At 34.2% G+C, this 72,089-nt stretch overlaps 1 protein-coding gene and 2 long non-coding RNA genes across 3 annotated transcripts; 2 read left to right on the top strand and 1 right to left on the bottom strand.

Moving 5' to 3' along the window:
• Nucleotides 1-27,995: 27,995 nt before the first annotated feature.
• On the bottom strand, nt 27,996-47,606 carry PAX9 (paired box 9). The gene is made up of 4 exons (XM_074290693.1): nt 47,380-47,606; nt 45,709-46,335; nt 42,086-42,225; nt 27,996-32,101 (listed from the first exon to the last, which is right to left on the bottom strand). The coding sequence occupies exons 1-4, from the start codon at nt 47,381-47,383 to the stop codon at nt 31,847-31,849; spliced, it is 1,026 nt and encodes a 341-aa protein (XP_074146794.1). The 5' UTR covers nt 47,384-47,606; the 3' UTR covers nt 27,996-31,846.
• Nucleotides 37,548-44,035, top strand: LOC141556499 (uncharacterized). Its single transcript, XR_012486544.1, has 3 exons — nt 37,548-37,590; nt 40,496-40,544; nt 43,975-44,035. It is a non-coding gene; the product is annotated as an uncharacterized LOC141556499 (long non-coding RNA).
• Nucleotides 47,607-50,745: 3,139 nt separating the features above from the next.
• LOC141556497 (uncharacterized) lies at nt 50,746-60,656 on the top strand. The gene is made up of 4 exons (XR_012486543.1): nt 50,746-50,887; nt 51,283-52,386; nt 52,995-53,067; nt 59,727-60,656. It is a non-coding gene; the product is annotated as an uncharacterized LOC141556497 (long non-coding RNA).
• The last annotated feature ends 11,433 nt before the right edge of the window (nt 60,657-72,089 follow it).

Here is a 72,089-nt window from a genome sequence, read left to right as displayed (position 1 = left end):
TATAGAAGCTATCAATTATTCTTTTGATTTTTTTACTCATTGTTTTTAAAGCCTTTATGGTCTGCCTTCAGGCCAAGGAGGATACCAGCTTTCTCTGCAGAGCAGGGATAGGTATATGGACAGTAGCTGTCCTGTCAGTGGGCTGCAAAGAACTACTGAGTTGTGGGAGTGCTCTGGGAAAAGCTCCACATTGGAAGTGACTAGGCCTAGGTATCACAGCTGAGCTGTGGAAATGCCCTGCTAGGAACCCCATAGTGAAGATTAGAGACTGCCTTTGGGCTAGAGGAAAGTATCACTGCCCCCCACAAAAGCCCACTTTGGCTATTAGCAGATCCCCTATTCTTCACAGCACCAGAAGTGTCTCTGCCTTGGCAGCATAGTTGAGCTGGGGAAATTCCGCTGAGCCCCTCACTGTGCAGATTAGAGGCTGCCTTGGGCTGTGGCCCCTGCCGTGCAGATTTATGACTGCCCCCCACAAAAGCCCCTAGCTGCATAATGCCACTGCAGAGCTGTGTTATGATCTGTGCTGAGTCACTTCCAGTCCTGTGTGGACACAGCCAGATCCTGTTAGGATCTGACATCCTTCAGAGAACCCTCTGCCATAGGCTGTTCCACTACTCCCCAACAAAGCAAAGCAGTCAGCCTATGGCAGTGAGCTTTCTGTAAACCTTCCAACCATGGAGGCAGCCCCCACTCCTAGTTCACTCCAAATGCTAGCCTCTCGTTCTATCCTTACCTGTGCTGGTTGTGTTCCTGTAGTTCAAGACAAACGTTTTCTGGCAATCTTCCAGATTATTTTCAGCTGATGAGTTGTTTTACTTCCAATCTTCATGAATTTTACCAGGCAGCGCTAATTTTGAGGCTGAATTTAATAATTGGTAATGAGGATATGAGAGAGGCTCAGAAAGTAGTGTGTGCCTTCTCCACCATCTTGGCTCTGCCTCCCCTCCCCCCCAAGAGATCTTAAAGAAGAGAAAGGGATGCACATGTACAAAATTGTTTCTGGCAGCCCTTTTTGTAGTAGTTAGAAACTGGAAATTGAATGGCTGAATAAATTATGGGATATGGATGTTATGGAATATTATTGTTCTGTAAGAAATGACCAGCAGGATGATTTCAGAGAGGCCTGAAGAGACTTACATGAACTGATGTTAAGTGAAATGAGCAGAACCAGGAAATAATTATACACTTCAACAACAATACTATATGATGATCAATTTTGATGTACGTGGCTTTCTTCAACAATGAGATGATTTAAACTGGTTCCAATTATTCAGTAATGAAGAGAATCAGCTACACTCAAAGAGATAATTATGGGAAATGAATCTGGACCACAACATAGCACTTCCACTCTTTCTGTTATTATTTGCTTGCGTTTTTGTTTTCCTTCTCGGGTTTTCTCTTACCTTCTATCTAGATCCAATTTTTCTTGTGCAGCAAAATAACTATATAAATATGTATACATATATTGTATTTAACATATATTTTAACATATTTAACATGTATTGGGCTACCTACCATCTAGGGGAAAGGGTGGGGGAAAGGAGGCAAAAAGTAGGAACAGAAGTAAAAGTTATCAAAAATCACTTTAAGAAGTTATCAAAATTTTCTACCCTGCTTCTTTGCTGTCTTGAATAATGACTGACTCTTTGAAACCCTTATTTCAAGGAAGCCCCAGTCACCATGCTTCATCATTCTCAAGTTCATCTAAAGAAGCACCTGTTCTTCCTGCTGTGTCCATGTAGCTGCTATGTCTGTTGGGGAAGAAATCTCCTCTACCCCTTGCTAGCAGTCAAAGGGAGAAATAAATGGCTATGTTGCAATACAGAATACACCAAAAAAGAGCAAAAAGACTCTCCTTTCTCCACAAAGAGGCATGCTCCTCCTTTGCTACATCTTATTGGTAACAAGGGACCATTCACTGATCATGCATATTAAAAAACAACCCCCCCAAAAAAAAAAAAAAAACAGAACCTTTGTGACTCCCTAGAAGGGTGTGAATATAGAACTATCCCCACACGTGCTCTATTAGTTATTCATTGCTGCATAAGTAATCATTGATAATCTTCTACAGACGACTTGTGCTCATTATGCATTTTTCTATTGCCTTTTGTATCACATTTTGTAAATAAAAATATTTACTTTTCTAAGACAGTGATCCTTCATGATTCAGTAACATATAACATGGAGAATACTTTTAAATATGGACTTTGTAGCAGTGAATGTGTTGGGATCCAATTTTCCAAATATGATCCAAGCTTAATCTCTCCCTTGAATTCCCGATTCAGTCCACAATGAACTGACTACATCATTTGTTCTTGCAAATATATGATAATACGATTAGCATGTTTTTTGGGTTTTTTTTTTTTACTCACTTTGTTTTTTTTTTTTTTTTCCATGTGGATTGCTACATCTTTTTTACATGTCGCTTTGGGAAGGTATTGTAGTTTTCTTAGGATTTATGTAATCAGTACAATACAAACTTATGAAGAAGTATCTAGAAAGAATTATTTTTCTATTTAGACTTTGCCAAGACATTCATGACATTGGTGAACACCTTTGAAGATCATTTGGCTCTCAATTTGATCCTTTTTTTCACCTACATGTTCAGAATATCATAGAACAAAGTAATTAGTAATCATATCCATTAATTTTTTTCAGAATCCTGATCACAATTCTTGATCCAATAATAAACTCAACAAAAGAAACTAAGTACTCTATTGTTAACTCTTCATTTATCTGATATTCCCACCTTTTTATTCTGTCCTTTCTAGTCTAATTGCCCTCCTTGATTTAAAAAAGAAGTAAATTACTAAATATAGTGACACCTTCTTTCTATTATCTTCTATCATTTATCCATCTGAGCAACAGTTGTACTCCTTTTGTGAGTTGTTTTGTCACTTTCCTACTTATCTAGCAATTGGCTGACAGTATTTAAAGGGAATTTGGTTATATAACCAAACTTGAATATTGATGGATAATTTTAAGTGTTTCTTTAATCATCTCAAAATCAATAAACCATTTTGCAACATTATATTTAAATTAAATAAAGCAACAACACAGAAAACGTAGGAAATAAAAGTGGTATTAGAGGTAATTGAACCCAAATTCTTCAGGTTAATTATCTACATAGGCATTGGTATTAGATGGCAGATGGAATGTTAAATCATTTTATTTCAGTGATACATAGGTAGACTAAATCACCATGTTTTTCAACATATCCATCATCAAAGCATCATCTAAATAAAAACTAGAAAAATATATTTATATTTTACTCAGACTTACAATAATTTTCTTCCAAGAAATTCCAGAGTTCATAAGTCTATTACTACAGGAGAAATATTATCAATTTGAAAATTATCTATATTATAATTTTTCCAGCTCATATGTTGAGGGTATTGAGCAGTAAATAATTAATTATAGTGGAAGACAGGCTATTTTAGGAATTGACTTTTTTCAGATTACAATGACCATTTATTGAATATCTCCCAATGATCTAAGTGGAATGACAAACCACCAAACTGAAAAAGTTACTATATTTCCTCAGAGGGGGCTATTTAGTTCACAGGATCAGACATATCAGGAAAAAAATGATGACTAACTTCTTATCTACCATATATATCTATTTCAGATATTCTGAGACGTTGATTATCTCTGGAAAAGCCATCTCTATTCTAAGTTAAGAAGACACAAAACATTGATTTTGTGATGTTGAGCATATAAAATTTTAAAATAATTTTAACTACTATCTTCTTATTGTCTGATTTCTTTGTGTATTATTAGTGGAAAAAAGCCGGTAGAAATAAACATTGTATTCAGTTGTTGATCATTGCATTTTTAAAAACCCAAATATTTGTTAAGTGCCATCTATATATTAGCCACTGTGCTAAGCAGAGAATTTTTTAAAACCATAATAATTCAGGATGTTTTCAGTTTATTTTGCCAATATTTCTTGTACTGTTTCACCATGATAAAAATAATATGTAGCAATCAAAAGCACGTAAATAATGTTTCATATAATCAACCTACCTTGTTTAGTTGAACATGGAAATCTGATCTGATGTTCAGCTTAGTACAAATAGCAGGAAGTTAGACACAGAAAATGTGCCTTTGGGGATATGTTGAATTGGGTGGTGTTTTATTTGTTTTAATAATAATGATTTGTCCACTTTTCACATTTCTTTTTATTTTAAAATATCTCTTCACACATTTCAATTGAATCAAACTGCAGAAGATGCAATATTTTAACTTCATTTTTGAGGACTAAATCATTACTAATATGTACAATGATATCAATGAAAATTGAGAAGTCTTAACTCTAATTGTTTATATCTAAAAATAATCTGAATAAAAATTGATATAAGCAAGATTGAATTTATGACAATTTATTAATATACTTCTTTTCATTAGCCTTACAGGTCACTGAGTGAAATTAAAATAAGGGCATTATTATTTCATTAGCAAAAAATTATGTCTGGAAACCAAAATTTCTCTGCACAAGAAGATATTGAATCTTTACATTATCCATAAAATTCTCATATATATGAAGATCAGATCTAGATCTGAATGCTCATTTTTTTAGTGAAGGTGAAATATATCTCTTCATTTTGTTGTTAGCATAGAATTCATTCCACCTTACGAGAGAAAGGAAAAAAAAGACCATTTTCCTCCACAAGCAGAGAAAAATGAGGTAAGGATAGCTTTGAATTCTCCCTGTTTATTATATATGTTGAGCCAATTTATTATTTCTGAGACATTTACTTAAGTACAAACTGGCAAGACAATGGCTTACTTGGTAGAATGAAAAGCTTTAATAAAGAAGAGAATTAAGGAGTTCAAATCAAGCAACAAACTTTCATACCCTCAATCATGAGTATCACCACTAAACTTTTTTCTTCAGATATTATTTTTCAGAGAATTTGGACATGGAATACTGCATAAGAAAATATGCTAAACTACCAAAGCAGATGTACAAAGATCTTCCTTCATCCAGAATGATACAGATCTCTCAACACCACCCCTACTTGAAACTCACTTTCATAAGTTCTAGATGACATTAGATTTTGGAAAGTTGCAAAGCACTACCAAAAGCCAGCTGTATATCACAGTGAGACTTGGAGTTAGACTTGGAATCATAAAGACCTGAGATCAAATCCTGATCCAGACATTTGTTAGCTATGTGACCTTGAATAAAGTTTCTTTATATGTAGAGTTGGGATAATAACCTACTTCCAAGATGTTGTTGTGAGGATCAAATGAGATAAAATATGTAAAGCATGTTGCAAATGTAAAGCCTTATTTAAATGTTAGCCATTAGCATCCACTTATGTGAAAAATCTAGTATATTCTTTGGTTTAACAAATCAGATGGTTACTATGATTATACTCTGTTTTCATGTCAAAAACATTTTGTTATTTATGCTACTTTGGTGAAGCTTTTAAGACTATCTTTCATTTGACAACATTTTTAAAAAGATAATTTGAGGAACAAAAAATGGAATTTTCATGCTGATTTTCTGCGTGATTACATTTTGATGTGTAGCTTTTAAAAAAGGACTTTGATTTAATTCCAAAGGCCAGAGCCCTGCCAGGATATACTCTAGGGAATAATCTACATTCCATAAAGAATGTTTATCAATTAAACCATCTTATTTCAGAGTTAGTGACCTTCTGTGGAGTGATGCTCTAGCATTTTCCCAAGATTCTCTCACTTAAAGAGAAAACAAACATTTCAACAGATTTTTCTAAGAGAAGTCTATTGACTTCTATATTTTATTAGAATTTTATTTTTATTATGCTATAATTATAATTATATAATTCTATTATATTAATACTATTAAATTATTATATAATTTTATTATCTATATTAGAACTAAACTGCAATAGAAACTCCTAAAAGAATGTAGCATAGTTTTATAATAAAGATTTTTTATAAATATTATTAATTTTATTTCAATTTTACTTATATAAACTTTTTTGTTATGCTTTATCTGTGAAATTCTTAATATCTCTCAAACTAGCACTTTTAATTGCATTATCTGTGTTTTTCATCCAATGTGCGGATTGCAATCTATGTGTTTTTGCTTATCCTGTATGAGTTTTGTACATTTCCTTCAATGTTTTATATGGTAACATTACTCACAATCTTCCAGAATTTTTCTTTTTTTTTTTTAATTTTTTCTTTTTTATAAATTAATGTATATTTTAAGCCAATGATGCTCTTTGACTTTTAGGTTTGCTAATATATCTTTAATTTCCAATTATATATTTGACTGAAATTGCTTTAATTATGACAAAAATCCCTTTGTCCATCCATATCCCATTTTTATTTCAATAGCTTTATTAATAGGACAGGTTAAGGTAGTTTTGAGTGCCTTATACTTCTCAATTTTATTCTTTATTTTAGATTTATATCATATTTTATTCTTACCACAAATAACGTTCTCAATGAACATATTTGACTAATTTGGGAATCACTTCCATGTGAGTTTTGAGTTATTTACTGTCTATTAAAATGAAACAAAGTTCATTTTTAAAAATAGATTTCTAGGCATGTCCAATGCCCACAAATTCTTTTCTAGAGAAAAGTGTTCATGAGATAAAAATATGAAGCTTCTATGTACTCTACAAACCTTTCTAATTCCAATGAAATTTTTTTTACCATCTTCACCTATTACTGCTTTGATAATAAAGTCATTTTGTATTAAGCTGGATAAGCTATATGTTGATTTAATTCAGAGAGTTGGCTTTTTTTTAGTTCTTTGTAAAAGTTCTCTACATCTTTATCCTCTGAAATGAATGTTGTTTCTTAAGCTACAAATATTTTCATGATGGTCTTTTATGTTTTTATGTTAAATCTTCTTTTTATTATTACAATTTTCAAATTTGTATCACTAAAAATGGACAGTTCCATATGTAGAATGAAACTGAAAAAGAGGAATGGATATGAAATAAGAAGTTTGTACCAAGTTGGATTTTTAAAAATTTGTATATTTAAATTTTAACATGGTAGTTCCCATATTAAATATATATAATTACATTTTTATATATAGAAATTATATTATATATAAATATATAATTGGTAGTTCCAATAAGAATTCTGCTTATGTGTATTTACTTTTTTAAAATAGTATTTTATTTTTCCCCTAATCACATATCAAGAAAAAAAATTTGCATCCATTTTTACAATATTTTGAGTTCCAAATTTTTCTTCCTCCCTTCTCCTCCCCTGTTTGGAAGAAGATAGGCAATTTGATCTAGTTTATACATATACTATTATGTAGAACATATTTCCATTTTAGTCATAATTGTCAAAGAAGAAATAGATCAAAAGACAAAAAAACACAGTAAATAATAAAGTGAAAAATATGCTTCATCAAAGGATATGAACAGACAATTTTCAGATGATGAAATTAAAACTATTTCCACTCATATGAAAGAGTGTTCCAAATCACTATTGATCAGAGAAATGCAAATTAAGACAACTCTGAGGTATCATTACACACCTGTCAGATTGGCTAAGATGACAGGAACAAATAACGATGAATGTTGGAGGGGCTGTGGGAAAACTGGGACACTGATGCATTGTTGGTGGAGTTGTGAAAGAATCCAACCATTCTGGAGAGAAATCTGGAATTATGCCCAAAAAGTTATCAAAATGTGCATACCCTTTGACCCAGCCATACTACTACTGGGCTTATACCCCAAGGAACTACTAAAGAAGGGAAAGGGACCTGTATGTGCCAAAATGTTTGTGGCAGCCCTTTTCATAGTGGCTAGAAGCTGGAAGATGAATGGATGTCCATCAATTGGAGAATGGTTGGGTAAACTATGGTATATGAATGTTATGGAATATTATTGTTCTATAAGAAATGACCAACAGGAGAAATACAGAGAGGCTTGGAGAGACTTACATCAACTGTTGCTGAGTGAAACAGCAGAACCAGAAGATCATTATACACTTCAACAATGATACTGTACGAGGATGTATGCTGATGGAAGTGGATTTCTTCAACATAGAGAAGAGCTAATCCAATTCCAATTGATTAATGATGGACAGAACCAGCTACATCCAGAAAAGGAACACTGGGAAATGAATGTAAACTGTTATTTTTACCTTCGGAATCCAATTCTTCCTGTGCAACAAAAAATTTGGTTCTACACACATATATTGTATCTAGAATATACTGTAATATATTTAACATATATAAGACTGCTTGCCATCTGGGGGAGGGGGTTGGGGGAGGAAGGGAAAAAATCTGAATAGAAGTAAGTGCAAGGGATAATGTTGTAAAAAATTACCCATGCATATGTACTGTCAAAAAAATGTTATAATTATAAAATAAAATAAAAAATTAAATAACTAAAAAAAAAAAAAAAAAGAAAAGAAAAATATGCTTCAACTTGCATTCAGAGTCCATCAGTTCTTTATCTAGTTATGGATAACATTTTCCTTTCTGAGTCCTTTGTACTTATCTTGAATTATTATGAGAAGAGCTGAGTCCTAGTTGATCATCATACAATGTTTGCTGATAATTGTATACAATGTGAAACTGAACCTAAAGTTGTAGGGATGCAAACTACAACAAACATTATCATTAATGATTTGGAGCATTTTTAACATAGTTTTTAATATTTTGCCTTGTTTTTTTTTCTTTTGAGAACATTCTACTCACCTACCTAGTATGGAAAGGCTTTTATTCTTATATATTTCTACCTAGTACTATATGGAATTTGGATATCAGAACTTTATCAGAGAAAGTTGTAACAAAAGTTTCATTAGTTACATGTTTCTTTTCTATTGATTTCACTTATGAAAAATTCCTTGACTTTATATATTCAAAGATGTCCATGTTTCTTCTATGATTCATTTCCTTTGTTGGTTTTCCCTATGAAGAGTTGTAAAAGATAAAGCTTTATATATTGTTTATATCTTCTTATATTGAGGCCATAGATATTTAGAGATCCTCCTCTTCTAGGTAGAGAGACCTGTGAGAGTGCCTCCCATCTAAGATTCTAGGGCTAACCTATGGATGTATATTCATAACACTGTATATAGTTCACTATCCCATAGTGGTCAACTAAGATTATACAGCAGTCAGATTTAGTAGGGCAGTGGCATATAGTGCCAGGCCTAAAAATCAGGAAGACATCTTTTTTTTTTTTTTAAGGTATTCTGGTGGAAGTGAATTGTCTGGGGACACATTGTTCATAAGTGTTTGAGACCAGATATGAACTGTAGTTCTTATTCTAGGGCCAGTGCTCTATCCACTGCCTCTACTACTCACCTTTCTTAGTTCAAATCCAGCCTCAGATATTTATAAACTGTGTGATCCTGGACAAATCACTCAACCCCATTTGCTTCAGTTTCCTCATCTATAAAATGAGCAAGAGAAGAAAATGAAATGAAGAATTAGACACAGTTGAAAAATTACTAAACAACATCAAAAGTTATATAACAAAATGAGTACTACATTTGGCGATAAAAGATCTCCATTCAAATACAGTTAATTCTATTATTTCTTCTTTGACCTTGAATAAGCCACTTAATTACATTGGGCCTTAATTTTCTCATGTAAAATGAATTTTATGTGTCCCTTACAGAATTCTATCCTATGGACAATCATCTAACAGACTGCTTAGTCTTTTTTTAAACTTTTTAACTTAATAACTTTTTAAATAACTTTTTTAACTTTTTAACTTAATATAATTGAAATTATCTATTTTGCGATCAATAACAATCTTTAGCTCTTCTTTGGTCACAAATTCCTTCTTCCTCCACTTATCTGAGAGGTAAACTATTCTATGTTCTTCTAATTAGTTTATAATGTCATTCTTTATGTTTAGATCATGAATCCATTTTGTCCTTGTCTTGATGTATGGTATTAGGTGTGGGTCAATGCCTACCAACTAGAACTTTTAATTCCTTCATATTTCAAAGTCTCTACATAGCTTTCATCTTTTCATCTGGAATATTTTAAAGTCCTTTATTCTATTAAAATCTGTTTTATCTTCTCTGAGATTATACTCAACTTTTCAAGATAAGTTATTTTGAGTCATAACTCTTTATCTTTTGCCTTTGGGGGCTATAATATTTCAATAACTTTTTAAAATAATGGTTGCTGCCAAACATTATGTAATGCAGACTGTGATTCCTTGCTATTTAACATCTTCATTTCTTGTTGTTTATAGTAATTTTTTCTTTAACTTAGAAACTCTGGATTATGATTATTCTTTGATGTTTTCCATTTGGAATTTCTTTTAGGAAGTGATAAGTGTATTTTTTTCATTTGCCTTTTGCCTTTGATTTCTAATAAATAGATCTGGGAAATTTTATTTTTTCCTTGAAAAAAAGTGTGCACACTTTTTTATTTGTCCATAGTTTTTAGAGAGACAAAATATTCTTAAATTCTCTCTCCTCAATCTATTTTCTATTCTTTAAAAAATAAAAATCTTAAAATGTTTTCTTCATTTATTTTCAATTTTTTGACTATTCTAATATTTATTGTTGTCTCATAGAAACATTGGAACCATTTGCCTTATTGTTTTTCAAGGTGCCCACTAATTGGGAAAGGTTTCCTGTGATATATATTAAGCTATTTATTCTCTTTTCAATTTTTTTTCCAAAATTCTGTTTTCATTTAACATTTTAGTGTTTATCTCTTTTTTAAATTTTCTTACAACTGCTGTAATTCTTACAGACAAGCTAATTTTTTTCATTTGAGGTTTTCCTTAGGTTGTATTTCTCTTCTTCTGGGTTTTATATTACTTCAGCTTCTTTTGGTTCATACTGCATATCCATTGTGTTCAGTGATTTCTTCTATTTATTCATCTTTTTATCCTCCAAAAGAAGAATTTTGAGTTTCAGGAAGTCCTCCCCAGCAGTCTTGGATGGATTGAGTAGGCCTGGTTTTTAGGTTCTGTCTTCTCTGTGTCTGAACAACAGCTAATATTAAACCACACCTTCTGCTTCATTCTTTCACTTCCCTATCAATCTTCTGGTAATTCATTAAATATCCTGACCTTAGCAAATCTATTTCTTTTTCTCATTATGTCATCTACAATCAGTATTTAGTTTTCTTCTTTGCTACATTCCTGACAGGCCTCAATTGAATTTTGGCTATCACTTTGGTCTCAGGTTTTTTGCACAGTTCCCCTAGTATTAAATTTCAGGTATCAATTTGGGCGTTCTTCTGCTTGACACTTAATGCTATAAAATGTGCATTTCCAAATCCTCTGGTCAATGTCCCATGTTCCATTTCCATGTTCCATACACAGTGACTGACCTAAGAGGGATGAATCTAGTTTTAGGTTCCCAATGACTAATGTTTACCCTGGCTTGTGAACCCTCCTCTACCAATTCAGAGGGTCAACTGCCTTCAGGTATATTTGCAAGAGCTATTGATGACTTTCCTGGTATATCTCTTTCTCCTACCTTCCCATGTTTATCTGAATTCAAATAGTATTACCACATGAAATCTTTATATCAGACTACTAATAGTTTGTGGTTACCTTTTAATGAGGCTTAATTCTGTTTTTTGCCAGATTTTTATTAGTCTTTCTAGGTTTTTAATAGAGTTTAATGTGGAAGAGGTAGGCTTATACATTATCGGTTATTTTTTAAAAATATATCATGAGGACTACCATGGAAAATGACCAACTGACCCATGAAATTGTATTTCCTGTTGTCTTTGCATACATGATAAAGACAACCTGGCTAACTGCCTCTCAAAGGAAAATCTTTGACTTTCATCTCTCTTTTCATTTCACTTATACTGAGAATATGAAGATTGATTTGAGTCAATTCCTCCATTGGTATGCTTAAGCAGGTTTATTGGACAAGGGTTTTATTTTAAGAGTACCAATAGGAGGGTTCTGGGAAGGTGGTGAAATTGGTCAGAAAATTTCATGCTCTACAGATTTCCCCCACAAACAGAACAAATTTGCATCTGAAGGTGAACAAAAGTGAAAAACAAAGAAAGCTTGGAATAAAATAGGACTCCTCCTGGGACAACCCAAGAAGACCCAAGAAAAATCCTAGAATGGGATTTAACCACTGTGAAATTCAAACATCTCTAGGCTAACTAATCAGAAACAGCAAGTGGGAAGCCCTTGGGCTAGCTGGCCTCAGCTGGAACCTCTGCAGGAACCACAGAAACTTTCACCTCCCAGACAGTTAGAAAATTGGGGACCTGAGTCCAGGAAAAATGAAGGAACTTCTGCTGTTTAGGAATGCCAGGTCCAGCTATGCTGCAGAGATGCCACCCTGTGCAAGAAAGAACCAGAATACTTAGTAAATGCAGAAGTAATGGGGCAGGGACACTGATTGCTGTGGATGTAAGATAGGGCCATTGGTTTGGGGTTTCAGGTCAGAAGAGAGAGCTGAAGTGAAGCTAGAGGTACCATCTCCCCAACCTCAGGATTAGAGGTGCTTACATTAATAGTTCTGATTTTTAAATATAGTCAAAGAAGAAAGAACCCAACCATAGAAACTTACTATGGGAATAGGAAGGACTGGAGTTCAACTTTAGAAGAGGACAGTATAATTTTTAAAAAGCCTTTTCTACGCCAAAGAGTAACACTAATAATAGCTGTCTGCCCAGAGAGAATTTATAGAAGACATCAAAAAAGATTAAAAAGCAAATAACTGAGTAAAATCTAAAAAAATTTTTTCAAAGAAACCCAAGAAGATTATGAAAAAAGTTAACAAATAAAAAATGAGGTACAGAATCTTAAAGAAGAAAGTTCCTTGAAAATTAGAATTAGGCAAGGGGAAGTCAGATCAAAAAATAACAAAAGAAAATATAAAAACTGGAAAAACCCAAATGTAAAATGCAAAATGTGAAACAAGAAAAACATATCTGGAGGACAGATCAAGAAGAGAAAATATAAGAATGATTGGACTATCTGAAAGTTGTAACCAAAAAAAGAACCTTGAAACAATAATGCAAGAAATAAACAAAAATGTCTTAGAGTATTAGAAGATAAGGGGAAAATAGAAATAGGAAAAAAATTTACTATTCACCACCTCAAAGAGATCCTTTGTGGAAAACACATAGGAATATTATTGCCATAATTTCCATAAAACTCAATATCAAAGAGAAAATTTTGCAAGAAACAAAACAAAGCAAAATTCAAATATGCTGGAGCTACAATTAGAATTGTACAGGACTTATCTACAGTCACAATAAAATACTGAAGATCCTATAATAATGTATAGCAGCAATCAAAAAAACAAATCTTATCCAGCAAAATTATCAATAATATTGAATGAAAGATAAAAAGGACATTCAAGAAACTTGCAGATTTTCAGAACTATGTCTCAACAAAACCCAAATCTAATAGAAAATTTAACACATTAAGTGTTAGGATTACTAAGTGAGAACTCAGGTTGTCTGGATAGTGATAAGGTAAGAATTCAGGTTTTCTGGACAATTACAAGGTGAGAACTCAGGTTGACTTGATAGAGGGGGCAAGCTCATTGGCTGGGGTGGTTCTTCCCAGAAGCCCTTGCATTATCCCACGCCCATTCTCTGGGAGGATAAAAGAAATAGCACTGGGCTCAGAGAGCAGATCGGCCTGGAGAAGGATAAGAGCTGGAGGAGATTCAGAGCCAGGATTCAAGAAGAAAGACTCTGCATTGCATCAGGCTTGACGGGGCTCTCTGCAGGAAGGGAAGTCACTTCTAAGGACAAGAGTTAACAGCAACTGCCTGGAGACAACGGTTCACTACAGGAAGAAGAATCGGAGAGATTTGAGTAGACACAGCAGATCTCTTCCCAGAGAGCGATCCGGCAGCTTCTGGAGACGACAGCTCGCTACAATTGGCGCCCAACGTGGGGCAAGGACTTTTGCTTATCCTGACAAGAGGAGCTAGAACAGACCTTCGCATTTTGGCGCCCGAACAGGGACAGACACGGTCCTGATTCCAGTGGAAAAGCTTCCGATCTAGATCTCAGTCTCTCTGACCCAGAACCGTGAGTAACGAGGAAACTTTGTTAAAGATTAAGTGAGCGTGCTAATAGATAAATAAGGAACTTAACTTGTTAAGGGCTAAACCAGGAATCTCTTATAGCTGAAATGGGGCAGATGTTAGCTATATTCAATCCCTGGACCTCAGCCGACTCATCCCCAGCCCCAGAAGCAACCTCAGCTCCACCCCCATTCAGGAGTGGTACTATAGAGAGTATAATCAACATAATTGAGGAGCAGAGTTTACTTGTAACCTGGGTACAGATTGCTAAACTCTTGGCTGCATTAAGACGCACATCCCCTTGGTTCTTAGAGGAAGAAAAGATAGATGTAGATAAATGGAAGCTAGTGGGATATGAAATGAAAGAATTTCAAGCAAAAAATGGGCCTCGTTCAATTTCTGCAGAAGTATTTTATATCTACAACATAGTTCAATTAGCCTTAAACTATCAAGCAAGTTGTAGGAGAAGGAAAAGTTCTAAAAATGAACAGAGGAGGAAGTGTGAGGAAAAAAGGAAAGATCAAGATCTTTCCCTAGAGCAAGAGGATTTAAATGAGGAATTATGGTATGATTCTCTTGAAGAAGCTTCAACCCTGCCTAGAGAACAGATTATTGACAGGCCCACATCAACCCCACCTTCAGAGGTGGAGGAAGAAGGAGGGGAAGAGGCAGAAACACAAACAGAATTGCCTGTGAAGCAGCCTAAGCCTATGACAAGATTAGAAAAAGCATTGGTTAAAGCTAAGAGAGAAGGACAGGATATAAGTGATTTTATACATGCATATCCTGTGATTGAAAATACTGACTCTGTAGGTAAAAAAAGGAGAAGATATGCACCTTTAGATTTGAATAAAATTAAGGATTTGAAAAAAGGTTGTACCCTTTATGGGGCTACATCAGCTTATGTCAAAATGTTACTAGATGGTTTGTCTTATGAAGTCCTAACCCCGAATGATTGGAAATCCATAGCAAGGACATGTCTGGAACCTGGAGAAAATTTATTATGGCTTGCGGAATTTCATGAATTATGTAAAATTCAAGTCAGATGCAATTTGGAAATAGGAGTTAACACACAATTCACTTTTGAGCACTTGGCTGGTGAAGGTCGGTATGGAGAGAATTCGGAACAGATTAATTATACCATGACAATATATGAACAAATTGCTAAGGCTGCAATAAAAGCTTGGGGTGTCCTTCCTGGACAGAAAGATCGTGGAGAGGCTTTCACTAAAATACAGTAAGGTCCCAATGAACCTTTTGCAGATTTTGTGGGACGTTTGCAAACTGCTGTCAAAAGAACTATTGGAGAAAATTCAGCTACAGAAATAATGACCAGACATCTGGCTAAGGAAAATGCCAACGAGATTTGCAAAAGAATTATATGGGGATTAGACAAAGATGCTCCTTTAGAGGAGATCATAAGACGCTGTGCTACAGTGGGAACAAATGCTTTTTACACCCGGACAATGATGAATGTGGAAAGACAGGGTCCCTCCTGGCAAGGGCCTTCTAGAGAAACTCGGCGATGTTTTCAATGTGGAAAAATTGGACATCTAAGAGCTCAGTGTAGGTATGGAGATACAGTGAGAAGACAGGGTGAGAGAAGACCTAAAACCCCATGTCCAAAATGCAACAGAGGACTCCATTGGGCATCAGAGTGTAGAATAATTCAGGGAAACAGGATGAGGGGCCCAGGTTCAGGGCCCCAGGCAAAAAAGACTTGGGGCATGATGGCAGCTGATGTTACACCTAAAGAACCTTTAGAAGGTCAGGACTCTGATTTGATCAACCAGCAGAAATGCAATCACATGGCAGAAAGGGATTACCTGATAAGTCAGTCAAAAGGCAATCAGATTGCAAAAATGGATTACACTTGGGGAGAATACAGGCCTTTTAAACCAACAGGGCTGTGTCCAGTGCAAACAACTCCAATGTAATTGTCAGATGATGAGAAGAGATTTAGAAAGTGGTAAATAGAAGGAAATTAGATAGGTTAACTGCCTGGGGGAGAGGGTTTGCTTGTATTTCTTCAGCAGGAGAAGGAATCAGATGGGTGCCAACGAGTCATATTCGCCTTGTCCATCAGAGAGAGACAGAAAAAGAGAAAGACCTCAAAATAAAGGAGAAGATCTAAGAAACATCTTACACCGAAAGAGCAGGAATCATTGGACTTCCTCACCCAAGATGAGACTAATGGACAATGGACTTATGGATATTTATAAATTTTCAATTTATGATTATGTTATATACTTCTAGCATGTGTTATGTTACTATGTGCTTATGTAATTTATGTAATTATCTGTAATACTTCCCATATTGATGGATTTATGTTTCAAGGTCATGACTGTCCTATGTTCTAAATCAAAAGAAAGGGGGAGATGTTAGGATTACTAAGTGAGAACTCAGGTTGTCTGGATAGTGATAAGGTGAGAATTCAGGTTTTCTGGACAATTACAAGGTGAGAACTCAGGTTGACTTGATAGAGGGGGCAAGCTCATTGGCTGGGGTGGTTCTTCCCAGAAGCCCTTGCATTATCCCACGCCCATTCTCTGGGAGGATAAAAGAAATAGCACTGGGCTCAGAGAGCAGATCGGCCTGGAGAAGGATAAGAGCTGGAGGAGATTCAGAGCCAGGATTCAAGAAGAAAGACTCTGCATTGCATCAGGCTTGACGGGGCTCTCTGCAGGAAGGGAAGTCACTTCTAAGGACAAGAGTTAACAGCAACTGCCTGGAGACAACGGTTCACTACAGGAAGAAGAATCGGAGAGATTTGAGTAGACACAGCAGATCTCTTCCCAGAGAGCGATCCGGCAGCTTCTGGAGACGACAGCTCGCTACAATTAAGAGTAAATATCAAAGATAAATTTCAAGGAACTCAACACAAATTATTTATGTTTTTTACATGGAAATGGTATAGCATATGTTTGACATGATTTCAATAATTGGACAGCTCAAAAGAAACACTAGGGTAGAGGTGAGTATTATCTGATTCTAAAAAGCAAAACTATCTAGTAAAAGTAAAAATAGTAATTATGTTATTCAAATGAGATTCAGGGGTAAAATGAACACAGAGGCACTAGAAGGGCAAAAAGGGCTTGTAGTTCTGATAACCTACTCACATTGGGAATGAGTTAAACCGGGAACATTGCATATATATAACATGAAGGGTATAACACCTTCCAAACTTTATAAAGAAATGAGAGAGGGGAAAATGATATAGTGGGGTGTGTATAATAAGAAAGGTGTGTAAATTTAGGACAATGGGACAAGTATGTAGGTTAATGGATAAAGAATAGGGTGGAGATAGAAGAGTATGTATAGTTATGGCAATGGGACAAGCTGTATAGATTATTGGGAAAGGAATAAAAATGGGGTAAAGGACTGCATAGAATAACAAGGGTGTTTAGATTAACAGAATTGGGATACGATGTGTAGATTAATGGCAATGGGATAAACAGGGAAGGAAGGGGTAGAGAGAGAAGATAAGGGAGGGATCCATGGGTAGAGGGAGGTTAAGTAATAGCAAGGCAAGTTAAAAAGCAGAATTAAAGTAGAAGATTTAGCATAGAGAGGAAATAAAAAAGGTACACAAGTATTACAACAAGGATTATGAGTAGGATTTATTAGGGAAAAAAGTAGGGTTAGCAATCATTATCTTAGAGAAAGTCAAACTTAAAAAGTCAAAACTTATTTCTTGAAGGGGAAATTTATTGTTATATATTTTGAATCTTCCCTAATGTTCTGCTGAGCACATGACAATGTTTCATTTTATTTTGTTGTTTTTGTTTTTTTAATTTTCCTTTTCCATCTTTCTTTTTCTAGTCTGTATTTTTTCTTATTTTGAATTTAATTCAATGATTTTTTTTAAAAAAAGAGTCCCAATTAATATTTGGAGATTTCCTAAAAACTATGTAAATTTTAGAAAGTCTATCTTCTTTTCCACTACTCTGTCACTATCATTGTGGAATCACAAGAAAGCCAGAGCCTTATAAAACTGAGAGTAATTGTTCCATTTCTTTATTTCATAGGATACCATAGCCAGCCTACTTGTGACTGCCTTAGCTAAATATTTAGCTAATTTAGTCCTCAGAAAGCAGAAAGTCTTTGTCAAAATATTCTTGAAGCCTTTTCCAGCATGGTAAATAAGCCAGAACTTTCTATCTAGTTGGGAGATTATATACATATATATACATACAGACATGCAATATAAGATATTACATGCCAAATGAGTTCTTCTGATAGTCCTACAGAAATATGGAGAAATGATATGCCACCATTGGAGCACCTACAGAGATAATTTTTGGGGGAATGCTTAATTCTTTGCTGTCCTCAGACACTCTATTACTCTTAGCTGGCTGAACCCATAGAAAACATTTCCTCCTCACCTCTGAATCGTGGTATCCCAGATTTCTTTTATAACTCAGTTTAGGAATCACTTTCTGCATGAAGACATTTTGCCTCATAACTGAAGTTACTTTGTACATTTTCTATGTTTTGTGCATAACTCTATATATGATGTCTTCCCCACTAGAATGCAAGCTCCTTGAATTCAAGGATGGTTTCATTTCTGGTTTTGCTCCCAATGGTAGCTTTTACACCTTTTAGCAAATAGATAGCATTTAATAAATGGCTGTTAATTGGTTGTTAGAGTCTTAGAATAACCAATGGAAGAATTTATTCTAGAATATCCTTTATCAATTATCATCTAGTCTCTGCTTAAATACCTCTAAAGAACATTACATGTTTGGCAGTTATTTTTTCATATGAACCACTTTCAAACTTGTACTTAGATGACTGATTTCTTTAATATGTGTATCTAATTATGACAAATTTTTCAAGTATATTATTTTACCTTGTTTTTTTCTTGAGTCTGTTATCTAATATATCATTTCCTCCTCTTATTTTTATGTCATACAAACATTTAATGTGTATGACTTCAATTTATTTATGTGTTATTAATAAAAATTATTGAACAAAGCATATCATATATATATATATCATATGGCATATATATATATTTATATCATATATATATCATATGGCATATCAATCAAAATATACTTAAGGATCAAAATCAAAATTAATCAATATTCTGAATATAATTGTCAAACTAACTTTAAACCCATATTGCAGCATCATCTGATTTATTTTAAAAATAAAAAATGAATCAAAAATATTTACTAAATATTTATGACATGATCTTTCCATTCTCATCTCTGCCTTTTAGCTTTCTTTTTGCTTCGAGTCAGAGCTAAAGTTCCATCTTCAAGAAATTTCCTTTAATCCTCCTTAATCTTAATATCTTCCCTCTGAGACTATTCCTAATTTATCCTTTATATATCTTGTTTGTACATAATTGTATGGTTATTGTTTGACCTATTAGATTAAGAAATCTTTGAGAGGAGGACCTATATCTTGCCTTTGTATCTCCTGTGCTTAACACAATAGTTCTTGGCATAAATATATATATAAGTATTTTGCTAAGATTTAGGGATACAAATAGAAAAAACAAGGCATTTCATCTTCTCAAAGAAATCATTTATAGAGAATGAACTAGGCAAAATGGCATTTCTAAGGATCTAGGTCTTCAAAGATAGGTGTCCATTGGGCTGTATCCTTATAGCCATTGTACTCTGCATTTCCTGCTCAAATTTCACCAGCTGATATGTCCATTGCTCCATCCCCCTTAATAATCTCTTCTCTGTAAGCTTTTGGAATATTATTATCAATACATTACTCCCTTTATAATTATGATACTATCAACTAGTTCAGATATATGAAGAAATGGGTCAAAAAAAAAAACATGTCTATTGGACCTATGACAATTCTACACATGTAGCCAAATGACAATAGTAGGGTTTCCCACATTAATTACTCAAGTAAAAGGCATCTTTTAAGGGTCATTCATCCCTATCCTGGTGGCAGACTCTCTTCCTGCATTTCTCCACTGAGAACAAGGCCAATCTGAAAGGCTTTCCAGAAAGCTGCCCAACCCCAGGAAGGAGATAATAAAGGATCTGAACTATAAGAAAGCTAACTGGGCCCCAGGAAAGGAGACAAGACTTTGAAAGAGATAATAAAGGATTTGCACTTTACCCCCTGGTTACTCTTCTAGTGATTACTGAACCAAAACGATGGCTGCTCCCAGAGACCCTAAGAAAACCCAACAAAGAATATTACAGTTGACTATGTTCCAGGCACCATGCTAAACATTGGGGATACAATGAAAGATAGAACCAGACCTTACCTTCAGGTGGCTTATATTTTAATGGGAGTGGACATAATAAGTAAACAACTAGATACATATGATATAAATTCATATGATACATATGCTATAAATTCAAACTATATGTAAGATAATATGAAAAGAGAAGGCACTAACAGTTAGAGGAGACCAGGAAAGGCTTTCTAGAGAAGGTAAGATTTGAACTGAGGCTTTGAAGAAGCCAGGAAAACTAAGAAATAGAGATGAGGAAGGAGAAAATTCTAGGCATGGGGTCAGTCAATGCAAAATCACAGATACAGTGTTTGGAATATAAAATGTACCAGACATGTAACATATTACATCACTGTTGGTGATTGCTGGAAATTCTTACATACAATAAATATGTAATGTATCATAGATCTGCCTCTAAACAATGTATACTTTTATGTTTCTCTATTTGCACATATGCTACTCTTTATATATGTTCAGTTATTAAGTAGATCCTCTATTATTATTATTGCTTTGCTTTTTATGCATACTTATACACTGTTGGAAAATGTGCTTGCAATGTGTCTTACATGTTAAATAAATAGTCACTAGAGATCCAGAATTTGGGACTAATATATTTTCCATCACACCCCAATTGTAATGCTAGCTAATATGTTTCACGGATGTCAAATTGTATGTATATGTGTATATGTATATATACAGATATTTATTTTCTTAAACATTTGCTAAAACTTTCTTTTTCTCTCATGAGTAAACAGCATTCAAAAGATATAATAATAAGAGAAAAGTTCTAAACTTTTGAACCTTTAGATCTTTCAAATGATATTTCTTAATTGTTTATGACCATGGTATAAAAAGAAAAACTAAGAAAAGAGGCTAATAGATGATATAACTTTGGTTTCTGGGTTTTCTTGAAACAAATTATGAACTTAGGTCATCCTTCATGCTTCTTGTGATATTTTTGATAATATTTCTAGTTATGGCAGTTTCTTACTGGAGGTGGCTCTACCTCACCCCAACTTGGGAATTTAGAGAATATATTATTTCTGACCATTCAACATGTGTTTGGGGGGGATTTCCTTAGAACTCAAGTTACCTTTAAATAAATCAAGAAAGATTGAATTTTGGGAAACTGAAAGTTATTTTTCTCTCACTAAAAAAGAAAAAAATACAGAAGATTGACCTTGCTGATACTGGTTATCTTTATATTACTAATAGTCTTCATTACCTAATTGCCCAGTAGAAGCCCAGTTTCCCTCTAAGCTTTGTAGGAATCAAATTTGTGTTTGAATGGAGATATAACTTTTTGGTTCAGAATGGCTTTTTGGAAACAATGCAACTAAATAAATAGTCCTCAGGCCCATAACTAGATATGGGCATAGCCAGCTAGTTGAGAGGTAGCATGAGGAAACCCAAAAAGCAAACCAAGACATGTCTCTAAAATGTTAAGAATTGTGCTGAAGGAATTGTTCAATGTGTGAAGATACATGTACATGTATGTGTGTCTATATATATGAGTATGTATATACATGTATGTACACATACATATACAGATCTAAAACATGCATTTGTAAATCTAAAACATACTTATATGTGTGTATAAATGCATATGTATATATCTACATATTTGTTTATATGTACCAAGAGAATGGTGTCATTTGGCTTGCAAGAAGGCAAGAATATAAATCTCTAGTGTCTTCTCCTCCTATTCTTCTCCAAAGGAGACTTTCATTCTTACCAGAACAGGAAACAGGCAACTAGAAACATTAGCTACTGCTCTCCTCTCATTAAAGAGAGAGGATACTGAGCTAGAATTAGATCTGTCTGCTCCTTTAAATATTATTAGTCTAAGGGATTTAAGTTTTAGGCTTAAATTAAACTCATTTTTACTAAAGAAAAGAGAATCCCAAGCTTTAAATTCTAAGCTTGACTCCTTTCCCATCAAAAAGCAGTTTCATAGCAAATAACAAAGAGAATTCAAATCAAAACAGAAATCAAAAAAATATATACAACACAGAGTGAAGTTCTTTCAGTGAGAGAGAACTCAGCAAAAGAAAGAGAATCTTAGAACTCACCAAGTGGAAATTCCTCAAAGTCTCTGGTGGACCAAATGATAGATAGGGACATGATTGAGATCTCCAGCTCCTCTTATGTCAGTTTTTTCTGTCTTTTTCCCTTCTGGGGTGAGGGAGTTGGAGAGTATATTGAAGAGAGATCATTCTTTTTCAAAGTTTAAAGCTAGAAGAGACTGAAGAGATCAGATTTCTTCTACTTTTGCCAAATCCAACCCACCCTTTATGCAGTGCATTGATCTCCACTAATAAGGATAGAATTTCAAATCCATCTTTGGGCCTCAAAGATGTGTGTATGTATGTATGGATATACATGTGTCTGTCTATCTGCCTATCTATGTGTTTAGTATTTTGTAACTGTCCTCTGCCATAAGGAAGTTTCTTCTAAGAGAATGTAGGTTTCCCATATTGACTCTTGATTTTTACAACTGGGTTCTCAGTGAAAATTCTTTCAGTTTAGGGGAAGCTATCAAAGTTAAGTCCTTGATTGGGTATATAATTTATGTCTAAGGAGAGACTCATGAGCCAGAGATTTTAGGAAAAACAACCCCTTAATGACTTCAGATGCAAATAAAAATATGTAAAATAATGGGAAAAAGTAAAAATCTATTGCAAGCAATGGAGAATGATAAGAGGGGAAAGAGGAGAAAGAAAAAGGAACCTCCTACTTTTCCTATTATTGAAGAGGGCAATGTCATCCTCCCAGTCCCTCAAGCATACACATTTTGCCTCTCTAAGCCTGCTTCCTCCTATTTAGACTAGATAATTTCTAAGATCTCTTTTCAGCTTTGATCCTCTTAGCCCTCCAGTTTTCACTACAAAAAAAAAAAATCTTTCCTTGTCTCAAATAGGAAGCATGGCATAAAAGGAAAGAACACTTCAAAAAGTACTTTGGAGTCATAGGACTCAGTATCCCATTGTCAAGCTCTTATAGGCCATTTGGCCTCAGTCAAGATATTTTAAATCTATGAATGTGCTTCACAGTATTTTTGTGAGAATCAAATGGAAAAACATGCAAATCATTTTGTCACCCATTGTTTAAAGAGTATGCTAAAATTGCTTGGACAGAACTAAGAGTCAGTGTAAGTACCCTACAAATACATATAAAAGGAATAATTCTCAGTAAGATTAATTACTGTGTTTTTTACTCCTAAATCAGCTTTTCCTCCTTTTTGACCTTCATAATAATGAACCCTGAACAGTCCCTTCTTGTATATTTTTATTTGTAAGGAAAATGATATAGAACAATTCTCTGAGATTCCATTTTTTGACTACCACTGTTTTCTCTATAATGACATTAAATCTGTTTTGTTTTGAATTCAATACATTGATATGGTAACTGTGATCAATTCAATAATAACTCTTTGAAAACATAGATGAAAGCTTTTCAAACTAAAGGACCTGATTTACTGGACTGTTATATACTGAATGTTGGATTTAGGGCCCAGGGGCACTATACTATGATTCAAAGAAAGAATCTTTCAACACTAGTCTCATATAAGTCATTCCTAAGATTCAAAACACCTTCTTCTGGAATCCTCTAATTTCCAGATTTGAAGAACTTGAAAACTCCTAGGTTCAAATACTAGTACAATTCAAAATACATGATGCCTCTGCACAGGCATCAGTGCCAACAAGAATTCATAATCATAAATATGAGCATTAGAAGTGACTTAAAAGACTATATACTCTGACTTGTATATGATCAGTAACCTCTTTTGAAATATTTCTGAGGTGGGAACCAAATGCAATACCTACCAAGACAGTCCATTCTATTTTTGAACAGTTCTAATTATTAGGAAATTGTTTTCTTTCTCAAAACAAGCTTAAATATGCCTCTTTGTAATCTACTCTTTTATCCTCATTGTCCCCTCTGCAGCTAAGAAGCAAAAGTCACTTAGTGCCTCTTCTATATGCCAGCTCTTCAATTTTATAGAAATAACTATCATGCACAGACTTATCTTCATTTAATTTAATTCCTCCTTGTATATCGTGATCTACAATTATTTTAAAATTGTTTCACTAGTCCCTTTAAATCTATAAGGCACCTGTGGGGCCCAGGTCCTACTTACAGAACCTGTCACATTTTATATTCATAGACATTTAAGAATTTCCATAAAGTAGGAATCTTGGTTTATATGAATTTTTTAAAGAACATAGATATTTATCCTCTTTTATAGACACAAGAAACCTGTGATAATTAAAGTTTTTTGTTTGTGTTTTTTTTTCAAAATAGAAATCAGATGTACTTTACCCCCTCCTAAGGCTTTCTATTGAATAGAGCATAACTGTTATTGTTTCTCTGTTTCTTGATGATTGGTAAAGAGTTTCTGAACTACTATTTGTCTTCAAGGGGATGTAGGCAAGCAGCATGGGGTGTGTTTATAAAAAAAAAATTGTTACCCAGCCTGCAGTACAAGAAGGAAGGCTTAAAAACTTATCAGAACTTCCCAGCAAATTCATTATAAAGGAACTTAATGTGAGCTCTACTGAGCATAAAAATAGGCTGAGAATTTGTCTGAAGGAAAGTGACTCCCACATAAGCCCTAATTAAGTACTTTGATGTTAGCAAGCATACCAGGAGAGGGTAGCAAGTTAAAGGAAATCAAATCAAACTAATTTAAAGGACCAAAATACAAATAGAGGAATTTTTTTAAACATTTGTTTTCTATCTTTTTTCTATCTTTCATTTTTTTCTTTTCTTTTTCCTTGCCATGAAAGAAGAGTAAATTCAAAAAACAGTGTTGTAAATTCTTCAGCCAATTACCTCAGTGACTTACTACTACTGTTTGTAATGCACAGAATGTCACAGGCTGTTTTGCAGCCGTCCCAAGTTGGTTTGTTAATAACAGGAAGCTAGCACTTCCTAGTACAGTGGATCAGCTACACGTGAAAATAAATGCAAAAAACCTGGAGGGGAATAACAGCAGACTGAGATTAGCTTTTATTTAATTTAACATTTGGGGGTCCAACACACAAATGAGCATTTTAGTAGGCTTCATGGTGGAAGTTGCTGTCATTTGTAAAATATTCTGGCCAATTAGCTAATAGTGCACTTGGATTTCTCCTGTTTTGATACAGTAATACTAAGTACATTGTGAAGCCCAATTATACAAATCATCCCCATATGCCATGCCAGTCTTTCTTTATGAACTGTGTTTATAAATCCTGTGTGAGGAAATGTGTACTTCAGCAATTTAGACCATGTGTAAAAACATAGCCAATGGGATTGTCAAGAAAACAAGTTCCAGCCGGGGAAATCCTAACGGGTTCCTCTGAACTAGCATGTATATGCCTGGGTTGGGCAGAGAGTTTTCCATTTAGTTATATATATCTTCCATTATGGTATTAAACATACTTAGGAGCTTTTGTTTCCTTTTTTCATTAGTTAATTCATCTTTTCTTTTAGGATCCAGCTTTGGAATTTTGGAGAAAACTTGGAATTGATCTTCTCTCTGGAATAATAGCTTCAATCATTAACATTCCTTTCGATGTTGCCAAAAGTAGGATTCAAGGACCACAATAAGTTCTTGGAGAGATCAAGTATATAACCTGCTTTAAAAGAATAGCAACCATCTATCAGGAAAAAAGGGTAACATTCTTACTTTAATAACGGCAAAAACCTATGGTTTTTCTCAATTGTTGTAAAAATGAATTTTACTTCCATTTTTATTAGAACAATAAAGCCTTTTGCTTTGTGAATGCATCATAAGAGCTCAAGACAACATCTGAGAAACTCACTGTAAAGTGAGAGAATTCTCTAGTGTTTGTAAAAGTTTCTGACACTATCAAAGATTATGTTCTACAATAGTACCATATTCTTCATTCATTTCCACTGCCTATTTTAGCCTGAGGCCCAAGATGAGCCTTTTACTTGTCAATTCATTTTAATTAGTTAGCTTAGTAATATATTTTTTAAAGCTAAGGCTAGAAAAATTTTAAATTTTGACTAAAAACAAAGTAAAAATATATTTATCATATATTTCTAGGACAGTGAATATGAGAAGTGTGAGTCATCATGCCTTTAAATTGTGAAATCTTTCCTTTTCTCTGGCTTTTTAATTTTTATGTCTCTCCCAAGCTAAAAAGTATTATTTTATTTTGATATATGTTGTATGTTATAGATTATAGTTTGCTCATTAGTGAGGATTAACTTAGAAATTTAAAAATTCAATTATAGAAGTCATTTTGTCCATATTAACAGTTGTCTTGAAAATAAGAATTTCCTTGAAAGGAAAAACCATCTTGCTGATGAAAGGCATATTTCTGATTGGACAGAATCAGGAAAGATTTGGTAACAGAACATTGATTAACTCTTTCTCCTCATCCAAATGATTGCATAGGCCATTAGGCATGTACTGTTTGGTTTTAGATTTATATAATTTCAAATGATTAGTTTTATACAAAAGGTTGCCTCTAGAGATAAACCCATTTTGTTTTCAGAATAAAAATGTTTCTCAATCCTTTTAATTATAGTTTATTGCTTTGTTCGAAAATCTACTTCCCAAAATCATGAGACTTGGACCAGGTAATGATATCTCCATTAATTCTATCCTTCCTTCTTTGTTTTTCTGGTGTTTTTTCTTTAAAATTTTTTATTTTTACAAAATTCACATCTGTTACTAACACAATAAAAATTCCCCACATGGCAAAACACAGCGAAAAGAAGAAGAGAGAACTTAAGAGTTGTTAGTGTTGTTAGTGAATCTTGTCTGTAGCTTTCTAAAAGAAATATTTATTATCTTGCTGAAGTTCTTATAGAAGGCAGTTTAAGTAAATACAAAAAATAAAAATAAAAACTCAGACAAATCCAAAAACCTTTAAATGTTTGGGATGCCTTAGTATACATAGGGACTTCTCCCTTGCTGAAGTTCTGATAGAAACCAAACACCAGGTTAAGTCAATTAAAATAAACAAACAATAATAATAATAATAATAAAAAGACAAACCCACAAACTCTTGGGCTGTCTTCTTCATATATATATATATATATATATAAAATACTTATATATCATTATTCTTCCATTATTAATATATTTCTTCCTATAATCATCCTCTATTTAAAAAGAAAGATTCTGCTTATGAATCTGATTTTTATCATCTCCAAAACTGACCATAAGCCAGTAATCAATAATCATAATGCATTTTCATTCATTCAAGATTTTTCTATTACATTGAATTGAGCATTGAAGAACACAGAAAAACATAAGATCCCACAAGAATTAAATAATGATAATCTTTTTTTTTTCTTTCCTAGGTGCTGCAGCAATGCTTTTGACTTACAAAAATATATATATATATATGTATGTATATATGTATGAATCACAAATTTTCCTGAAGCCAAGAATACATATATATATATATATATATATATATATATATATATATATATATGTATTCTTGGCTTCAGGAAAATTTGTGATTCAAGGATTGCCTATGAAATCTTTTATTTTTCCTTTGAGATGATGAATATCTGTTCTATACCAACAGTAATCAAAACAGAATCTAATATTAATGTTGATAGACACTGAACTATAAAGGACAAATCAACTTTTCTCAAAAACAAACACACTTAGAAATTATTTAAATATTTCTCTGGATATATATTTAAACTGTAATTGGGAACATGGAACATGTAGAAAAAAGTAATTTAGGGCAAATATGTAATCAGAATGTGGAAATACTCATATAGTAGCAAAATTAGTAGGAATGACTTGAATGAATTCTGTAACAAAATGTGCGACAAATCCCACTTCATCTTTACCATGTCAATAATAATTACTTCTTCATACAAAGTCAAAGAAAAATATGTAGAAAAAAATTAAATATTTTTGTTGCCATTTTTAACAGTACTCAAGTGCTTTGATGAAAAACAAAGTTTTTTAAATTTGCTTATATATTCAATAAGCAATTAGATTCCTGTATCAATAGTTTACTTTTAAAAATACTATGAAAATGTTTCAAGCATGTGAAAATGGAAATTTATTGTACATAAATATTTGAAACAGTGAATCAGTTAATTTTTAAATGTTTAAATTATTCCATTGACTTTCACTATTTCAAATAGTTAAATCAGAATGAATGTGATTCCATAAATATAGTGACATGAGTCCCTATTATATATTAGATATGTGTATACACATGTACATGCATAAATTTTACTGATTACCATATTGTTTTGAACCATTGTTTGAAATGGGACATTTTTACAAATCATTATGTCAGAAATTCTTGACTGGGAAATATTAAATTTCAATACAATAAACTCTCCTTTTTTGAATCCATATTTGGAAGCACTTTCTTGCTAATTATTTTATTCAAAATAACAAATGAAAGTAACTAGTTATTATGCAGATTTTTGCATAATATGAGATTATTAGAAAAATGCAAAAATCAAAATTACATTCCTGATTGAATGATAGCTGAGGTAGGAAAGTCTGCTGTCTGTGATATATCATGAAGGTACAAATATTTTAAATTACTAGGCATTCTTAGCATTTCCAAAAATTCTTGTACTAACATAGACTAACAAAAATATCTTTGGTTTTTATGTAGTTAGTTGCATCATATTCTATAACTATACTTTCTTGTTATAGATGTAAGGATATTACTCCAGTAGCTTAAATCAGCAAAGAGAGATCTCCCTTCTTGACAACACATATCTGAGTGAACCAATGCCATGAGGAAACTTTAGTTAGAAATATTTTAAAAATTAAAATTAAAAGATAACATTGCAATTATTATTTTTATTAATTTAGAACATTCAAAATATAAAAATAAAAGGCTTTTAATATACTTATATACATACACAGCCTTCTGTTGTACCTCCTTTCCAACATGATATTTTAATTATATTTCAGCCCAATCTTTCAATAAAAGGACAATTAAAAACAGAAATGCAAAGAAAAATGAGAATGTGCCTTTAGTAAGATCCAATTGCATTCTAGCTACACCGGTTATATTCCCAAATTATATCAAAGAGGGTTTTGCCTGCATAAAGGCAGCCTCTCCTTATGGACAGTGTAGGAAAATGCATCTAAAGAGTATATCTGCCAGTTTAAAAAGAATGCTTTTATCCCTAGGGAAACAGAGAGGATATGTCAATTATAATGAAAAAAAAAAAAATCAAAAACGTCACTGCATTTCTCTTTGCTTTCTAAGCTTTTTGAGAAACTTCAAGTTGTGAGATAATTTCAATAGTAGATAATGTTTGGGATTTGCTTTTGTCATTTTCAATTTACACCATGTGAATTTAAAATGTTTTCCATATTTTAAAAATACAAGAACAATAAGAAACTGTATATAAATAGCATAATAACAATAGACTTTTGAAAATAAAAAAAAGAAATAAAATTATTTGGCTTCATATATGGCCAGTAATAATTAGTGTTCTTTAAAGACCTTATGCCACCTGGAAAACCACAAAAAATGACAATGAATAATTTTATCATCTATGTCAGTTTTTCTGATAAGCAGAAAAGTCCCTCTTTGAACAATTTTTAAAGTGTCCAAACACTTTAAAAACATTGAACTGGCACCTCTCATTCTTTTGGTTTATAGTCTATTTTTTCACTAGACTAGAAACTCCTAGATATCAACAATAGTTTACAGAACAAAGAAAGCCCTTGAAAATTCAATTGCTTCTTTTGCTTTAGGCCTCTTTGTGGCACTGAAGTTAAATTGCATTGGCTGTTACAGGACAGCTATTTGAGATGGGAGGGTGGAGATGGGAAAGGGCTTCCTTGGTCACCATGATGTTTGTGGGGAGTTTGTTTATTATTTAGCTATCTGAATTTAAGATGAATGAGACCATCAAATTGATATAGCAGGAATTGCATTGCCATTTAAGCTGTGTATAGTATAGAAATGCAGAAATCAAGATCATTTTATGAATGTAATCTTTAACTTCCATATCTAGTGACATACCCTTTTGGTTATTGCACAGGTCAAAAAATACCCACAATATATTAATATTTTAATAAATGAATTTTGCCAATTAAAAAAAGAAATCATATTATTTCCATGCTTCTGTTTTCAAGCATGTGAGGTTAATAAACAAAACAGAAAAAAAAAATACCTGTAGAATTTTTCCAAAGAAACAGCTAAGATGTATGAACACACACAATAACACACACAAACACATGCGTGTGCCCACACACACATACACACTTTCTGTTATTAACATTAAATTGGAAAATAATTGAGATCACATGATTTAGCAATTAAAAGTTTCCTGTGAATCCAGAAATTAGTAAAGGGATTTTGTTAAGAATTAAGTATCATTTATATGTCTATTGCCACCACCAGTTTACCTGTAAGCGAAACATGCTCCTGTACATCAATGTAAACTTCACAGCAAGCCATTTTTTTACATTCACTAAAGCTAAACTTTCCATTTTCTTTAAATTACAACATAATTTTGAGCTGTATTGCTGAACATTTATGTAAGTCAACAATAAAAGTACAACTTTGTTTCACAGTGGTTTTTAACTTAAGTTGATTGGAAAAATTGTCCTTGCATTTGTTTCACATTAAACTTAAGCTTCTAAGTGACTTCTTCTGTGGTTTTTGTTGTTGTTCAAATTATGTTTCACCTGCTTGTCTTTTTATGCTTGGCATGTGTGTACTCTGGTTAAAGTACAGTAGAGGAAATTGACTTGTCCTTTTTGCCTTTTGATTCCTCTATTGTAGGGGGAAAAAATCCTTCATGAGATTTTGAAGACTTCACTGCATACACAAAAGTTGGTGGAGTGTAGAGTCCATATTCCCAATGCCTGAGTAGTCCACCACCAAAGTCAAAGATTATCAGAAAGTCATCTTTTAAAAAAAGTTTCTTCCAAAGTATACAAAGATTGGTAGGAACAGAAAGGAATAGAAAAGTACCAAAATACAAAAAACACAAGTGCTACCCAAAGCCATATTTACAAATTGACAGAAAATATAAACAATCACACCTTTGGAATCAGTTTGAAGCACCAGAAGGAACACAATTGACATATTGTCTTGATTCTATATACAATTTCATACACACCCCAATTAAGTCATCTGTCAAAATCAATTGATTCACTCAAACAAGTTGGTTGTTGATTTATTCCCTAGGTGAATAAATTGTGAAGTGAAGGTTACATGGTCACCTTGATTGATTAGAGGGTATAGCATAATGTTTTTCTATGTTTGTTTTCCTTTATTGATTTTCACTTCAACAACAAATTGCACATTTTAAAAGTTCAGGTTTGATTTAGAATAAATATACACGTGTGATTTTATCAATGAAATCAAAAAAGTTTCTTGAGCCCTTTAAGGGATATAGGTTCTTCTACAAGTAAAAACACTGTGTAGGCAATAGAAAATATCTTCATGTTGCTTCTGTTATTTGAATCCTAAAGTTATTTCAGCTTTTCTGTGAAAGAGATGTTAGGGCAAAAAATATTTAAGGGTCATTAAAACAGAGGATGTGAATCTGAAAAAGGAGGTAAGAAAGGTTTGGGATAGAAGGAATAAAGGTAGTGTGGCCTTGGAGGAGAGAAGAGAACTGACTGATGCAGAGTGAGAAAGGTTGGAACTAAGTTGTTTAGAACTGAGCTTCATATCAGAGAGCAGAAGCTGTAACGGAGTGACTACCTTCTCTGGCTGTCTGCATGCCCTTGAATGTCAGCGATGCTGGGATATCACAGTTGTGGGGGGAGAGTGGAGTGCTGCCAGCATGCTGCCAACCATGTCCAGCAACATAACCAGAAGAAGCAGCGCTGTATGTCATATAAGGTGGCACTTGGGTTGGGGTAGGATAAGGAGCCATGCTGGATGCTGACACAAAACTGCTGACGGCTGGGAGACCATTTGGTGCCTGAAATGGACAGGAAAATAAAAGAAGTATAGGGAAGAAAAATAATTATATTTGAAAAACAGAAAACCGATTCTTAGGAAGAAGTAGAAGGTTGTCTTTGAGCAAGTTATTGAACTATACATCTGAAGATTTGGTTTCTTACTATTAGGACAAAAGCCATAGTACAAACTCCAAAAAGTAGTCTTACAAATTTTCATTCCTCTGGACTAAGGCAGCTATTAGGTGAGGGAAGAAATGATACTCATCAAGCTCTTTAGCACTTTGTTACTATAGAAATCCACCTCCATTCATTTTCTCTGGCTCTTTCCTTGAAGTGTTTGTGCAAGTTTATATTCCTTCTAATAAAGAAAGCAGAGCATAGTTGTCAGTAGGAAGTTACAATGTATATAACCTTCCTTAAATATGACATAGTAAGTGTTTAGCTTTCTTACCATAGATGCTTACTTGACAAAGAAAAGAAAAGCAAACAATAGGCTTTTTGTTTTTGTCTTGGTTAGAGTTTTTAATACAGGTCAGAAGTTCTTAATCTGAAGATTCTTAACCTTGGAGGCAAGGGATGGCATATGAGGAAGGATGATCTGTAAATGGAATTCAAGGGTCTGTGAATATGAATGGGAAACATTACATATTTATTTTCACCTACTTTGGTTTCTTTTTTTAAATGCATTGCTTTTAAGAACAATATACTGAGAAAGGATTGAAAAAAAAAAAAGATTAAGAACTTCTTACATACCTGTCATATAAGTGAGCAATTTTCAGAATTTTTTTCTCCAGAATCAAGCCTCCCATTTAGAATATAGTTTTGAAATTTTGAAATTGCTCGGACAATTCACTTAAAAGTTGTTGACTTAATCATGAATATTAAAGTTATATCAATAAATGTTTTTAAAAACACAAACAAAACAAAAGTATGGAGTTTGTCAGAAACAACTCCTTAGGAAATGGCATACTTTTGGAATATTGTTGCTATTATTACTATTAATACTACAAAAGACACCCTGAATTATAATTCTTATTCTGACATGGACTTTCTCTGTGCTCTTCAAATCAGTTGTAATTGTTTCACTTTCTACAGTGTTTAAAAAAAAATGTCTTGCTTCCTAATGCTGACTTGAATGAACTAAATTTTTTACATATTTTTCTAATGAAAGCATGACTCAGAAATTTTGCTTTTCAGAAAATTTTTTCATTATTCAAAATCACACATATATGTGTATACAGTATCTTGTACATATACACACATATGTATATGTTTTTTAATCATGGAAATGTGTATGTGTGTGTATACAAATATATAATACATATCCAAAATAGTATGTTTTAAAGAAAAATATAGTTCAAAAATAAAATTTAAATAATAAACAAGTTTTCCCCCCCTAGACAATTGCTAAATTCCTTTCAAAATGTAAAGAACAATGACTCTAGTTATTTTGTAGTTTAATTTGCATAATTTAATTCAAGTTGCTGTAATTTTTATTTATTACTGGTTAAATTATGTTCCTTTGGTTGATTTAAACACATTCTATGATTTTCTGATTTAAGGAATAACTGGGAAATTTTACTAAATCGATCATTGTGTTTCTCTTAGATATCTATTAGAAAGAATAAAATAAATTTCAAATTGATCTTCTCATTAAAATTTTCTCTTTAAGAATTGAAACACATAAAACTAGATATGTGATATTAATTCTTCATACTTATTCTAGAGATAGTGTGATGACTCTTTCCAGAGTCTTTCCAGAAAGTCCTATTACTCTGAAGAGGAAAAGTACCAGGAAATTTAGGAGATGAGTTACAGAATAGAAATCTTTTAGCAAAAAGACTGATGATTGGTTTGACCTAGCCAGTAATATATTGAAGGATGCTTTAAGATGTTTTTGAGTTTTCAATAGACCAGGAAAAATTAGAAGATTTATTTAGTTTCCCTTTTTTGAAAGTTTTTCACATCTGTGGCTGATCTTGAACATAGCTAGTCCTGAATTTCATCTTTCTGTCTTAGAGTTATAATCTTTACCAAAGATATAAACCTACATTATTTATATTTTAATAATAAACAAGAAATTCTAATTCCTTGAGAGAAGTGAATAATATATAGCAGTACTTTCAATTTTAAAAAGCTCAGCATTGCTTCTCTCCTCTCCATAAAAACTTATCATTGTATTTGCAATGATAGCTACATCAAATGCATGTAAACTCATCATGTATAATATTTTTGTTGGGGGAAAAACTCTTCAATCACTTCAAACTTTTTAATTTTTCAATGAATAAAAAAGATTAGGTAGAGGAATTCTATCCCCTCTTCACAAAACCCATTATCTACCTATTGTTTTTTCTCCCTACTTGTTTTTAAACCACCAGTTTGTCTATATGACAAATCTTTCCCCCCTGAAATTTCTGCTTTTGTTAAAAAAATTGCATCCCCATACCCTCTTTATATTAATCTTTTCCCTTGTGCTTTATGTCTTTTTACATATCATCAATCTATTCTCTGTTTAAACTTTTCCCATCCATAGAGGTAATTATGAAGAAAAATGTCACTCTGAGCTTCTCTAGAAAACGATGCTGCATCCAATTCTTACATAATACTTTTGGAACCTAGGGGATGTGGTACACTGGAATCTAGCCAGCATTGCCTTCAGGTACTTCTCTTCATGACTAGATTTACTAGCTCAGGGTAAGTATGCTGCTAATTTGCTTCCTTTTTTTCATTTCAACTTAGTTTCTCCATCTTCAGGGCCCCAAACTTGATGTTTGTTAGGAATCTCATTATTATTAAACACTTTATAGCACTTTAAAACTTGCTAGAGATGTTAATTATTTTTATTGTGTACTCCTCCCAAAACCTCTATGAGCAAGGTCAACCTTGTCATCTTCCTTTAACAGCAGCACAGAAAGGCTAAATGATTTTCTTTTAACATGCAGAATAAATGTTACTTTAAATGGCTATCCAGAAAGCTTTTGGTTTTTTTATTAAACTAAAGATGATCTCACTGTGAGAAAATGTGTTTTTAAAGCACATTTTTAACTTTATAAACTTAAAGTTGGAGAGAGGAAGGCCCAGATTCTGAACATCATAGTGAGCCTGTCTTCTGCCACTTTTATTATACATTCACTCTAGAAATTACATAAACACTTCCATTTTCTCATTATTAATTTAAAAAGTGGCATTGCTAAAAACCACAGGTCTCTAAAAGACAGTCAATTAATATTTATGAAACAGTCACTGAAGGAGTAAAATTTTCCACAGCAAAGAAAGAAGTATTACAGATAGCCACACTGATTATTCTTCCCACTAAATCAGTACATGGGTCGAGACTTCCAGGATGGACTTAATGCTTTCAATGAAGAGTGTATACAACTAATATGAAAAGCTATACTTAGTTTAACTAGAGGGTCCCAAATGTATATCATAAATATAATAAAAGCAAGTGCACTAAATTATTCTATTTAATGAGATTGTAAATACAATTTATAAATCAACTAATAATATGGAATCCCCAGGGAAGAGTAATCAAATTTTTCAAATGAAATATTAGTAATGAAAATTTCATTTTTGAAAATTACTTTACCTAATGATGCTATAAATAAAAGCTCATCCATTAGCCTCTTTTATATGTGTATATTCTATCAAGACCTACAATAGTCCTTGAAAAAAAAAGGATTGTGGAAAGACTCTCCAGAACCTAACTAATTAATGTTCAAATGCATGTTTGTCCTTTCCTTTAACATTAATTAGTTTTATTTTCTACTTTTTGAAAAATCTCAACAATCAATCGAAAAAGTTCTCTTTTTGGAAAATTCTTTTTTTGTATGTTTCTATTAGTTCTAGTAAATATTGTTTTCAAAAACCAGCCAGAAATCAAACTGGTTCTGGAGAGTCTTTCCACAATCCTTTTTTTTTCAAGGACTATTGTAGTGAAGAATGGAAGGACATGACATAAGGTAGCAAAGACTTAGATGTGACTGACTGAACAAGAATGTTAAAAGATGTAATATTAGAAATAACTTTAAAATATAATCTTGTTGCATAAAGTCCTTACTAAAAATGAAAAGGAGTAAGTTGCCAAAATGTAGAAAATAACTAAATTTACTGGGGTTCAAATAGGTCTGCAATCTCAAAAAGCCAGACTTATTGAATGTTTGAAATGTTTGTCCAAAAATATGCTATTTTCTCTTTGAACCAGAATGTTTACTTTGTCATAGAATAAGCATTATCTTCTGAATGACTAAAATAACAAGAGTTCTTCACAAATAAAAATTCTACCCTATTTATCTCTTTATTTGATCCTGAAGTCTTTATGTCTCTTTCATACCTCAGGGAGGGAAAAAAAATGGAAGTCTGTCAGCATTCAAACCACAGAAGAAACTGGTATGACAACTGTCTGGCCATTGGAAGCTATAGACTATTCTTTAAATTCTGAGAATTGTCTGTCTACTCAATAATATCCCTTAAAGAAAGTCCAGAGGAAGAAAGCCAGATCCCTTATCCAATCTTTTATCCATTAAATATTTCCAAATGACTATTCCCTCAAATTCACTTGAATTTGCTTTCTATTTATAGGGCACTTTTGTGAAGTAAACTTGACTGCAAATATAGATGTCCTTTACCTGGAATTCCAATCTTGAAATCATAAGCAAGAAAAAGCACTGGAATATATTAATAAACAAAAGTCCCTAAATGTTTTATGTAAGCATTTTTTCAACTGCCAATGCTCTCTCTTAATCCAGTATATACTAAGCAGTCCCCCCTTTAAAAATCTGATAAATGAAGTGACAGTTGTAATTATTGTTTCAACATACATTTTAAAAAGGATCTTAATTATGTTTAGTTATCAAGTTGCAGCTTTAATTGTCCCTGGGGAATGGAAAACTATGAAGTACTGATATTTTTCCAACATTTTATAATTTAAAAATATAACACCAGCTTTAAAATATTGTGCAAATTGACAACAGCTTTTAAAAATATGAAGTTTTATGAAAGGATTCATTTGACATTTGACATGTTTCATCATCAAAGTTTTTCTTGTTAATACTTGGTTAACCAGTATTAATTAATTAATTAATTAATAGCCAGGTTAATTAACCAGTCTAAATAATACTTTCATAATTGAGATCATCATAAATTCCAAAGAAGTGTTAATTTATTCTAAAGTGAGGATAATACCTGTAACTGAAACCTACCTTTAAATTTTCTTTTCAGTTGGGTAATAAACAAGTATATATATTTTTTATTTTTTGGAAAACTCTGGGGGAGTGTCTGCAGAAAATTGACCAAGTAATTTAAACTAATAAAAGGTATCAATTCATTTTAAAATCATTATTCATACATACAATTGTATATATGGGACAAATTTCCATCATTCTTTGTGAAATCTTTTGTATTATGTCACAATAGCCACCAAGGATTATGTGTTCTCAGTACTGAAGTTGGCAAAGAATCAGCCATGAAAGAATAGAAGAAAGAATTGATTCATAGAGTGAGAAACAGAGTAAGTATTTTTCTTTTCCTTTTTTAAGCCTAATAATAATGTCTCCATTTTTTATCCATGGATAAAGACAATCTGAATTTGTTAGTATTTATCTGTAAAACATTCCAATTTATGTGAGAAAATAGAAGTGGAATACTCAAAAGTACCATAAAATGCCAATCATACAGTGCAGCAATGTTAAAAAAAAAAAAAAAAAAAAAAACATTATGCTGAGCTTTCCTTCAAACATATGGATATGTAGCTGAAATGTATATAAGGCTCTAATTATAAGAATCAAGCAGATATTCTTTGGAGCTTTAAATTGGGAACCAAAAACACAGTATACAGCAGCCATCAAATCTATATGTTTTTTGTTGTTGCACTCATATAGAATCATAGAATTTGAGAATCATTTAATTTAAGTGCAAGTTCTCTCATCTGTAAAATGCTTTGCAACAATGGGTTACAGTGAGGCTTAAGTGAGGTAAAGTATGTAAAGTGCTCTGCAAAGTTAAAGTGATATGTTGTTTAATATTTAAATTTAAATTAAACTTGAGCCCAGCACATCCTTAGAGCCTTAGAAAATTAAGACTTCAAAGTAATTAGACATTTTTTATTACTTAAACATTTGAATTGTTTTTAATTGTCTAAATGTAATAATATAGTAATTGGTTCCTTAGCAGTACAAAAGAGAAATAATGCAAATAAGAATAGCCATGGATTACTTTAACATATAACAGCTTTTTCTATGGGGTGAAAAAAAAAAATCATTTCTCAGCTTTAGTTTTAAGAGACCTCAGTGGCCATCTAGTCCAACCCAAACACAAAAGGACCACTAAGTCATTTTCTAATATCTAATTGAAGAACTCCATTTGTAGGTAGTTCTAATTGTTAGGAAATTTTTTGTAACATCAAATCTAAATTTGTTTTTCTAAAACAAGTTTTACAACCACTCCCACCCCATCCTGCATTGTCATTTGAAAGTTACCTTGGTGAACTTTTATGATCTGAGTGTCAAGAAGCTGAATATTCCCCCTTGATCTGATGCCTGGCCTTGGATAAATGATTCATGTTCTGCAAAGTTGGAATTCCTCATTTATATAATAAAAAAGATAATGTGTAATATTCACATGTACTGCACAGCAAAAGGAAGTTAAATAATATCTTTTGTGTTCACAAATGCCCCTTAAGAGTAATAAATTGTGTAAATGTTAAAAATTGTGACCTTTTTTCCACACCACCCCCAAAAGTCACAGACTTAAAGACCAAACATATTACCAAAAGCTTTGCATTATTTTATTGAAAATATTGATGACATTTTCAAAAGTAATATTAATAAAGTTGTGTTTTTTGGACAATGAAAAGATATATGCACACATGAGCACGTTTATATATATGTATGAATTTTTTAGCCAAGGAATTATATTACATTCCACAATCAAAAGGTGTTTGAATCTTCAAATATATACAGGCTTCTTTTTGATCTATAGAATCATAGGGTCATGGTGAATTACCTCCTGGACTTGAAGTCAGAAAAAGCTGGGTTCAAATTCTGCCTCTGATACTTAGTTATTATTATTACTATTAACTGATACATCAGTTAATCATTTAATCTAAGTGCAAGTTCTCTCATCTGTAAAATGCTTTGCAAAAATGGGTCACAGTGTGGCTTAAATGAGATAAAGTATATAAGGTGTTCTGCAAATTTAAAGTAATATGTTGTTTAATATTTAAATTTAAATTAAACTTAAGCCCAGCACATTCTTAGATCCTTAGAAAATTAACAAGGCACTCAAAGAGTCAAATTAGTTAGACATTTTTCATTACTTAAACATTTGCATTATTTTTAATTGTCTAAATGTAATAATATAGTAATTAGTTCCTTAGCAGTACAAAAAAAAATGCAAATAAGAATATCCATGGTTTACTTTGACATATAATAGCTTTTTCTTTGGGGTGAAAAAAAAATCAGTTTTCGGCTTTAGTTTTTTCTTCCTGAGCACAGGAGGAAACTTACTGTTTGACTTACTGTTTCTTTCAGTTCTATGTCTGGTTCAGTTCTAAGATTTACCATTTATGAATATTCAGTCTGTCTAATATAAGCAATTTTTGTTTGGAATGTCATCTTGAAGCAAATCTCACAGTGTTCAAACTTTTATGTTTTTTATTGATTTAGCTTTATGATAATATCTATGAATAAAATTTATTTAAGCTTTTTAAGAAAAGATCTACAATTTTTAAGTGACAGGAAAAGAGATTCAAGGTTTTTTTATTTGCATAGAGAAACTAACTGTATAACAACCGATTTCATCCCAAGAGAACAATAAAATCCTTTCCATTTATGAATTTCTCTATGCTATTCATAGAATATATAATAATGTCTATCAAAATCCTTGGAGACATCCTGAAGATTGAGCTCAAAAATATAATTCATAAAAGTTAATTTGATTGCTAAAAGTTCAGCATTAAGGTAGGGGGGGGAACATCTTTTGATGTTTAATAACATCAAAGATCTCTTTATAATTTTTTCTTATCAATATTACTTTTAGTAGGTATACAGTGAACAAAGAGAAAACTCTCTCCTTGTTAATAAATGTTTTGGTAGAGGTTATGTTATCACTGAAGAGGGGGGAAAATATTCTGATTCTGGCCAGGGAGTTTAAAAAAGATCTTCTAGTCTTCACTAGGCTACATAAGAATGGTATGACCTTGGATGATTCTCAAACTCTTGATATTTAGACCCTTGATTATCTTGTTAAATTGTAGAGAGAATATAATGAGATAGTGTATATAATTTTTCTTCTATTTTTGTTATTTAAGTGGGGCAAGGAAGGTTCTGTAAAAGGAAATCATTCAGGGTTTCCAAGAGAGTAATATAAATAAAAAGCTCAATTTATGTTAATAATCTTTTTTTTTTCCTTTCTAGAAAGAGAAATCTTGAATACTCAGAAATAAAGGCACCCAGTGAAAGCTAGGTATTTGGAGTTTTCAGAATTTGGACAATATGTATGCTTGGGTAACATTTGAGTATATTTGTAACTTGCAAGCCTGAGTATGTACTTAAGTCCAGAGTGTATACTTAACTGTTGAATTTAGATTTAAAATTCTAGGGTGGTAATCTTTATTTGGCTTGGGTTTTGTTGTAGTTGTTGTTGTGGTGGTGGTCAGTTGTTTTGTTTTTGTTTTTGTTTTTGTTTTTGTTTTTAGTGATTTAATATCTCCTTTTGGGAAAGGGAAGGAAACAAAAATTAAACAGTCCACCACCATTCAGTACAATTTGAGGTTTTTTCACTAAAACTTTTTTGGGAGATTATGATTTGACCTTTAATCACAAATGCTAATTTTATTAGCTTTTATCTAGTTGCCCCAGTTCCCTGTGTGGCAGATTTTGGTTTGTAATGGCCACAGTAATCCCCGGAAGTGTTTAAAATTAAGATTAAAATGCACAATCCCTAAACCAGAAAGTACCCGCAGATGGATGGTCTTGACTACCAAATCAGCCATAGCAGGCATTAATCAGAAACCTCTATTTAAAGATTTCAGCAGAACCATCAAATGAAAGACCAAGTTGTGAAAGAGAACTCCAGCTGAATTTGGAACTAAAACTATGGATTTCTCTGTACTTTTCTTTCCTTTCCACTTTGGGCATTTCTAAGCCACCAGAAACATTTACCCTGAGTCTGGCGGGGATGTGTGGAAGGAGTTGCTGGTCATGGCTCAGACATTTTCCCCCAACCCAGAAAAGAGCTTACTTGTATCATCTTCCATCCCCTCTTCCCCCGATTAGGGGATTGATGACTAGAGAATGCTAGATACACAAGATCACACAGCCTGCTTCCTGCCATCCAATGCCATCCTGAAATTCTCAATATCAGGATCTGATTCTATCATTTCTCCTGTCTTTGCACAGAGGCTCCACACCTTCTGAGCATACGCTTAAGACTGGGGGGTGAGGGTGGAGGAGATTTGTATTATGTAAACCAAAGGGCCTCCTATGTCTTTGGAGCATCCATCTGTGGTCCCCCACTTTAGGCTAATGCACATGAATTTTGGAGAACTGAAGAGGTTCAAAGTGAGAATAGAGAAAAGAAATTTTGAATCTAGGCAATTCTCTGCCTATGTTCCTTGGAAAGACAGAGCAGGAGAATCTGTTTCTTAACATTACCAACTTGGTATAGGATTAGTTCCTGTTAGTGACTAAGAACGGAATAATCCCTAACATCCAAAAAATTCTAATACCATTGATTTCAGAGTAAGGAACTTTAGGGATCGTATTCTGGCAAGTCACTTAATTAAAATCTCTTCTAGTTTTGGTTTCCTAGTGTGTAAAATGGAGACAATCACACTTATCATAGAACAGTTTCAGGATTAAATGTGTGATTCTTCATTGTATCGCTGGGCTTTAAAAAATATACACACTACGAATTCCTAGCTCATCAGTCTCAGAGTGTGCCTATGTGGACCATTCCTAAAAGTAGAGCTCCAGGGATGCCTTTGGACCCCAGTCTTTCCTTACCTGTCCATATTTGGCCTCCTGCTCCAAAGAACCTTTTTCCAGACCATTGACCGGGTGTGGGGCAGGGGTAGGGAAGTTGTTGCGGCCCAAACTACTCCAGTCTTCCACCTTTGGACTATGAAAAGGGGAACTGTCGCTCCCTGTGGTAGAAAAGAAAAGCAGAAATTAGGCAAGCTAGAGCCTGGCTGAGGCTTCATGAAATGAGTTTTGTGATCTTGAGACACATCTAACCTCTCCTCAAACTTGCCTAAAATCCCCAGAGGGGAGCCAATGATGCCTCTAAATCCAGAGTCTGCAGAATTCAGTTAAATTCCTCTCTGGTCTTACTCTGCCCTTCCCCAGTACTGGGCCAAACTGTCTCTTTTGGTCTTTTTGAATTAAAAGTATTTTTAGCCTGAATTATGCTGCAATCTGAATAGGTCTTCTCCAGCAAATTTTTTTTTGCTTTAAAAAGAAAAAACAAAGACTTTTATTTTCCACCTGACTTTAGTGGAGAAACGAGGAGGAAACCAGAAAGTATGTTTTCCCCGCATCAAGGAAAGAAAAATAAAGAGGCAAGTAAGGCTTTGCCTTACCCTTCTCTATTTTAAACCCAACTTCCCTAGAAGGCTAATCAAGCAAGATTAAGAAGGCTGGAGCTAAAGATGAAAAGAATGCAAACATTTCAGTCTTAGCGTGAATGTGTTTATATTTATAGATATCCCTCTGTATTTCACATTTTTTTCATGTAAATCAATGGAATTCAGGAGTTCTTAAACTGGAGTTCACAATCCATTTTCTTTGAGGGGGGGGGGGAATCCTGAACTTGAAATTTAAAAAATTCTTATTTTCACTAATCTAGAATTGAAAGTTAGTATTTCCTTCAATTATGAATTCACAAAAATCTCCCCAAACCCCAAAATGTTATTTCTGAAAAATAGGTGTCTAGCCACTGGTCTTGTCGAATGGGACTACAGCATGGGAAAAACAACAATGGAAATAAAAAAAATATTTTAAAAGTTCTTTGAAAAGCATAGGAACAAATAACAAGAATGATGCACAATTAGAATTGAATACAAGTGCCCATTTTTCCCATATGTATGCCTGATATGGACTTTTTAGTATTGTTACAATTATACAGATGGAGGGTAATATCGAGATGTTTGTGTCAATCAGATATGAAATATGAGCAGTAGAAGTATTTATGAAAAAATGAGGGACTGTGATAATAAATAAGTTGTTTACCATTCTAAAATCCTAGGCTTTATAGAAAGTGTTAGAAAAAAGAATGGTCATGCAAGGAAGAGAAAGGGAATAGAAATAAAAGCATGTTCAATAATTCGGTATTTTAGGAGGATGAACGAAAGATTCACGAATCTTTTTTATTTCTAATTGACAATCACAAACGTAAGTGACAAAACAATTCTAAAATTTAATCTAAAGCTATGCTTATTCATTCATTACCACTTTTTTATTAGTATGCTTCTTTTAAAAGAGACTCAGGCTTTAGAACATGCACACTTCACATCATATTATTTTGCAGTGATATGGATTGAAAAGTTAGACTTTTTTTCTTTTTGAAATTTAGATACACGCATAAATATAACAATGACAGAATGTTTAGGAGCAATGATTAGGTAGAATAATTGTTTTTCACAAGCAAGATTTTTCAATGTTAGAGCATTTAAAAACAACTACAACAAACACATCACAATGAAGATTTCACTAATCAGAGAAATTGCTAAGCGATATCTTAATCTAACTGTGATTCCTGTTGGGAGAAATTTTTTTTTCAATTTTGTCTACCCCTATTGAATGAGTTTTCCTCATAAATTAATTAAGTCGAGTTCTCATTTGAATTGAGTCTATGTTCCAACACAGAGCTGTCTATATCTCTTCGTCTTTCGTAGCAAAATGTCGATGGGTACCAGCCAAATGTCTTAAGAAACTGAGATCGCTGAGAGAACCTACAGATCCCACACTTTCTCATGAATAGAAGCTTCCTTTAAATGTCAGCGAGGTCAATTTATCCTATAAATCAAGGGCAAACAACCCTCAGAATGTAGCTTCCAATGTTCTGTTCACTCTAACTTGACTGGCTCTGATGAGGACTTTCAGAAGAGTCTTTTAAATGATGTTATCAACAACTAGGGAATGAAAAGCAGCGACTGTTGTTTGATTACTGAAAGAGGCAACTGTGCCAATGTGGTGTTAATAAAGGAGGAAATAATTAAAGGTATCTATCCTTTCCAAAATGGAATTGCCCCTCCGCTCTTTCCAAACGCATAGAGAGCTGATAAGTAAGTTTCACAACTCTCAGTCCTCACTATTATTTGAGATCTGCCTCTCCGGCATTTTTAACAGTTTAGTAAAAGAAAACAAATTTCGCCTACGAAAATACTGATTACCCCGGACTTTAGGAGGCTAATCTGCGGGGCCAAAAAGATGTTCCCTAGTCTACCGATGTAGAAAACAGACGAGGAAGGGAGGGAGGAAAGGAACGAAGAAGGGAGGAAGAGGAGAGAGAGAGAGAGAGAGAGAGAGAGAGAGAGAGAGAGAGAGAGAGAGAGAGAGAGAGAGAGAGAGAGAGAGAGAGAGAGAGAGAGAGAGGAGAGGGAGGTGTTGGGACAGGCAGGGGGATGGAAGGGCAAAGGAGAAAAGGGAAACGATCCTATTGCAGCTAAAAGCAAAATAAAAACAGCTTTCTACTCTGGCTGCAGAACCGAAAAATATACAGAGGAAGCTGAAATAAGAGAAAGACAAGCAGAGTACAAACGCAAGATAAACAGTATGAAGGAAAAATAAAAGAAAAAGAAGGTATTAAATATAAAGAATCTTAGTCTATTTCGTTTTAGACAAAATTAAAAAATAAAAAGATTTGTTCACAAGAATGTGTAGATTTTAGGTAAAGAGAAACAACTATCAGCAAAGACTGACATTATCTCCCTCCCACAGTCTTTCTCTCTCCTTCTCCCCAATTCAAGGTAGAATGGAAACAAGAACAATAATAAAGTAGAAAATTAATTCATGGAAGGAGAGCCGCACAAAGTAACCGATGGTTTTCTTTTTGATTCACTCACTGTTTCATAAAGTGAAGCATAAAGAATGAAACCAATTAGGTGACATTTGAACTTCCTGTCTGAGCAAATTTGGCCTGATTAAGAGTAGGGGAACTTGGAAATTTCAATGCAAAGCCTTAGCTCCATGAGGCCTGGTCTAGGAACTGAATTGTCTTTCGAAGAGTTAGCATAATCCTTTTCTCTTCTCCGTTGCTATTTAAACTTGAAGTTACACTGTCTTGGATTCATAATTTGAATCAAATTCTAGAGAACAGACTCTAGGTAAAGTGTTTTCTGAGGTGAGTAGTTCGAAGTGAAGGGGAAAAAGGTTGTTTTGTTGTTGTTTTAAGAAAATAGTGAATTGCAATTACTAGGGAGGAAGGAAAGAGAACTCTATACTTCCTAATAAAAGTGCCTTCCGTTAGTAGGGTCAGGAGGACTATCCATAGATAATAGTTTTCCAAGTGGAGAGTACTAAAGCGACTTAAAAGTCTTAAAGAGGAGTTTGGCGTGGTGAGAATGGGGAAAGGAAAAAATAAACGTCGCTGTTACTATTCCCTCCCTCCCTCTCAGGCCCGAACTTACCTTGGTCTGTGATGGAACGGATTCCCAGGATATCAGTGACAGAATGCGAAGAGGGCCAAGTTCGAGGAATGGCCATATTGCTGGGAATTCCGGGCACTCCAGGAGGAGTGGGTACTTTGGCTGCAGCTGCTGTAATTGGACTCGGATAGGAATATATGTGGTTATAAGGCAAGGTGGCTTGAGGCGGTGGCTGATGCTGTTTGTAAGAATCATACTGGTTCTGCTGAGACAGATTCCCAATCTTGTTGCGAAGGATTCGGCTGATGGAACTGACTGAAGGCACGTTGTACTTGTCACACACACCGTCTGCTAGCAAACGATCACGAATCTCCCACGCAAAGATTCCCGGATCCCTCTGTTTGTAAGTCCGAATATGTTTCACAACTGTGGGGGTAGTGACCCGAGGTTTACTTCCCCCAATCGCCCCAGGTAAGATGGAGCCCGTCTCATTGTAGCGCGCCAGTATCTTACTGACACAACCATGGGATACTCTTAACTGTCGGCTGATGTCACAGGGCCGAATGCCCAATTGAGCCAGTTCCACTATGCGGAGTCTGATGGCGTTGGGTAGAGGCCTCCCGTTCACGAATACCCCTCCCAGCTGGTTGACCTCCCCGAAGGCTGGCTCTGCAAAAGAACATACACGCGCACGCGAACACACACACACAGAGTGTTGTGATACTTATCAAAGCACCAATCTTCCTCCTTCCTGAAGTTCTCAGGGAAAAAACAAAAGAGATCCCTGGACTAATCCCTCTAAGAGCCCGATGGGTATGACTGAACTGACACTCCTTTCTCTAGACCCAAATCTGTGTGTCTCCCAAATCGCACGGTTTGGAACCTCACTGAAATTAACTGCTTACTTCATTGCCCCATCCTCCTTCCGCTGTCCAAATATTTTAGTTGCTCTAGACACAAATTAAAAATAAAGAGGCAGTCAGATTATTGGGGTTCTCAAAACTCTTTCCAAAACTGACTAGAGGAAATCAGGCACAATTCTTGGGATTCACAAACTCTCTATGTTTCAACATCTTACGCTCAGCTAGGTATTCTGCTCAACCAGCTCTAAAGACAGATTCGAAGAGAAGCCAAATTTGTTGAGTACGCCTCCACCGGTACTCTAGTGATCCATAATGTAAAAGTTCCTTTATTCTAATGGCTTTAATAATCACTCACCCAAACATTAGATCTCCCTGTATTATTGACCTTTAACGTATGGTTACAACGTGTAGGAAACACGAGCAAAGTCGATAAGCAAGTTGGGACTTTCCGGTAACAAATTATAATTCTCTCTTCCTTTCTCTGAATATGTTTCTCTCTGTGTCTCTGTCTCTGTGTCTGTCCCTTTCTAGTTCTGTGTCCCTATCTCTCTGTCCCAGTCTCTTTTTCTTCAGTCCCTCTCCCTGTTTCTGTCTGTCTCTGTCTGCCTCTCCTCTCTCCTCTCTCCTCTTTCTTCTCTTCTCTCTCTCCTCTCCCCTCTCCCCTTCCCTCCCCTCCTCTCTCTCTCTCTCTCTCTCTCTCTCTCTCTCTCTCTCTCTCTCTCTCTCTCTCTCTCTCTCTCTCTCTCTCTCTCTCTCTCTCTCTCTCTCTCTCTCCCTCCTCCTGCCACTTGTCCTTTCACACAGTCTGACAGAACAGAAAATTTTCCCATTACAGTACACAGCCACTTACCCATTCCTTTGACCAGGACACCAATAAGCAGTCACTCTAGACTTTCAAGAACTAACTTTGACTATTTCCTCAGTGTCTCAGTCTCCCCTAGGTCTAGCCACGAGTCTTTCCTGTTTAACCCAGGAGCAAAGAACAAGAAATTAAAGGGGGAAAGGGATAAAAGGAAGTCTGTGTCCCGAAGAAAGAGGTATGAGTTCTGCATTTCAATCTAAGCAGTCGAGTGGGCTTGGCTGAGTTGGGCTGGGTGTCTGCCTATCAATCACCAATGACCCACCTCCAAGGAGGCGGGCCTCAAAGAAAATGATTTTGAGATTGGCTGTTGAAGGTAACTGGCAGTACAATTCTGGAAACTCCTTCCCGTTCTCTCTTTTAGTAGTCCTTAGCACCTGGATTTCTAAATAACAATAGAAATGAATATTTAACATCTGTCCTATTGTAACTCAAAGAGAAAGCAAAAATCATGAATAAATATATATTGGTTAGTCAAATTAAATTAAATTAAATTAAACTAAATTAAAACATTAAACCAGATTATGGAAGGAGACCAGGAAGAGAAGGGAATGATTGCGTTGGGTCAAAACTACATTAGATTAGCATTGTCAGTACCTTTTTAGGCTAATATCAAATAATTGAAGTTAACATATGTGTTGGAAGGTGTGGACTGAGGAATGAAAAGAAAAGCATTTAGAATTATTTAATCTCTAATGACGTCATAACTTTGGCATGAAGAGGCACTTTTAGAAACTTGGTCATAGCAAAAGAAAGGTAGGCCTGGTGAGACCACCCAAATTCAGAGTCTGGGATAAGAAGCCTGATAAGGTTCAATATCCTTTACCACAGAAAATCCTTATCTGAAACTGCTTAAGTTTTCCAATTCAGAAGACAAGCTAGTGGCCATATTATGGCTTTACTTTAAGAAGGTCTCTTGGAGAAGATAAGAAGTTAGAGAAGGTAAACTATTTTCTCTATGTAGATCCTGCGGCTAGAAGCCGGATTGGAGTGAAGTGGGACCCAACTTTTGTCAGTAGTCTTAAATTACAATAATAAAGTACAATACTAAAGTTGTAGTAGGACAGCTACCTCTGACTCTATTACTGCTCAAGGTAAAATTTTAGTACGAGCCAACTCAAGCACTCAGAAGTTGTTTCCCATTGAACTGCTATTGTTCATAACTGATTTTTAATCAATATAATTGTGGTAAGATTCGAATGTGAGGAAGCTGTGCTTTTATTTAAATCTGAAAGATTGAGTGAAAGATGAAAATGTCTTGCTTTCATGTTTGTGTGTGTCCGTGTTCCTGTGTGTGCATATGTGTATACAAATGAAACCAACTATCCCAGCTTTTTGGATATTTCCGCATCATAGAAATAATAAAGGGCATGATACACATTGTAGTTATTGAGTTTTAATATTTATGTTTTCATAAGTTGTGGAGTAAATAAATATTAAATAATATTATTTAAACTGAAAGCAAAGTTGAATATGTCTTGTTGAATTTGACTGGTGGGTTAAACCACAATACTATATTTGGTATGTATTTGATATGTATTATCAAATGATTTGATATGTATAAAATCAAATAATTACATTTGAAGCATTTTGTAATTTACAAAGTGGTTCTAAATACAGGATATCATTTGGTCCTCCTAATACCCTGTGAGGTTGGTAGTCAATTTAGGTATATAGTTATTTCCATATAGGAGTGTGTTTGATATTCTGAAATCTTAAATTGACTTTCTCAATATCACCCCTCTAGTAAGAAGCATCCCTTTCTTTGACACTTCCCTTAATTTAAAACAAAAGAAAAGAAAAAACCAACTGCTCAAAACAATAATAAAAAATCTCTTATAGGAACTCAATCAGAATTTCGTGAAAAGTCCCAAAACTGGAAATAATGCTCAGAGATATTATGTGTTTGTTTAAATCTGGATTTTAAATCTGCCTTGATATTATTCTTACAAAACCTAATCAGGATACCCTTTCAGATTTACTTCTGCCATTTACAAAAAGATTTTTTTTAAATAAATTCTCTCATGAACATAAGATGCCTTCTCTCGCCTTAAGATGTTAGGTGTTCAACAAGAAGTGACAAATTTTACTATATGAGAATTTATAAATTCTTATCATTCTTAAATTAATTACAGTACTTATTCTGCAAAAAAAAAAAAAATGTCCCATCCCCACTACTATGTGTTGGCTACAACTGTCAACTTCACTTTGCAGCACTTTCTCGACTGCGATGTAATGATTTGGGGAGACTGCACCAATTTGGATGGTTCTTTTTTCCCATGCCTTTGATAATGAGGTTTGTTTGTTCTTCCCCCCCCCCCCCCCCAATTGTCTCCAGCTTCCTCAGAGAATCTAGAGTGAATAGCCGGAGGGATTCGCACAAAGATCTTCGAAATTTCTTGAGAGTGATTAAAAAAAAAAAAAAAAAAAAAAAACCAGGGATTACACCGCGGATTCCCTATACTGCAACCTAGAACATTTCCAAATGCCTTTCTGCCTTACCTCTCCCACTTTCTATTTACTTCTGTAGTTCGCTTTAACTATTACTCACTACCCACAGCTCCACATTTACTTACAACTTTCCCTCCCCCATCTCCCAATCCTTGATTGCATTTACTATGAGTCTCTTTTGTGTCTAGTTTACCACTCCCACTACCTTAACTCAAAGATTCTGGGCCTCTTTCACTTGCTCTGAATGTATATCCGCAATGTATTCTGTAAAAAGAACTACTATGATCTTGTCTCCAAGTGGCTTAGAAAAAAAGGTTTATCAATTTGCTTGACTTAGTTCCGTCTTACTGAGTGTGAAGGCAGAACATAAAGTTAAGTTTCACGGCTTATCAAGGCAGAGCGATTCCGGAGAGACCAAAAGCAAAAGGTATATAATCTTCTCTGGTGACTAGATTGGTAATAAGCCTAAATGTCAAACAAAGGGAACTAAATTTCCAGTTTTACACTCTTGGAGGAATTTATTTTAAAAGACTTTGTATGCTTCCCCGAAACTGAGAAACAGAAAAGAGACTGGGAAGAAAATGAGAGCAAGAGAATTTATTAGAGGAAGACAGAAAACATAGATTAGAGTAGGGATCCAAGTCTTTGTGAAGAGGCAGAAGGATCAATTTAAGGCTGAAGTGGTGCTTTGTAGAGTCTGTCTCCTTGGCCAGGAGATAAAATATGAACTGAAATAATTTATCAAAAATGTAAAGACAAATCAAAAGCACTAATATCGATGTCTCCAGCAGTTGCAAATTGAAGAGAAGGAAAAAACCCTCCTTCTCCTCTCTTTTTGGCTTCCTTTTAGGGGAGATCCGTTCGTTCTCAGCTTTCAATGTAAATATTTACCCATTGAGAAACTCTAAGTAGAAGGAAGACAAGGAATATGAAGGGGGAAAGAGAGAGGGGAGAAAGAAGTCCTTTTCATCTCACCCCATCTAATCCTGTCTTCTCAAAGCCTACATACAGGGGAGAAGGTCCCACAGGGAAAGAGGGTTATACAGAGGTAAGTTTAACTACAAACAATAATACCAGAGAGTTTGAACTGCCATTGTAGAACTCAAAGTTGTGACCAATAGCGATTTAAATCCGAATGACTCCTTTGGCATCCCCTTTCCCCATAGTGCTGCTGACTCTATAAAAACTCAATAAATCTGTCACCAAACTCAGACCCCTAGGATTTCACCTGTAATCCACCCCTTTCCTGCCCCACCCTGGAGGCCTTGAAGGAGAAATTTTCCAGGTTCAATATCAGTCACCTTTCTAAGACAAACAGACACTTGTACCCAGATCGTTGTCCGGTGGTTCCTGGGAAAGGTTTTAAGCAGAATAGACCTTCTAAAGGGTTTTCCTTTTGTCTCATTTCAATCCTTACCACCAAACTTTTTTTTTTTTTTCCAGACACCTAACTGGAGAAGGAAAACCGAGGGACTTGCCCCATAAAGTCTGATAAAAACACGGGCTGCATGTTATTGTAGTCTGAAGGATTCCTTTTGTTTAGGTGTTTTCTCTTTGAAAATGAGTCAAGTCTGGGAGGAGAAAGGAGTGAGAATAAAGTTGTACAGAAAATTTCAACTTGAATTGTTAAAGAACAGAGAGAAAAAATGCTAAAGAGTAGTATTATGCTCAATCTTTCCTCAATCATGAAAAGAAGATCAATCCTATTGAACAAATGACAGTCCAGGACGCATCATTGCAAGGAATACCTAAGGATATCTATCTTCTGTCCTAAGTCCTTTAAATATGGGGATAGAGGGAGTCTGGAAACAACAAACTCGAAGCTAAGTTCCAGTTACAAGGACTTTCATTATTTGGAAATTTCAGTAGAAATTTGTTTGTGAGAGGATCTATCTGGAATCAAAAAATGGATTCTTTTTAACTTTTAGTGAGTGAATGTGAGCCAGTGGGGAGAAGAGGGTACGCTTGGTGAGGAAGCAGAGGGAGGATTGTATTGAAACCAAACAGGTGTGTGTGATCTGTGTCTTACAGGGATTTGGAATTTCAGTTAGCCAAACGGTTGTCTAAACAGACACTGCTCTAATTGTTACTTGAGTCTCAACCTGGGGCTTAGAATACAGTGGAGCAGCTTTCGGTTATACAAACCCAGGTGAGCTAGAAGAGCCGAATAGTGTGGGAAAGTTGCTGCAGGGACCAACTCGGGTCCTCGGTACAGATGACCCCATTTTCTAGCACGGGTTCTCCCTCATTGTCGTTCTCTAAATTGAGAGGCGGCTTCAAATAGCCATTACTTTTTCATGTATAAATTAGGGTGGTGAAGATCAAAATTTGTATGTATGGTCGAGTTCGTACACTCTAGGAAAGGAGTAAAGAGCCGTCAAGGGGAAAGAAGACGGAGATCGGTGATGGTGGTGGAAGGGGTGGATTTCAGAAAGTTAAGAAGATGTAATGTCTAGCTTGTCTCTGCATCATAATGAATTGCAAAACAGAAGATGTATTTCTTCGAAAAAAGGAAAAGACACATCGAGAGAGGCTCTAGGAAAACAGGTAGATGGATACAGAGAGTTCTCTCAGACACCATCTTGTAGACTGTTGATTAAGGGGATTCCCGTTACGGGAAAGACAGGACGTGGGAGGAATCTACTGTCAAAGCTCCACTCCAGAGAGGAATACGGAGGCCACCCTACTAAGTGTTGGGATGGGAGATGTAATTGCCTCAAGCAATTCTCTTCACCTTTCTCTTTTTCGCCGTTTGCTTTCAACCCTCCCCGCTCTTTCATTTTCCCCTACAACTCCTCCCAGTGAAAATAAAGCTGAGCTTTCCGATGCCCCCTTTCACAAGCAATGAAATCTTAAACTCTGTGCTGTGCCGCAGAAGGGACAAGCCACTTAGATGTAGCTTGCAACACGAACTGGATGTCGGCTTTGCGATCTGGTTTAAGATTACTCTTTCCCGGTCTTTCTCTGAGGGGATGGGGGGTGGGGGGGAACCTTTACTGATTCTGGAAACCCGCTTTCAATTCTTCTTCTGTTTCCTATTACTAAGTGCTCCTCCCCAACTCTAGCCAAACCCTCGCCCCAGTTGTTACTCACTTTCCTCTTTCCCTTTGTTTTCCCCAATTAAAAACGATGGACATTTCTTTTTGGTTTCCTAGTACCTACTTCAGATGGGATTTCTCTCCCCCGCCTCCTCCGATTTGTGTTTCAGAAGAGACCAGAATTGCCGAGGTGAGAAACAACGCGATTTGGTTCATTCTAAAGACTGCAAATATTTAACTAGCCTTTCCCTTAAAAAATAAATTAAGAAGGGGAGGGGGAGGGAACGCCATTAAACCAGTCTTGTTTTTTTAAACCTAAGCTTTATCCCCATTTCACTTTTCAAAGTTTTTAAAAGGTTTGCAGAGGTCCATATTTGTTGTGGTCATTTTTCTTTAATGAAATATTTAAATAATTGCGAACTTGTTTTTGTGGGAAAATCTCTGATCGTGTTAGCATAAGATTAACACAAGAGAATTTGAGCAGCTAATAGACATGGAAAAATCTCAGGCTTTGGAACACTGAGAATCTAAGTCAAATATCTAATTCATTTTGTCAAACAAATTAGTTTTGTCTCTTTTTGTGTCACACACCCACAGAAATAGAAACCTTTGATGAAGGTCAAGCACCCAGGGGTCTTGTTAAAAGAGTTTGCACTTCTTATCTATCCTCACTAAATTACAAAGATTTTTCTGCTAAAAGTCCCAAAGTTAAAGATTTCACAGTTCTAAGAACAGATCTGAGACAGATTCCTCTAAGGAGATCTATTGCGGGACAGAATAAACAATTTCTTTCTTTCTTTCTTTTTCTCTCTTTCTTTCTTTCTTTTCTTTTTTTTTTTTTTTTTGAAGACCAGGTTTACTTAAAATAACTGAATCATTCAATTTCATTAAATGCATTCTTACATATGCAGATTAAGATCTGCTAAAATAGCTCCCACTACCATCACTTTCATCCTACATCAAAACTTTCCTCTCGCCCTATCTCGAGAAACTGGGTTTAGAGGATTTTTTTTTTATCCTTTGGGAATTAAAACAACGGGGATACTATTACCACAACACGTTTTATTTAGGATGGTTCTGGACTTAGTAGGGCTCTATGAGGTGCTCCTTGGATGGCAGAGGATTTCTGGAGGGATCGGGAGAGGAGATGTCAAAGCCCTTAGATCTAGTCTCTACAGATCAAGGTGGTTGGAACAAATACACTTAGCCCCGGATTAAATGGAAGAATTTTTGCAAGTCCATATGAGGAAGATCTTGCCCTGTGGTGCTCCATGTGGGACAAAGACAACCAGCACCTTCAAAAGCCTATCATTATCCCAGACTTTTATTGTCTGGCTTTAAAGATGAAATTAATGGTGAGAAATCAGCAATGGAGTTTGTTCAAGTAGGATCATACTGCTCCCTAGAGCGATAGGATTCTCTCTAGAAACGCAACCACAGTTTCTAAATCCTTATTTCGGTGCAGGAATCTGCTTTCCACCTCCTGGGCAAAGACTTTTAAGAAGCACTAATGGATTGTGCCTGCCACAATGTACATTATTAGTCAATTTTTCTGGCCACTACCCTAACCACTTCCAAATTCTTAACATAGCTAAGAAATCCTTCCAAAGTCCTGGGTCCAAGGTCTCAACTTGGACAGCCTGTTTTTACTGGAGATATGGGAATACACATATTATTATTATTGTTAATATTGTTATAATATCATTCCTTTCTCAGGTCTTTATCATCCTTGATCCCTAGGTGTAAGAAAGATCTTTTCTCTCTCTTCCTCTTCCTTCCTTTTCAAAACACCATCTACAGGGGAAATATCCTTTCATGTCAAAGTTGAGAAGGACTTGGGGAACAGAATAAACTTTTGGCATACCCTTCCCACCTTTGAGGTTTTGGCCTTTACCTAAGGATCACTTTTTATACTCAAATTTTTACAGGGATCTAACCAATCTTCTAAATTCCTTGAATCACAAATTAATGTCTCTTTAAAAAGCTTATCCTTGCCCTGGATGTGATCCTTAGGTGCATGGAAGTAGAGAAAGGATAGAGAACCACAAAAGATATCCTCACACCTTGAGATGGCCTTCCCAGGGAAGGTAAAAGTCCTCACAAGTGCTTGAAACCCCCTAGCAGTTCTTAAGTCCAGTATTAAATTCTCTGTTGCAAACCTTTGTGCTAAGCCCACCCTGTCTCCTCTCATCTCCTCTCATCTAGAACATCTATCAATTGTTCTAAATTTTCCAGGGTGGGGATAGGATGCCAAAGAAAGAGAGAATCGGAGGTTGTTTATAACAGAATTATTCATCTTTTATTTTTCATCGAAATTCAAAGTGTCAACTTCTCTCAGTTTACACACACACACACACACACACACACACACACACACACACACACACAAGGTTGAAAGTCAGAATTCCATTCATTATTATTATTTTTTATTTCTTAAAGAGAATTAAAGTAGGAACTGAAAGATGAGGATCAGAGAAATAATAGCATTAAAATGGATAATTAACATATCTATCAAGGTGAGAGTGACTTCTTTCAGGCAGCTTGGGTCTCAGAGAGCATTGATCCATACATCTTGGCACAATGCCTTCCCCTAACATCAATGAGGGAGATGAGTTTGATTACCTTTTATTTTTAACAGTTTAAAAAGCATTGGAAACATATGAGGAGGGGGGGAGGAGCAAAAGAAAATAACAACTGCATCTTTTTTTCCTAGTTCAAAGGATTTATTTTTCTGAGGTATATCTTCTGAAAGGGTCCATGTTAGAAAGAAATAGAGATGAAATCAGAGCCATGCCAAGCCAAATTCCCAAGAAACTATCCTTGTCCAGTGGAAGTACTGAGTGTCCAGCTAAAATTCTAAAACTTAAAACTTCTGGGCTTCTAAAACAATTCTAAGCTTCAGTTTTCAGGTCTCACAGTAAGATCTAGTCTAGTAAATTATTCTTTGGGTCATCCCCAGGACTGCAAAGAACCTCTATTTGTTAGAAAGAGTTCTAGTTTTGGCAGATTAACAAGATTTTTCTTGTCCTTTCTAGTAAGCAGGATCTCTGGGGAACTTTTGTTGTTAGTTTCCTTTTTTTCTTTTGCAATTAGGCAACTTCATATTTCTTTTACAAGTAGCTCCCACTAGTTACAGGATGTCTTCTTGTGTCAATTTTTACTCATTTTGAACCCATACAGGGAGCAATAACTAGCAATTAGCTGGTTTTGGACTTTTCTTCTCAGAAATAAACCTGGCATAATTTTTCTGATCTTATCTCCTTATACCTTACTTTGTCAGATTCCTAAAAGAGCCCAGAATCTTGTATTGACTCCAGGAAATATGATGTACCATGATTAGTGCCAGCCTTGAAGGAGAGGCAAATCATACAGAGTTTTTATGCATAAACTCTTTGACTGCCTGTGACTTAAAACTTAAAGCCACAAAGTGTCAGAGGAAGCAGCATGGTATATTGAAAGACAGAATAATTCTGGAGTTAGAGGACCTTTATTCAAATTCTATAAGTCACTTAAATTCCCTGGGTCTCAGTTTCTTCCCTAGAAAAATGATGGTATTTGACTGGATAAGATCTTGGAATCCCATGATCCCATCATTAGAGTAAATAGGGAATTATTTTGTATGATGCTAGATGTGTAGAAAAATGAAAAGTATTACAGCAACAAAATTATAGCAATGTAATCAGAGGAGAACAATTAAGAATGATCTTTTTTAATTAGGAAAGGGGGTGAAAAAGAAGGAAGAAATCATGGAAATCTTCAGAAGAAAATAATTTCATCCACACAAATCAATCTCTGTCTGAAATAATAAGAAAAAAAGTGAATTGGTTTTAAATAACACACATTTAAACATGTATCTAAAATATATATTTTTTCAAAAACTAAAACAAAACAAAATAAAAACTACATGATTCACTGACTTGGTTATCAGTTTTTTCCCCCAGCTTAGTGTAGGAATTTGGGGAAAGAATATGTTTTGCTAAGCCAGTGTGCCTGATTAATTCTGAAAATAATTAATATGTAAAAAATTTTGGTGGTTTTCCTACCCCCAGTATTTAGTACACTATTTCACACAAAGCAAATTATTTTTTAAGTCTTTGTATTTAATTGGTGGACTGATTTCCCTGATTAAAAAAAAAACAAACTATAAAGGTATTAATAGGACATTTAATAAAATATGTAGATATTTCTCAGGTGGTTGGAAAAAAAAGATAATTTTTTTTCAAAGCTTCTCAGGAAAACCCTAAAAGACTTTGTCTTTGATATAGTACAATAATGTTCTTATTCTTAATGAAAACAAATAGGTTTATTCTTGAAAATAATTTTTTTCTATTTTTTTTTATTTTATTTAGAATTTTTCCACAGTATATATGCATGAGTAATTTTTTAAATAATATTATCCCTTGTATTCATTTTTCCAAATTATCCCCTCCCTCCCTCTACTCCCTCCCCTTGTTGACAGGCAATCCCATACATTTTACATATGTTACAATATAACCTAGATACAATATATGTGTGTAAATACCATTTTCTTGTTGCACATTAAGTATTAGATTCCAAAGGTATAAGTAACCTGGGTAAATAGACAGTAGTGCTAACAATTTACATTCACTTCCCAGTGTTCCTTCTCTGGGTATAGTTGTTTCTGTCCATCATTGATCAACTGGAAGTGAGTTGGATCTTCTTTATGTTGAAGATATCCACTTCCATCAGAATACATCTTCATACAACATTGAAGTGTACAGAGATCTTCTGGTTCTATTCATTTCACTCAGCATCTTGAAAATAAATTTATAAACATATTTGTAAATTAGTAAAAGAACCACACAAGACTATTTAGAACTGTAATTTTTGATGATCCATTTTTTCCCCCTCAAAATGTTTCCTCAAAAGAAAGAAATAGAGAAGATGAATGAAGCTCCTTGATAAAGGATGAATATCAGGAATGGAACAGTGTGGTCATAAGGGAGAGGTAAAATATTGAAATGTTTTGGCTTGGATTTAAGTTTTCATTCTTTTCATTCTTAGATCTATCCAGTTAATAATTGGCTTTTATTTTACTCTGAACAATTAATTATTCATTTATATTTTATGAGTTATTGACCAGAAAATTCATTTGTTTTCAAGTCAGGCAAGTTCTCTTTTGCCCTCACTCCTACTTTCTTTCTCCCTCCCGCTCCTGCTCTCTTCCCCCCCACCACACACCTCATAAAGGATCAGATACTTTTAACTAAATCTATCTAATTATTGATGTAACTCTTTTGTTTGATACAATTCTTCTGGTGTTGGACAGACTAGTAACAGTAAGTTATCCAGTGCTTTAGTTCCAGTTTATCCTGAAGCATAACTCCAATGGAATGGTTTTTTGCTGAAACCACCTCTTTAGGAGGTGGATAAAGCAAAGGTCTACACCAGAGGGGCCTGTTAAAAATCCCCCAACATCTTTCTGAAGAAATAGAGTTGTTGTTTATAATGTTTTGGCGAACTGACAACTGAGGTTCTGCCTATATAAATTCCTCTAACAGCTTTTATTGGTTACGGAACTTATATTCTATTCCTGTCCCAAATAATTAGATTCTGCTGCAATGCCCTGCCTACTGCATGGTTCATTCCTTTAGGAGAAACTACCTTTAAGTAGCAGGAAAAATAATTACCCCGTTTAATTGTAAAAACCTACAATAATGCCACGTTAAGGCTAAAATTTTAAACCCCTGAAATTCAGGAAATGGCAGCATTAGATTCTTCCACTTCTTTGCTTCTATTGCATAATAAATGGTACACTTACAAGCCTAACCTATGATCCAAAATACAACATATATTCAATGTCATTATGTTTTATGTAAGAAAACTGTGCTATTGTTTGAATGCTTAGATTTTTTATTTCTAACTCTAATGCTTTAATTCACTTGACTTCAGAGCTTAATTATTTAGAAGATGGTTGTAACTACATACATTTATAGCTTTCTAGCAAGCAAATTGATTCAAAGGTAAGGTATATAAGATATATAAAAATCCAAAAACAATTCCATCTCGATCAAGACATTCAATTTATGACTGAGAACAATAAAAGACTGCTGTCATGTTAACTTCCATATAGAAGTATGTCTATTCCCAGAATTACATCATTTAAAACTAATTACAAATCTCCCTCATCCTCACCCTTCCACAGACTTGAAAAGGTTTAACCTTAATTTATTCAAAATTTTTTCTTATTAAATTTGCCTGTTTCTCAGTGTGTATGTGTGAGTGTGTGTGTGTGTGTGTGTGTGTGTGTGTGTGCGTTTTAATTTAGGCAAACTTGTTTTTTCTCCATTAGAAGGAATCAGACTCTAGAAATCCGCAGCATTTAAAGCTCAAATATTTGGAATTTATCTATAAGTTAACATCACCAAGGAAGTGAGACTTCCCCCTTCCACACTCCCTCATCAAATTTTAATATAGACTTTACATGTTCTAATGAATCTCTTTTTATTAAATTGGATGAAAAGACTTTAGCTCCCAAACAGATTTTCCATTTATACTTCATTTCTTTCAAGGATTTTCTTGTGTCAAAAGAAATTAAGAAAGCAAATAAGAACACCGAGGTTTAAACATGAATATATGGAAACTTTACCATAAACGTATACTTTGAATTTGAACATATAAATACTACAGCACTTGAGGAACTTTCAAGATAAAAGGCATTATACTCATGCAGGGTATTATTACTATTAAAGGAAACTTAGACTCATCAGGAAGCATACACCCTTGGGGTAAAATATACACTAAATTTTACAGAAGGAATGAATAAGTTACAATTGGATGGTGCTGATTAATATTGATTTTTTTCTTTATGATTTCTTATGTCAACAGAAATGATGAAGGCAGAATGCTGTTGTCTGTACATGCCACTAGAACTTCAAGGCACAAGTTGTGATTTCACAATCTTACCACCCAACTGTACACAGAAAGCTTCAAATGAAATTAAGTTAAAGATACACTGGAATCATCCCAGAAAGCAAATATGTTTATAATTTGAACAAAAAACTCTTTCTCATAAACACAGGATGCACAAAGCAAAATATAAAGAGAGAAGAGGAAAAGGAATATTAACATGATTTATCACCAAAAAAAAAAAAAAGCAGAATTACATTAAGATAGCTATCAAACTGCTTTCACAAAGATGGAGAACATTGCTACAACTATTGTATGATATATCCTTAATGTATTTGGAACCACTGTTCTTTTCTGACTTGAATATCTTACTCAACAATCAGGTAAAGTTAATAGCAATGACTGTAGGTCAATAATATTTTGTGAGATATGAAACTAGAACAAAGTGGAATGATACGCATAAAGTTCAAATTTTTGTTTTCTAGAAAATAATTCTATTGAAAATAAACTGAAAGAATAAAGGAAAAGAAAGGTATAAATTCATTAATTTTAAAAAATAATTTTGTCTTTCCCTTTACAGATTGCTGTTCATTTTCTATGCTGACTCATCCCCCTTTTTTGTTACTGCACACATTATCCATACATTTTTATAAAAGTCATGTCAATAGGGAATTTTATTAAATTAAATTGTGATGATAGTTAATTTCATCCTTTCTAATGTCTACTCTTGTAACATAGAAGCTTTTCATAATTGTCCTAGAATCAAAAAGCTGTATTCAGAATATCCTCTACATGCTCATAGTCATCCTCAAAGAAACTCTAATCAGAACAAGGCTTGTGTGAGTGTATCCATCTATATGTCAGGGCTGGTGCTCTAATGCTTGTGGACACTTCTCTTTTTATTTTCCTTCTTAGAACACCATGGGCAGGAATATTTGTTCTTTTAGGAAATTAGATGATCAATTCATTAGATAAATGCAATTATATGCAAATGCTATTTATTTTGTTACAAAAAAAAACCTTTTAAAATAAAATTAGAAAAGGACTTAAGCACTGAGAAGAATTTGATTCTTTAATGATTGTAACAACTTAGAGCTTTCCCTTTTCTTCCTTTAATATTTCTCCATGATATAACATTTATCTCTTTAAAAAAGAAAGTAAAGGGAAACATTTCAGACACAATTTTGTTTAACCTTTCTTTTCTCATTAAAATCTCATTACATTTTTCATAGATTTTAAAATATAACAATTTTAGCTTAATAAGAGTTTGAATACATTCATAAATCAGTTAAACTTTAGATCTCTAAGACACATCTATAATTTCTCTTGAATATATATTTCTACAAATAGTTATATACATTTATTTATTTTAAGTCTTAAAAGGTTACTCAGAGTTTCATGTGCTTTGGAAAAATCAGCATGAAGTTAAGACGAGTCAATCATTTCTATATTTCATTATGTTTTTTAATAGTAAATTGACTTAAATTCACAATGTTAGGTAACTATGAACTATAGCCAATTAAAATATAGCCTAAGAGTTGAGAATTACTCAAAAGTGATTTTTCCTGTAGTATATTTCCTATCTATACACATAAAAGTAGATGAACATAATTGTACATAGAAAATTATAAAAATCAGCCCTTAGACATTTGTTGGAAATCAAGTTAAATTTAATTACTTTCTGCAATACTCTTTCAGATGTTTACTAAAGTTTTTAAGCTGATATCAGATACAATATTTTACAGGTTATGGAATTATAAATTAATTATATTGTTACTACTTTAGAAGCAGAGGATTTATTTTTCTCTGGAATGAAATAGAGATATGCAATGGCTCAAAACAATAAGGCAAAGATTTTAAATAATTCACTTCTCAAGCCACATAATAAAGCATATATAGCTAGTTCCATTTTATAAGCATCTCTTCTGCTAGCAGGCAATATGTCATCCTTTTTTAATCAAAACATATTTAAAGATATAAGAGAGCTCTTACAAAAAGATAGTAGAACTTTCTTTTCCTTAGATATGACTAATTTCCTATCTCTATTCCCCATGTTCACGAAGAATATATAATATATGAGATCCTATATGATTCTAGTCATTTTAAGCTCTGACAAATATAAATTACATTATAGAAGAGAAGGACATAATAATTCTTTCCACAAAAAGATTTATCAACGCTAAATATAAATAACTGGATGTAACTTTCATTATTTCCAAAATAAGAAATAAATATAGATCATAAAGCTTAAGATTTCTTGTTTTTAACAGTAGATAGAATTTAAGATTCTGTGATAAAGGCCTCATTTTTAAAATATATAGAGAATTAACTCAAATGTATAAAATTCAAGCCATTCTCCAGTTGATAAATGGTTAAAGGATATGAACAATTTTCAGATGAAGAAATTAAAACCATTTCTAATCATACGAGAAGGTGCTCATTAGAGAAATACAAAGAAAGACAACTTTGAGAGATACTACGCATCTTTCAGATTGGCTAAGACAATAGGAAAAAATAATGATGAATGTTGAAGGGGATGTGGGAAAACTGAGACGCTAATACATTGTTGGTGGAATTATGAATGGATCCAGCCATTCTGGAGAATAATTTGGAACTATGCCCAAAAAATTATCAAACTGTGCATACTCTTTGATCCAGCAGTGTTTCTACTGGGCTTATATCCCAAAGAGATCTTAAAGGAGGTAAAGGGATCCATATGTGCAAAAATGTTTGTGACAGCCCTTTTTGTAGTAACAAAAAACTGGAAATTGAGTGTATGCCTATGAATTAGGGAATGACAATAAGTTATGGTATATGAATGTTCTATAAGAAATGATCAGCAGGATAATTTCAGAGAGGCCTGGAGACACTTCCATGAACTGATGCTAAGTGAAATGAGCAGGACCAGGAGATCATTATAGATAGCAACAACAAACAAGATTACACAATAATCAATTCTGATAGACATGACTCTTTCCAACAATGAGATGACTGATGCCGACTCCGATGATTTGTGATGAAGAGAATGAATGGGGGAATACAATGTGGATCACAACATAGCATTTTCACTCTTTTTGTTGTTTGCTTGAATTTTGTTTTCTTTCTTATTTTTCTTCCTTTTGATCTGATTTTTCTTGTCTAGCAAAATAATTGTATAAATATGTATCCATATATTGGATTCAACATATATTTTAACTGGTTTAACATATATTGGATTACTTGCCATTTAGGGGAAGGAGGTGGGGGAGGAGGAGAAAATTTGGAATACCAAGTTTTGCTAGGATCTATGTTGAAAAATTATCCATGCATATGTTTTGAAAATAAAAAAGCTTTAATAAATAAAACAGTAGGTAAAACTTTTAATCTTTTTAACTCCTTTCCTTTCCCTCATAGCTAGGAACAAAATACATTTGGAGGTAAATGTTTATATTGAGAAGAGGTCAGGTAAGCTAATGACTATTTGGTATTTTATGACAAGTTTTATAACTTTGCAGTTGCTATAACTTTCAAACGATCATCAATAAAGTTTTATTGCAAAAGGAATGCCAAATGTCTGAATGTTTTTGCACACAGTAAAATCTTGCTGCTCCTTTGGCTTAACCCTATTCCTTTTAACCTCAGTTATAAAGCCTCCTTCTTTTCACTGAAGGTTAAAAGAGTTCTATTTTCTATCAGGTTGGATGGGGAGGAATTTCATTGAAAAATATTATAAAACTCCATTTTAAAATTTTGTTTCTTTAAAACAATTAATTAAACTTATTCTGATTTTTAAAACACAATTTTAAAATAGTTCTTGGACTTGACAATCACCTAACTTAGTCTTAGAAACTCTATATGTCAGAATGATTTTCCAAATTCAATTTAATCATTTAGAATTTAATTCTATTCCTCTTAAATCTTATATTCTTTCTTCTTAGAAGAGGAAGAGAAAGATTTTTCTCTTCTAATCTCACAAACAAAGTATATATCTAATGCTCAGAAAACATCGATATTCAATTCAAGTGTTTGGTCAGATTTCTTCAGCATCTGGGATCCCTTCAAACTCATTATAGGAAATATTCCCTTGGGTAGAATCCTAACTGACCCAAATTTCCTGAATTGAATCTTATGTTTGATGAGATCATTTTGTCTTTTCCAAGGAAAAATCAAAAGTCTACATTGATTTAGTTAAAAAATTATCCAACATAAAGGAAAATTTTTTGCTGCCACACTGTTCCATGAGGAATATTGGAAAACAAGTTGAAAAAAAAAAAAAGGCCTCTTGATCAATTCTGGAAATCTCTTAACTTCTCCCCTTCCAAATCACATCTCTCACTCTTTACTTAACTTTTCTTTCTCACTGAAGAGAGTTATATGAACAGGGAAGGAATTCTTTCAATGCACAAGTGGACTTAGGCTACAGGGAAGACACATATATTAAGGGAAAGGAAAGTTCTTTAATATTACTTCAGATCCAAGCTGACAGAGGGCAAACTTTTGGAAAATCAATAGCCAGGGAAACCTTTTGCTTACCTAATGTTTCTAAGAAAAGCCAGGGCACATTCAGCAGGACTAAGTTAAATAATTCTCTTACCATTGATGATTTCATAGAGAAGTTTTAGTTTTTTGTTACTCATAGCACATTAGTAAGAATTTCCTTGACCTGTTCCTTCCTCCCTTACTACTCCCATCCTATCCTTTCCCCACAACTAGAAACATGTTCTAAGAAAACCATTCTAGTTTCAAAATACTTTACACATTGTTCTTTTTTCAGGCTGCATTGCCCTTTGTGAATATATGCTCTGGGCAATACAGAAGGATTTTCTCCAAGACAGAAGTCAGCCTCCTGGCCTTGATCCAAGGTTTTGGGTAGTATTATGGATGAGCAGAAGGGAGTGATTCTGTCAGAATGGGGTTGCTCACTGATTTAAAAGGCTAAAGAAGGATTGTATATCTTCTTTCATTAGTTGGGAAAAAAGTATTCTTCCTTCATTAAGGATATGTAAATTTTGCAATAAAGAGCATCAGTAAGGCCTCCAACTAAGGGAAAAATAGGAACTTTCATTGCCAATGTAGATCAATAATGGGGACACAGAATCTCTGGCTTAAGTTTGAAGGGATTTAGAAATCATTGTCTATGTGGTAATTTTTTTAAAAAGTTCTTTAAAAATACCTATAAATCTAAAACTTCCGACTCAAAATAGACTGTAATATTCTCTATTTGGGGAAAGAGACTGATGGAGATTGAAGTGGGAAAAGATGACTTCCGGTTACTGAAGAATGATGAATAGGTTAAATTAAGGGACATCTCTCTGTTCCACAGGGTACCTTGATATTATTGCATAGAATATTGATCTTGGAGTTAGGAAGAAGAGGTCAAATTTAGCTTTCCCTATATCATTCCTGACTCCCTCTGTACATCAATACTCACTGCGGTTCCTTCTGTATCTTCCTTAAAAGCCTGGGACCTCTCACCCTGGAAGAATTTTCTGACTCTATGGACCAGTAACCAAGGAATAGGTCTTCATCAGGCCTTACCTTTTTTTCATTGATAACTGTCTCTTAGAACCTCCATTTGATAGAGGGCCCCAGACTTGTCTGACTTCATTCTTTTCCTGAACCTATTTCTGACATAGTCTCAACTTTAAAACCATGCTCGAATATAGTTTATTTTCATTTTTTGCCTCCTTCACCTGCTTTCCAGATCTCTTTTTAAACTGTCCTTTATTAAAATCTAAGCTCCTTGAGGTCTGAGAGTACTTTCCTTTTTACTTATATTTGTCTCAAACACAGTAAATACTTAACTAACGCTTGTTTCCTTCCTTCCTCTTTCCTGAAAATAATAAGCCTGCTGTCCTCTGCTTTTTCAACGCTGATGGACTCAGGTCATACTCCTCTTACTTTCTTTTCCACAAGATGTTGTTATATCATAGAACTTCTTCAGTACTTGTATTGGAGTCAATTAAAAGTGGCTCACACTAGAACCAACTCTTTTTTTTTTTTGGAAATATGAAAATACCAATTAAAATGATTATGATATGGTATTGAAAATAATATTGGTGGGGCGGAGACAAGATGGCGGAGAAGATACACACCACTGTGTAAGCTCCTTTCTTCCCTCGCAACCAACTAGATTTAATCAGCCTCAGAAATAGCGTTGGACTGATAGCATCCACAAGGACTGGAAGCACGACTTACCAGCTGAAGAGAATCTGGAGTTTCAGCAGGAAAGGTCAGCTCCCAGGGGAGGAAGGAGAGAGGCCAGCGCAGACGGTGGGGTAGTGGCACACTGCGCTGGTCGCGCTGGGGAGGGCTCTGGGATCAGAGAATCCACTGAGATAAAAAAAATCTGGCACAGGCTGTTAGCTCTTCTCTGCTTATAAAACAGCAGTTCAGAGGAGAAATATAAGCCACTTTAAAATTTAAAACTAGATTGGATCTTCCCGGATCCCAGGGGTGACTCAGCAGATCTCGGCTGAGATGTGGCCGGCATAGGCAATCCAGGCTTTTACCTCGGGGTAGTTAAGAAATTGAAGAGTGGGCGGGGCGGTAACTCATAGTGCCTGGCTTGGCTGACTGGAGGCTGTGGAACGGAAGTCCCAGAGAAGCGGAACCTTTGAACTAGGGACCGCGGTTCCTGGCAGACACTTCCAGTTTGAGCACAGAGGCTTTTCACGTCATCTGTTGCAGACATCCACGCCCCACCGGGACACATAGGCTAGGCTTTGAGTCGCCTTTACTGTTCAGTCTCAACCTCAGGGAAGCCGCTAAAACACAGCGCCCTCAGGGCACAGCAGTGCTGATCACCTCTGAGGCACTTCCAGGGAGGGGGTGGGGAACTCTCTACCAGAGCTCTCTCTTAGCTCAGGCGCAGGGGCCGCTGCATCCATCCAGTCTGGGAGGAAGCTGGTAAAGAAATAAATAATTTCCTACCCCAGGGACAGACCCCAAAAGATTTTTTAAGTATGAGCAAGAAGCCCAAAAAAACCATAGATTCCTTCTACACAGAGAAAGAGCGGGTATCCAACCCCGAGTAAGTTAACAGCAGAGAGTCAGCAGATAACAACCTGAAGGGGAACGATTCCTGCCCCCCATCACAAAACTCTCTCCTTGAAGAGACTATTAAAAAGTTAAGAGAGTTTGAAGAAAAATGGGGAAAGGAAAGAGAAGCTATGAAATTGGAGTTGGACAAAATAAAGAATTCACAGGAGATGCAGGGAAACAAAATTAGTGAATTAGAAAAGGTAAAAAAATCACAGGAAAGTAGGATTTCTGAATTGGAGAAGATAAAAAAGTCTCAAGAAAATAGGATTTCTGAATTGGAGAAGATAAAAAAGTCCCAAGAAAATAGGATTTCTGAATTAGAAAAAGAAAATAATTCTCAAAAAAAAAAAATAGGGAAATGGAAAAAAATTCAATAGAGCAAAATAAATCATTTTAAAATGAAATTGGGCATTTACAAAAAGAACTAAAAACTGTGAATGAAGAAAATAACTTCTTAAAAGTCAGGATGGAACAAATAGAAATGAATGATTCATTGAGAACCCAAGAATCAGTCAAACAAAACAAAAAAAAAAAAAAAATGAAAAGCTGGAGAATAACGTCAAATACTTACTGGGAAAATCTATAGACCTGGAAAATAGATCTAGGAGAGATAATCTGCGGATCATTGGACTTCCCGAAAACTATGACTAAAAAAAGAGCCTAGATTCTATTTTACAGGAAATTATCAAAGAGAACTGTCCAGAGATAATAGAAACAGAGGGGAAAGTAGATGTTGAAAGAATTCATCAAACTCCTTCTGAAATAGACCCTAAAAAAAGAACACCACGGAATATTGTGGCTAAGCTGCAGAATTACCACACAAAGGAGAAAATCCTGCAAGCAGCTAGAAAAAAACAATTTAAATACCAAGGTGCAATAAGGGTCACACAAGATCTGGCTGCCTCCACATTAAAAGACAGAAGGGCCTGGAACCTGATATTCCAAAAGGCAAAAGATCAAGGATTGCAACCAAGAATAAACTACCCAGCTAAGTTTAGCATCTTTTTCCATGGAAGAAGATGGTCATTCAATGAAATAGAGGAATTCCATATGTTTCTAAGAAAAAAAACAGACTTAAACAAAAAATTTGATCTACATCCACAAGACTGAAGAGAAACAGAAAAAGGTACATAGAACCCTTGAGAACCATATCTCTGTTGTGGGTATATAGAAAGTACACATGGATAATTTGATTTTACTGATATAAAAGAAAAAAAGGGGGTGTAGTAAAGGGAAGGAGGTCGTTTCAGAAAAAGGGGAGGGTGTGATAAAAAGAAAGAAACTACATCCCAGGAAGAGGCATAGAAAATACACCATATCTGAGGGAATTTAGAGAGGGGGAGAATCATTGTGTAAATCTTACTCTCATCAGAAGAGGCTCAAAGAGTAAATAATTGTCATATTTGTTTTTCAGAGAATTCTCTCTCACCTCATTAAAAGGGGGGAGAGGAAAAGGGAAAAGGAAAAGGAAAATAAGGGAAGGGACATGGAGGGAGGGGGGAGGGATACTAAAAAAAAAAGGGAGGGCTGTGCGTCACAAGGGGGGTCTATAAATTGAATATTGGGGAAGGGGTTCAGGGGGGTCAAGGGAAAAAGCATAATCTGGGGATAATATGATGGCAGGAAATACAGAATTAGTAATTTTAACTGTAAATGTGAATGGGATGAACGCTCCCATCAAACGGAGACGGATAGCAGACTGGATCAAAAAGCAGAACCCTACAATATGTTGTTTACAGGAAACACACTTAAAGCAGGGAGATACATATAGAGTAAAGGTAAAAGGTTGGAGCAGAATCTATTATGCTTCAGGTAAAGCCAAAAAAGCAGGGGTAGCTATCCTTATCTCAGATCAAGCAAAAGCAGAAGTAGATCTCGTTAAAAAAGATAAGGAAGGAAACTATATCCTGCTGAAAGGTAGCATAAATAATGAAGCCATATCAATACTAAACATATATGCACCAAGTGGTATAGCATCCAACTTTCTAAAGGAAAAGTTAAGAAAACTGCAAGAAGAAATAGACAGTAAAACTATAATAGTGGGAGATCTCAACCTTGCACTCTCAGATTTAGACAAATCAAACCACAAAACAAACAAGAAAGAAATTAAAAAAGTAAATAGAACATTAGAAAAACTAGGTATGGTAGACCTTTGTAGAAAACTGAATGGCAATGGAAAGGAATATACTTTCTTCTCAGCAGTTCATGGATCCTATACAAAAATTGACCATATATTAGGACATAAAGATCTCAACATTAAATGTAGGAAGGCAGAAATAATAAATGCCTTCTTCTCAGACCACAATGCAATAAAAGCTACATTCAGTAAAAAGTTAGGGATAAATAGACCAAAAGTAATTGGAAACTGAATAATCTCATCTTAAAGAATGACTGGGTGAAAGAGCAAATTATAGAAACAATTAATAATTTCACCCAAGATAATGACAATGATGAGACATCATACCAAAATCTGTGGGATGCAGCTAAAGCAGTAATAAGGGGAAATTTTATATCTTTAGAGGCTTATTTGAAGAAAATAGAGAAAGAGAAGATTAACGAATTGGGCTTGCAACTTAAAAGGCTAGAAAAAGACCAAATTAAAAACCCCCAACCAAAAATTAAACTTGAAATACAAAAATTAAAAGGAGAAATCAATAATATTGAAAGTAAAAAAACTATTGAATTAATAAATAAAACCAAGAGTTGGTTTTATGAAAAAGCCAATAAAATAGATAAACCTTTGGTAAATCTGATCAGAAAAAAGAAAGAGGAAAATCCAATTGTTAGTCTTACAAATGAAAAGGGGGATCTTTCCACCAATGAAGAGGAAATTAGAGAAATAATAAGGAGTTACTTTGCCCAACTTTATGCCAATAAATTTGATAACTTAAGTGAAATGGATGACTTCCTCCAAAAATATAGGCTTCCTAGATTAACAGAGGAGGAAATAAATTGCTTAAATAGTCCCATTTCAGAAAAAGAAATAGAAAGCGCTATTAATCAACTCCCCAGGAAAAAATCCCCTGGACCAGATGGATTTACATGTGAATTCTACCAAACATTTAAAGAACAATTAGCCCCAATGCTATATAAACTATTTGAAAAAATAGGGAATGAAGGAGTCCTACCAAACTCCTTTTATGACACAGACATGGTACTGATACCTAAACCAGGTCGATAGAAAACTGAGAAAGAAAATTATAGACCAATTTCCTTAATGAATATTGATGCTAAAATCTTAAATAAGATATTAGCAAAAAGACTTCAGAAAATCATCCCCAGGATAATACACTATGATCAAGTAGGATTCATACCAGGAATGCAGGGCTGGTTTAATATTAGGAAAACTATTAGTATAATTGACCATATTAATAATCAAATTAATAAAAACCATATGATCATCTCAATAGATGCAGAAAAAGCATTTGACAAAATCCAACATCCATTCCTACTAAAAACTCTTGAGAGTATAGGAATAAATGGATTATTCCTTAGAATAATCAGGAGCATATATTTAAGACCTTCAGTAAGCATAATATGCAATAGAAATAAACTGCAACCTTTCCCAGTAAGATCAAGAGTGAAACAAGGTTGCCCACTATCATCATTACTATTCAATATAGTATTAGAAATGCTAGCCTCGGCAATAACAGCTGAGAAAGAGATTAAAGGAATTAGAGTAGGAAATGAGGAAATCAAACTATCACTCTTTGCTGATGACATGATGGTATACTTAGAGAACCCCAAAGACTCTGCTAAAAAGCTATTAGAAATAATTCAGAATTTTAGCAAAGTTGCAGGATACAAAATAAATCCACATAAATCCTCAGCATTCTTACATATCACCAACAAAATGCAACAGCAAGAGATACAAAGAGAAATTCCATTCCAAACAAATGTTGAGAGTATAAAGTATTTGGGAATCCATCTACCAAAGAATAGTCAGGAATTATATGAGAAAAATTACAAAACACTTGCCACAAAAATAAAGTCAGATTTAAATAATTGGAAAGACATTCAGTGCTCTTAGGTAGGCCGAGCAAATATAATAAAGATGACAATACTCCCCAAACTAATCTATTTATTTAGTGCTATACCAATCAGACTCCCAAGAAACTATTTCAATGACCTAGAAAAAATAACAACAAAATTCATATGGAAGAATAAAAGGTCGAGAATTGCAAGGGAACTAATGAAAAAAAAGTCAGAGGAAGGTGGTCTAAGTGTACCTGATCTAAAGCTATATTATATAGCAGCAGTCACCAAAACCATTTGGTACTGGCTAAGAAATAGAACGGTAGATCAGTGGAACAGATTAGATACAAAGGACAAAAAAGGGTACATCTATAGCAATCTAGTCTTTGACAAACCCAAAGATACCAACATTAGGGACAAAAATTCATTATTTGGAAAAAACTGTTGGGAAAACTGGAAATTAGTATGGCAGAAATTAGATATGGACCCACACTTAACACCATATACCAAGATAAGATCAAAATGGGTCCATGATTTAGGCATAAAGAATGAGATCATAAATAGATTAGAGGAACAGAGAATAGTCTACCTCTCAGACCTGTGGAGGAGGAAGGAATTTATGACCAGAGGAGAATTAGAGATCATTATTGATCACAAAATAGAAGATTTTGATTACATCAAACTAAAAAGTTTCTGTACAAACAACACTAATGCAAACAAGATTAGAAGGGAAGTAACAAATTGGGAAAATATTTTTAAAAGGAAAGGTTCTGATAAAGGTCTCATTTCCAAAATATATAGAGAACTGACCCTGATTTATAGGAAACCAAACCATTCTCCAATTGATAAATGGTCAAAGGATATGAACAGACAATTCTCAGATGATGAAATTGAAACTATTTCCACTCATATGAAAGAGTGTTCCAAATCACTACTGATCAGAGAAATGCAAATTAAGACAACTCTGAGATACCACTATACACCTGTCAGATTGGCTAAGATGACAGGAACAAATAATGATGAATGTTGGAGGGGATGTGGGAAAACTGGGACACAGATACATTGTTGGTGGAGTTGTGAAAGAATCCAGCCATTCTGGAGAGCAATTTGGAACTATGCCCAAAAAGTTGTCAAACTGTGCATATCCTTTGACCCAGCATTGCTGTTATTGGGATTATATCCCAAAGAAATACTAAAGAGTGGAAAGGGACCTGTATGTGCCAAAATGTTTGTGGCAGCTCTTTTTGTTGTAGCTAGAAACTGGAAGTTGAATGGATGTCCATCAATTGGAGAATGGTTGGGTAAATTGTGGTTTATGAAGGTTATGGAATATTATTGCTCTGT

This window comes from Sminthopsis crassicaudata, chromosome 2 (assembly GCF_048593235.1).
Source record: "Sminthopsis crassicaudata isolate SCR6 chromosome 2, ASM4859323v1, whole genome shotgun sequence".
Classification (NCBI taxonomy): Eukaryota; Metazoa; Chordata; class Mammalia; order Dasyuromorphia; family Dasyuridae; genus Sminthopsis; species Sminthopsis crassicaudata.
This window is presented reverse-complemented; position numbering and strand designations above follow the sequence as displayed.

What these genes read in the sequence shown, in the direction of transcription:
- PAX9 (XM_074290693.1), bottom strand. An exon ending in CCGTTCCATCACAGACCAAG is followed by an intron (nt 42,226 to 45,708) that starts GTAAGTTCGGGC and finishes TTTCTACCACAG; the next exon opens with GGAGCGACAGTTCCCCTTTT. An exon ending in AGGAGGCCAAATATGGACAG is followed by an intron (nt 32,102 to 42,085) that starts GTAAGGAAAGAC and finishes TGTCCATTTCAG; the next exon opens with GCACCAAATGGTCTCCCAGC.